A 64,409-nucleotide genomic window follows, 5' to 3' on the forward strand; every position below is an offset into this window, starting at 1 on the left:
TAGTCATCATGCTTCATACATGTGCTCAGCAAGCCATAGTACTAGAGGAAAATACCCTACATGTGGGTGTAAACTGATGTTTGGGCACATGGAAGTACACAGAAGGGAAGGAGCGGCACATTTGAAGAGTAGAATTTGCTGGAATAGTTTTCAGGTGCCATGTCTCATTTACAGAGCCCCGAGAGTACCAATACAATGGAAACCCTCCAATAGAGACCCCATTTTGGAAACTACTTCCCTCACAGAATTTAACATTGTCTTTGGTGAACATTTTGACCCCACAGCCGTTTCCCAGATTGTATTAACATTGGGATGTGTAAATGAAAAAGTTTTCATTTTTTAAAGGGGTTAAGAGAGAAAAAGCACCCCATAGTTTTTTTTTTTTTAATTTTTTTAAATGCTCATGAAAACAGCAATATCCCAAATGTGGTTGTACTCTTTTTTATGGGACACAAGTGGCAGCATCAACCGAGTATGTGGGGTCCTGGAAGCCCACACTCACTGGTTTAGACCTAGGGCTGCTGAAAATACATCAGTCTTGTTGCGGGGGGCCAGTGGGGTTATTAAGGTAGAGGAAACCCCATAGATGCTGTAGGCATAGTATCTAAGGGGTTAAAAACCCCAATTGTAGCTGAGTTGTAACTTGGAGACCCCTGAGTATAATGATAGTAGTGTTTGTGGGGTTCATCAACCCATGGCCTCACTTACCGATCCACGCTCCTGATCACAGCCACATTTGCAAAAGGGGAAGCGCCGGTAGCCATGAGTAGGAGCCGGGGTTGGTAAGTAAATAGGGCCCCTTACCTGCTGGGGTTACTCCAGCAGGTAACAGCCTATAAAAAAAAAAAAACACAACAGGGGCCCGCTGGTCCCTGTGGCAGCGGCTACCACTGAATCTGGAAATAATACTGCTGCATGCTGTGTTATCTTGTCCGGTAAAATGTGCCCCTTACTGGCCCTCACACAGTATAGCGCCTCCTTTACTAGCCCCAACAATCTATAAAACCCCTTTGCTGGGGCTCATAATCTACATTAACCCCCCCCCCCAAAAAAAAACAAAAAAACCTTTGCTGGTCCTCACACTCTAATGCCCCCTTTACTGGTCCCCAAATAGTATACTGTCTCTTTACTGGCTCCCTCACACTATATCAACCGTTTAAATGGTTCCTTCCAGAGTATACTGTCTCTTTAATGGCCCCCAGAAACTATAATGTCTCTTTACTGCCTCTCAAATAGTATACTGTAACTTTAATGGCCCCCAGACACTATATTGCCCACTTTACTGGCTCCCACACAGTTTATTGTCTATTTACTGGCCCCCAGATACTACACAGTCCAGTCACAGTAATGTGACTCCCTGTCAAAATCCAGAATAACCACCTTTGGCAGAGCGGACTGCTGTGAGACGTGCTGGAAGAGAGGGGATGTTGTGATGATATTCACTGGGATGTTGAGCCATGCTGACTCCAGTGCCGTGGCCAGCTGTGCTAGGTTACGCGGTTGAGTATCCATGGCGCGAACAACACGATCGAGGTGGTCCAACAGATTCTCAATTGGGTTCAAGTCCGGGGAATTTGCTGGCCAAGGGAGTACGGTAAACTCATCCTGGTGCTCCTCGAACCACGCCTGTAAACTGCGAGCTACATCGCATTGTCTTGCTGGTAGATGCAATCATCCGGAGGAAAAACAATTCTCATGTAGGGGTGAACATGGTCTGCAAGGATAGATGCATACTTGTGTTGGTCCATCGTGCCCTCCACAATGATGAGTGCACCAGATGACTGATGACACGTGCCTTCTGCCATTGGTTATTTAAGTCCAAATGATTAGACTGGGTCTGAACAACAGCTGAAAACGTTCCATGAACAATTCAACCAGTTCCATCCCACCATCAACCTGACGCTCAATCACTCCTTCTCGGAAATAAACTTCCTAGACACAGTCATCAAGATACAGGACAACAAAATTGAGACATCACTGTATCGGAAGCAGATTGACCGCCCTACCTACCTAAGATGGGATAGCTTTCATCCAGAACACATAAAGAATTCCATTGTCTACAGCCAAGTCATCAGATATCATCGCATATGTTCAGACCCGGTGGACAGTGACAAGCACATTGGGGGCCTCAAAAACACATTCTTGAGGCAGGGTTACCATCCAAAAACAGTTGAAAACCAAATTAACAGGGCCATGAGAATACCAAGATCGGAGTTATTAAAATACAACACCAAACAGGAGAACAATCGGGTTCCCCTGGTTGTCACATACAACCCCCACCTGGAGATGCTGAGAGGAATTACACGCAAATTACATCCACTACTGTAAAAAGACAACCATCTAAAATCCATATTTCCAGACCCCCCTCTCTTGTGCTACAGACAGCTACCAAACCTCAGGAATATGATTATTAGCAGCTCACTGTCACCTCCAACTAACAAAAGAACATTTCCATGTGGACAGAAGAGGTGCAAAACCTGCCCGCACATACTGACTACGGACAAAATAAAGATCCCGAACTCTGATCGACACTACAAGATCCCAGGTAACTTCACCTGCAGCACACCTAATGTAGTGTATTTGATATTGTGTACCAAGTGTCCAGGGGGCCTGTATGTAGGTGAGACAGGACAGTCACTTAGGATGAGGATGAACTCACACAGACATACGATTAGAGAACAGAGATTGGACCTCCCTGTGCCAAAACACTTCTGCAATGAAAATCATAATATGACCCAGGATATGAAGATCCTGGTACTAAGGGGGAATTTTAAGAACAGGAAAGATCGCCTCATATGGGAGTTTAAACTTATGGCGACCCTTAACACTCTCCAAAGAGGGTTAAATCAGGCCCAGGGTTTTATGGCCTTTTACAACCACTAGACAACACATCACTGATCAAAGAAGCCATAAACCCAGAGAACTTTCCTGGGAACTGATATATATGGTTTTTTACTGTGTATTTACATGTTCTGTTTTCCATCTATTTTGCATCTAACACCCCACTCCTCTTTATTAGAGATGAGCGAACACTAAAATGTTCAAGGTTCGAAATTCGATTCGAACAGCCGCTCACTGTTCGAGTGTTCGAACGTGTTTCGAACCCCATTATAGTCTATGGGGAACATATACTCGTTAAGGGGGAAACCCAAATCTGTCTCTGGAGGGTCACCAAGTCCACTATGACACCCCAGGAAATGATGCCAACACCTCTGGAATACAACTGGGACAGCAGGGGAAGCATGTCTGGGGGCATCTAACACACCAAAGACCCTCTATTACCCCAACATCACAGCCTAACAACTACACACTTTCCATATTCAAAAAAAACTCTATCAAAGTGGGAAAATACCTGGAAACCTTCTTTACTCCCCAAATGGATGGACACAAACCCCAATTTAAGCTCAACAAACAGCAACAACCACCCCTTTAAACCATGACAACCACAGATGGAATAGGCAATGGGAAATCCTTTAGTCCTCACCCACAACTGTCATTGTGTGTGTGTGTGTGTGTGTGTGTGTGTGTGTGTGTGTGTGTGTGATGTGGTAAGACCTTCCAAAATTGACTTTTCTAGCCCTTAACATGAGCCCTTCCACACAAAGTTACAGGACCTTAAGCTGAGCTACCAGTAGAGATTGAGGCCCTTGGCATGAGTAGAGCCTTGCACCAGCAGTGTTTTTGGCCCTTAGGGTGAGTTGAGCCTTGTACCAGCGTGTGTCCCTTAACATCAGGTGGGCCCTAAGTTCTGCGCTTTGCACAAAAGTTCAACATTAACTAGGCTGAATGGTACAAACCTTAGTAGGCCCGAGAACCAGGAACAGGTCTTGCAATGGCTGTCGGATAACGCTTAAAGCACATTGTCCACCAGCCAGTCAGCCTCTACCTCCTCTCCTCCTCTTACCCAACAGTCTTGTCCCCCTTCCACCCAACATTCTCAATCTTCCCAGAACAATAACCCCAACTGTCCCTGCTCTCCAGAGCTGTTCTCCCTTCCTTTGACTGTACCGCAACCTGCCCCTCCATTTCGCGATTCCACGGACCTAACAGACGAGTATCTGTGTCCAGATGCTCAAACAATAGAGTCTCCTCCATCTCCGGTCGATTTGGTGGCGGATGACCAGCAACCCACCCTCATCGACGACGATGAGACGCAGTTGCTGTCAGGGCAGCCAGTTGATATGCGCATTGTGCAGGAGGAGGAGGCGAGACAGGAGTTGGAAGAGTAGGTGGTGGACGACGAGGACACCGACCCCACCTGGACAAGGCGGATGTCAAGCTGGGAAAGTAGTGTGGATGTTGAGGCAGGTGCAGCACCAAAAAGGGTAGCTAGAGGCAGAGACATGTCCACAGGCAGAGGTCAGCAGCTTTGCCGAAGCCAGGCCAGACCCGGAATGTCTGAAGATGTTCCCTTTTGTACCCAGCCCAGAAAAACTCCCCCATCGAGGGCACGTTTCTCGAAGGTGTAGAGTTTTTTCAAGGAATGCGCCGAGGACAGATATAGTGTCGTCTACACAATTTGCCTCTCGAAATCGAGTAGGGGCCCTGAGAAGAGCAACCTGTCCACCACTTCAATGCACCGTCATTTGGAATCCAAGCACTGGAATCAGTGGCAGGCAGCAACAGCTGGACAAACGTCGCCCGCCGTTCATGCCACTGCCTCTGCTCACAGTGCTGGCGATGCACTCCAGAGGACGAGCCTGGACATCACTTCATCTGCCTCCGCCACTTTGTTGACTTCTCCCTCATCCTCCCCTGTTTCTGTCTTATCTCCTTCTCCTGCACCATGAAAGGCACCATCAGGCACTTATTTACAACAACCCACCATCTCTCAGACATTGGAGCGCCGGCAGAAATACACCGCTAACCACCCACCCACGCAAGCCTTGAACACCAACATCGCTAAACTGCTGGCCCAGGAGATGTTGGCGTTCCGGCTTATTGAAACTCCGGCCTTCCCGGACCTAATGGCAACTGTGGCACCTTGCTATGCCGTCCCTAGCCGTCACAACCTTTCCCGGTGTGGCGTCCCCGCCTTGCACCAGCACGTGTCACTCAACATCAGGTGGGCCCTTAGTTCTGCGCTTTGCTGCAAGGTCCACTTGACCACCGACACTTGGACAAGCGCCTGTGGTCAGGGATGCTGCTTATCTTTAAGGACAGGCAGGGTGAATGTGGTGGAGTCTGGTCCTGGGGTGCAAACTGAGGTACCCTATCTCCTCTCCCAGGCCAAAACTCATGGCAGGAGTAGACTGAAACCCTACGACGCTGCAACCTCCACCCCAGCTACTAGCGGCAAACGCTAAAACACTGGCGTGGGGAGACGTCAGCAGGCGGTGCTGAAGCTCATCAGCTTGGGGGACAGACAGCACAGTGCCTCCGAGGTCAGGGATGCCATCCTGGCTGAGATGGCATTTTTTTTCCCTGCTACACCTGGGGCCTGGCATTTTTGCGCCTGTGATAATGGCTGGAACCTGGTAGCAGATCTGGAGCTTGCCAGACTCAAACATGGTCCACACATGACCCACGTTTTCAACTTGTTGGTGCCATGTTTCTTTGAAACCTACACCATTGTGCCTTATATACAGGTCAAAGTGGGGCCATTTTTGTAAGTGAGAACTAGCCTCTGCTAGGCCGAAAACATTCAGAGCACACTCCTCTCATCTTCGCACTGTTGGTTGGCGGAGGAAGACGAGGGGGTTGGAGTGGCATCTGATGTCCCTGTCCCACACGAGGCTAGAGGGTGCACTTCAGTGCATCCCATTGCTTCACCACAAATGGTGTGAAGGGGAGTGGAAAATGGAGGAAATGGAGAGTGACCCTTACAGTTGAGGCCAGCAAAGGCATGCCAAGTAACACACTGGCACACATGGCTGACTTCATCTTGGGTTGCTTTTCAAGAGTCTAACGCATATTTCACATCATGGAGAACAAATAATACTGGACTTTTACAAGCCTCGAACCACGGTCTAGGTCTAATGTCTGTTCCTTTCATATATTAGGGGAGAGGGAAAAAAATTACTTCAGTGATGCGTTTAGCGTACATAGACTGACTATTAATGTGTATCCCACTTAGTGTTGTTAGGGTTACACACCGTCACAACCTGGCTAAAGCTTCCATAGCTGTTAATAAAGTCAACATAACTTTGCAGTATCCAAAAAGACAGCTGGTACCGACAGAGAGCAAGACAAATGTCAACCAAAGCTGTGAGCTCTGAACACCCACAGTGACTTTGGCGTCATCATCATTATAAGGGAGCGGGTGGTAATAAATAACTTGGCAGTGACTAAAACCCAACAAGCTTATACAACTATATTTACATTAAGATACACAAATGACACTTTTTAGTAGCATGTCATGAGACAAGCTGATAAGATCTTCCTTTGTGCAGTGCTATTTGAAAGTTAATAGCTGCCTTCATTTTAATTCTGGAGAAGGTGCAGACATTAGATTTAGAACATGTTGTCTTCATTGTCCTCTATATAGGTAATGTGTTTTTCGGGCTGAGCTGTCTGGGAACGAGCTGGTGCAGCACTGACAACCTGGGTGAATATGGCAAGAGCCTGAGATGTAGGGTGAATGTATCCCCAAATTATTTGGGGAATTTCCACTCAGAAACTGGCACTATATGGCAGTAGCAAGACTTGAGTGTATTTGTAACACCAGAATATTCTTTGAATTCCCAGTCAGAAACTGGCACTATATGGCAGTAGCAAGAAATGAGGTTATTTGTAACCCCAATATATTCTTTGAATTCCCAGTCAGACAATGGCACTATATGGCAGTGGCAGGACTTGAAGGTATTTGTAACCCCAATATATTCTTTGAATTCCCAGTCAGAAACTGGCACTATATGGCAGTGGCAGGACTTGAAGGTATTTGTAACCCCAATATATTCTTTGAATTCCCAGTCAGACAATGGCACTATATGGCAGTGGCAGGACTTGAGTGTATTTGTAACCCCAATATATTCTTTGAATTCCCAGTCAGAAACTGGCACTATATGGCAGTGGCAGGACTTGAAGGTATTTGTAACCCCAATATATTCTTTGAATTCCCAGTCAGACAATGGCACTATATGGCAGTGGCAGGACTTGAAGGTATTTGTAACCCCAATATATTCTTTGAATTCCCAGTCAGAAACTGGCACTATATGGCAGTGGCAGGACTTAAGTGTATTTGTAACCCCAATATATTCTTTGAATTCCCAGTCAGAAACTGGCACTATATGGCAGTGGCAGGACTTGAAGGTATTTGTAACCCCAATATATTCTTTGAATTCCCAGTCAGAAACTGGCTCTATATGGCAGTGGCAGAACTTGAAGGTATTTGTAACCCCAATATATTCTTTGAATTCCCAGTCAAAAACTGGCACTATATGGCAGTGGCAGGACGTGAAGGTATTTGTAACCCCAATATATTCTTTGAATTCCCAGTCAGAAACTGGCACTATATGGCAGTGGCAGGACTTGAAGGTATTTGTAACCCCAATATATTCTTTGAATTCCCAGTCAGAAACTGGCACTATATGGCAGTGGCAGGACTTGAAGGTATTTGTAACCCCAATATATTCTTTGAATTCCCAGTCAGAAACTGGCACTATATGGCAGTGGCAGGACTTGAAGGTATTTGTAACCCCAATATATTCTTTGAATTCCCAGTCAGAAACTGGCACTATATGGCAGTGGCAGGACTTGAAGGTATTTGTAACCCCAATATATTCTTTGAATTCCCAGTCAGACAATGGCACTATATGGCAGTAGCAAAAATAGTGGGTGTATATAGCCCCAATTCTATTGCTAGGGGACTGCCAGTGTATTTCTGGGGTGAAGGTGGGGGGGCACACCGTTGGAACGGGGATCGGGTGTATATATAGGGTATACGGGAATACACTGTCAGTGTATTCCATTCAGGATCCGGGGAAAGCTGGGTTGTGGCTATTGAGCCCGTCAGTGCCACGTTACACTGACAAGCTTCACCCTGGAATTTAGCTCTTACAAGAGCTGTTGGTTGTCTTCTCCTTCCTATCCTAGCCTGTCCCTGCCTACCCAGAATCTAAGCCCTAGCTAACTGGACGGAAACCTCCGTCCCCGGTGAATTGCAAGCTCAGAATGACGCGAAGCTGGGCGGCGCTGTTCTTTTAAATCAGAGGTCACATGTTTTTGGCAGCCAATGGGTTTTGCCTACTTTTTTCAACGTCACCTGTGTCGTATTTCCTGTCCCACCTACCCTGCGCTGTTATTGGAGCAAAAAAGGCGCCAGGGAAGGTGGGAGGGGAATCGAGTAATGGCGCACTTTACCACGCGGTGTTCGATTCGATTCGAACATGGCGAACAGCCTAATATCCGATCGAACATGAGTTTGATAGAACACTGTTCGCTCATCTCTACTCTTTATATATATACCTAACTTCAGAAATTGTGTTACACCATCCTGATGAAGAGACCTCTATAGTCTCAAAAGCTCGATATGTCATCAAAAAACTTTTTAAGTTAGCCATTAAAAAAGGTATCAACTACTAAGGACATCTCTCAAAAAATCAATTCCAACAGATAATGGTCACTTGTAACCAAGATCTAGGAAATCTATGGAGCTCTAGGTTTGATTTAGTATACCTGGGAATATGGGGCCCGCTTGTTACTGCCTTATGTCCAGCCCATAATAGTATATAGGAAGGAGTACAGTGGATTACAGTTATATTTGTCATTTAGACTAACAATTCCATTACATGACAAGGTTATCGAGAGATGATCGCCATTCCTGAGGTCATCTTCCACTCTTCACACTGTGCCGTATCTTTTGACTGTAGGATACATGATCTCCAAACCTTTTTTGGCAGATCGGCCCTTGTATCTTCTATTTCAGAAAACAGTTTTTAGACATGGAGGACGGAGAAGACACTGCTGCACAATACATAATAGTCTCTGTTCATTAATCTTGTCCTGCTACATTGTGTTCTTCTGGCTGAGAATACCAAGAATCTGAATAATCAACAATACTGCAGGCGGAAGGATGGAAAATTCCAAGGACCGCTGGCAGGGGGAGCGATGGAGGACGCAAGGAATTATCTCAATAGTAACAGAGCAAATGGCAGATAAATATTAATACAGCAGAGAAATTTATACAGTGCCATGTCATTGAAGTTGCACATACGGTATGGCACAGATTCCCCTTCAGGCTAGTTGTTTGGAGGAAATGCATCTGCTCTAGTGAACCTTACAGAAATGAGATGGCAGTCCATGGGTTACATACCTCCTGAACTTCACTGGGAGGCAAGAAGACCCAATGGCTGGACATCTGTTCCTGAGCAGCTTTGAAAATGGCGCACTGTAATATCTGTGTACAGAGTCAGGGTTGGACTAGATCACCAGGTGATCATCTTGAGGGCCCAGGTTGTGATACATAAAGAGCACCACAACATGTAAGGATAAAGTATCCTTACATTAAAGTATTCTTAGAATAGGTCATGAATCCTGTGGTAGAGAATTCTATAGTCTCACCGCTCTTACTGTATAGAAGCGCCAACCTTTTTTTCTTAGGTGTAAAGAGATCTCTCTGTACTGCCCATTTATATACTTGTACAATGTCATAAGGTCACCCTTAACCCCAAGTTTGATAAACTGTTTTTGCATTGTAATCCACCAATTTTCTTAATTACCTTGGATTTCCTCTATTCCCGTTGAAGTCCAGCTATGATACTCTTATATATGTTATTCTATGCTATTCTTATATACAGGTGCATAAAATTGTGCACAATATTCCATATGTGGCCAAACTAGTGATTTGTATAGAGGCAAAACTGTGCCCTTGTCATACACAGCAGTTTATCTGAGGCATTGCATGGTTTTATTTGCCTTGGCAGCAGCTTCCTGGCACTGATTGCTAAAATTAAGTTTACTTCCAATGAATATCCCCAGGTCTTTTTCAGCAGTAATCTTACATAGTATAATACATAGTTGTAATACTTGTTTCCCATGGTCTGTGTACATAACTTTGCATTTATCCACATTAAAACTCATTTTACATTTCCTTACCCAAGCTTCCAGATTTCGAAATCTCTCTGAAAAATGACTCTCTCCTCTATGTTGACTACTTTACAGCACCCTATGCAAAATATTGAGATCGTCCTTTGTAAATCCTCTACCAGGTCAGTAATAAAATGCTAAAAGGTAGAGGACCCACTACTTACCCCGTAGCACCCCATATGATGACTGTGACCCAGCCAGAGTACGTACCTTTAATAACCAACCTCTGTTCCTATTCATGAGCTCCATATATTTTCCTCCTAGTCCCAGTATTTTCTTGTTATATACCAACCTTTTATATGGTGCACAGGAGCCCAGGTGCCTTAGGGGCCCATAAGCACTGACATCAGTATTGAGATTGCAGCTTCCATCTGGCCCATAAGCCAAAATGACCCACAGATTACCCTAACCACATTAAGGTTCATTAAACTCCTTAGCACCCATAACCATCACTGTCAAGAACTCAGTGTAGGGATGAGGTAGGGGGCCCCGGACAATAGATTGCACTGGGCCCACAAGACTATAGTTACACTACTGATCCTGTTCATTGCCATAATGATGAAAGCAGGAAAGATGTGTTTATGCTTTCAGCCTGAAAAACCATTCTAAAGTTCTTGCCACTAGGTGTCTCCTTTCTAACTAATTTGCTGTTCACACTTCCGTGCATAGATACATACAATTCCATCTTGCTTATCTCAGTGATTGTAGACAGCGTTCCTTTCCATTGTTCACCCCAAAAAGACTGAAGATGTGAATCGCACATCTTACAATGTAAGAAAAGTCTTCTATGTACTGGTATCTACTTCTGGCTTCTTGTTTTGTTACAGATAGAATATTATTCACAGACACTTTACTGACTGTGCTCATAGATTGTTGTTTTGTGTGTATTTTATGTTAGATTGTATGCATTAGTCCTGTATTGGTCACTTAGGCTTTTCTCAGGTATTTGTAATTGTACAGTCACTCCTGGCAGAATGACAGAACATTATCAGCAATGGGTATGGGAGGAAGGACAGACTGCTCCTTATTGTACGTGGCCTCTGGCTTAGTGACAAATGGAAACTGTGTTTCAGCCATAATTTGATTATTAGCAGCAGAAAAACTGATAGGATATCATGATATGCGTCCGATTCCTGTCAAAAGGCAAAAGATCTAGAGAAGAGGAAGAGGGGAGTGAGTATAATCAGCTAAGGTATGGTGGAAGGCTATGACACGGGGGTGCTCGGAGCACAAGGGGAACGCTCCCAGTGCTCCATGATCGTAATTTGCAACACAGAAGAAACAGATTTTATCAGAAACGGCAGGGAGAAGCTTAGAATGGAAGGTAGGAGTAGAATAGTCTTTTTAAAGGCTATTTCAATGTGCCATTAGTTAAAAAGGTGTTTTTCAAATGATAGACTCCCTTTACGTGTTCACAGACTCGATGAAGAACCCCTTTGAGATTCTAATATTATCACTATATTACTTAGAGGTGGATTCAGTTCATATAAAAGCTGCACATTACATCCATTGTAACAAGAATTGGAGCAGAGATTCTGCATAAATAAGTTTTATGTACATGTGTGAGAGTGAAGGGTGTGGTCTGGGAAGACAGGCATGTCCCAGCCAGGCAGCTAAAGGGTGTTTGGTAAAGCACCACACCAGGGAGGTCAGCTGATTAATCAAGGCCTGATATTAGTCTGTGTGTGAGGACTAGGAGGGTGGCACCACACAGACAGAGCTGATCTGTCTAGACCAAATCTACAGAGCAGGTACTGTGCCACCCGTTGTTGTTGCCAAGGTGGGAGACTGGGAGCTGCAACACTCAGGAGGGGCCAGGGCTGGTATCACTGGTGATCATATCTGATGTGGCCGGCTTGCAGGGTGTCCCTGGGTCCCAAATGTGCACAAAATCCCCTTTTTGATGTCCCCGATTACCCGCCCCCCTCTGATATCCGACAATGACAACAGACAACCAGGCTTCGGGGGTAATCGGTGCTCTTTTTACTAGCAGGACAAAGTAATACAGATGTACATATGGAGGAATTCTTCACATACAATACAGCAATCTTTGTAGGCAGTGTCCAATTAAACAGGTTTATGGAGCTTGGAGCAGGAATGCTTGGGATAGTTTAATTAATAGTTGCTGGGTAGTTAACTTGTATATACTTGTAAAGATGGCCTGTATCCAGGGGGTTAATCCTCAACAACTGGGTACACGTATGTAGAATAGCAAATACAATTTTTCTTATCAGCGGGAGACCCTCGGTTTCTGCCAGACTAGCTACGGGCTTCTTAAATATAGATTTGTCCCAAAGACTTACTTGGATAGAGAGGTACGTGTAGACATCCCAGATGTATGGATAAAACAAGTCCATCAACTTTAGTGCTTGTAAGATTGGGGCTTCAGAGGAAAGCACTCTCTGAGAAGGATCTCGAGTACAGAGGGAGAGACATCTCTGTTTGCAGGGTTGTGAGAGCTGGTGGCCATTTTCAGCTCTCCATGTGCTCGCTCTGCTAGTTGTCTCTACACAAAAGGGCAGACAGAAGGTCCCCCACCCCCCTCGAGGGGGCTGTAACTCGACTCCTCCTCCAGGCCAAATCAAGGGAGCTTGATTGGTCCTGAAGGTTACCTGATTATAATGGACACACCTTCACACTGACAACTCAAATTACAATGGCAAAGTATAGGCAGGTGTAGTTCACAAAAACATCTACAAGATGGCGCATTAATAGACCCCCTGTGTGCTGGCTCTGGAAATATATAGAGAAGGAATGAAGGGGGAGGAAACGCTTTACCTTATATGCAAATGTCCATACCATCTCGGTCTGCGCGGATTATTAAAGGGAATGAGACTAGCAGTACCGGGACATTACACATTTCTCTGTTGAAACATTCCTTGACTTTTCAGCTGAAAAGTCAAGTGATGTATCTGCTGCTCTCAGGGGGGAGGGAGGAGGGGCTAAGTGCAGGGGAATGAGCCTGGAGGGGGGTGGGGGGGTAGTTTACACTTTGGGGGGAAGGGGCAGCCAATACAGACCCGGCATCCCCTGTAATAGAGAGGCGGATGTTGAGGAGGGTTAGACGCCAGCACAGATGCCGGGGCCTGTGACATCGCTACGCTCCTGCCCTGCATGAAGCCAGCAGCGGCAGGAGCGATGCTGCTATTCCGCTCCTCCGCCCCTCCTCCCCTCCAGAATAGTAGCATCGCTCCTGCCGCTGCTGGCTTCATGCAGGGCAGGAGCGTAGCGATGTCGCAGGCACCTGTGCCGGTGTCTACACTCCCCGTCATCCGCCTCTCTATTACAGCAGATGACGGGTCTGTATTGGCATTGTGAAGGCTGGGGAACTGACTGGTCTCACCATCTATGAGCGCGCACGCAGGGCCAGCAGCATAGAAGCGACGTCATCTCGCCGCTGGCTTTGCATATGTAACCCCGCCCACCAATGACGCAACAAAGCTGGAAGAAAGAAGATTTTACAGCAGCGAAGACTGGTGAGTATGCGACATGGGAATACCCCTTTAATACCAAAATGGCCACATCCTCTGACTTGGGAGGTATGACATTCTTAAAGGAATTGTCCAGGGAGTTTACATACTTCCCAACTTCTGAAGAACCGGAAAAGGGACAAAACGTGCGGCACACGCAGAGCTCTGTGGCAAGTTTGCTCCACCCACTTGTATATTGACTCCACCCATTCTCATTCATTTTTCATGTGCCCCCACACAGTATAATTCTCCTACAATCACCTGTAAGTTATATTCCCCCCCTCCATCTCTGCCCCAATGTCATGTCCCCCATCTCTGTCCCCAGTTTCATGTCCCCCATCTCTGCCCCCAGATTCATGTCCCTTCCATCTCTGCCCCCAGATTCATCTCCCCCATCTCTGCCCCCCGAATCATGTCCCCCATTTCTTCCCCCAGATTCATGTCCCCCCATCTCTACCCACAGATTCATGTCCCCATCTCTTCCCCTAATTTCATGTCCCCAATCTCTGCCCACAGTTTCATGTCCCCCATTTCTGCCCCCAGTTTCATGTCCCCCATCTCTGCCTCCGAACGCAGATCTGAGTTGAAACCAGGACATACCTCCCGCCGACTGGGACTGCGGGACAGGACACTGAATCTGTGAATGTTCTGCGGAATCTGGGATGGTTGGGAGGTATGGGAGAGGACCGAAAGATCTGGGGTTGAATCAGGGAAAATATTTTGATATGTTTGTGTATATAGTTTTTTTTTCATTGTGACGCCTTGGACAACTTCTGATATTTGACTTGTCCCCTGATATTGACCAGAGTGTGCAGCATTCCACTTCTTGGATCCCCAGGGATCGGCTGTTACCTCTAGTTGATCATTTTCACTACAAGCAGGTCTCCTAATATGTGTTCAGGTTATTGTTGTACACAATGGCGCCATGGTGATACCAAGGGGACACCAAGGACACAGGGAAATCACTAAATATTTACCAGGAATTGCCCAATCGGTGATAACTCCCATTAGCTAATCAATTTTGATTGACACAAGGCATTATTACAGTTTACAGGATAGAAGGCCTCGGGTAATGATTGGTGCTGTAGCTGGCGGTCCCACTTCCATGGACACCGTTACCCATACCTCCCAACCGTCCCGATTTCCGTGGGACATTCACGATTTCGGTGACGTGTCCCGTGGTCCCGGTTGGCAGAAGGTATGTCCCGATTTCAACTCAGATCTGCGTCCAGAGGAACACATACGTGGCTAAAGCAAGGAGCTGTTAGAGCTCAGCTCCTTGCTTTGCCGCTGCACGCCGGCTATTGGCTGTGTAGACGCGATGTGATGACGTCACATCGCGTCTACAACTGTGTGCGAGAGAGAGGCGCGGAGAGAGCGGCGGGGGAGCGAGGAGAAGGGAAGTGTAATGTGTACACTGAGGTGGAACGTGAAAGTGGGGGCAGATGAAGGAGAGGACGGCATGACACTGGGGGCAGAGATGTGGGGACATGAATCTGGGGGCAGAGATGTGGGGACATTAATCTGGGGGCAGAGATAGGGGGAAATGAAACTGGGGCAGAGATGGAGGTGACATGAATCTGGGGGCAGAGATGGAGGTGACATGAATCTGGGGGCAGAGATGGAGGGGACATGAATCTGGGGGAAGAGATGGGGGGACATGAATCTGGGGGCAGAGATGGGGGGACATGAATCTGGGGGCAGAGATGGGGGGACATTAATCTGGGGGCAGAGATAGGGGGAAATGAATCTGGGGCAGAGATGGAGGTGACATGAATCTGGGGGCAGAGATGGAGGTGACATGAATCTGGGGGCAGAGATGGAGGGGACATGAATCTGGGGAAGAGATGGGGGGACATGAATCTGGGGGCAGAGATGGGGGGACATGAATCTGGGGGCAGAGATGGGGGACATGAATCTGGGGGCAGAGATGGGGAGACATGAATCTGGGGGCAGAGATGTGGGGACATGAATCTGGGGACAGAGATGGAGGGGGGACATGAAACTGGGGGCAGATGAAGGGTGTATATGAAACTGGGGGAGAGATAGAGGGGGGACATATAATTTACGGGTGACTGTAGGAGGATTATACTGTGTGCGGGCACGTGAAAAATGAATGAGAATGGGCGGAGTCAACACAAAAGTGGGCGAGGCTAATTTTGCCACGGCGCACTAAGCACGCCGCACATTTTGTCCCTTTTTGGGTTCTTCAAAAGTTGGGAGGTATGCCGTTACCGGTTGGTGCCCTTGATAAATTTTTAAGGGGTGTATTTTCCAAATTGAGGTAATCTGTTGAGGGTTTCCATTGTACTGGCACCTCAGGGGCACTGCAAATGCAAAACCTACTTCTGTAAAATCTGGTCTCCAAATAGTTCAACTTTGTATCCAAGTGGGGCATGGTGCACAACAAATTGTGCACATTCTCCTTTAACCCCTTGTAAATATGAAAAATATATGGCTAAATATGTTTGGGGGGAAAAAATAATTTTTCAATGGTAATATATTTTGCAAAACACCTGTAGGGTCACAATATTCACTGTACCCCTTTATAAATTACTTGGAGAGTTTACAAAATGGGGTCATTTGTTGGGGGACTTTGACTGTTCTGCCACCTCAGGGAATCTGCCAGCAAAATCTGCCCTCGATCGAGGTATTCCATCAGATACTATGGTATTCGAAATATTCGATTACAATCGAATACCACAAGGTTTTCACTGTTGATATTCAATTCCCCTCCCACCTTCCCTGGCGCTATTTTTGCACCAATAGCAATGCAGGGGAGGTGGGAAAGGAAGTAGGAAAACGTAGACATTGAAAAAAAAGTAAAAAGTCATTTGCTGGCTAAATCAGGTGACCTCCGATTTATAAGAATAGTGGCCGTGAGATTCCTTTCAGGTGCGATTTGGATGTAGATAGGGAGAGACGTCTGCTCAGGGTTAGCTTGGAATTAGCTTCTGTTAGGCAGAAATATCAAACCAACAGCTCCTATAAGAGCTACACTGCTTGAAGAGCATGGGCTGCTTATTCCCATTCATTTCTATGGGTAGCGCACGTATGCCGGCTCCCATAGAAAGCAATGGGACCTGTTTTAAGCGCTGCTGATTCGGAACGTTTACATGTTCAAAATCAGCCAGCGTATCCTCCATGTGAAGGGGCCTAGATATTTTCAGTTGAGACATAAAACGACGCTCAGTCATTGGAATATGTAAGATTTATTATGCACTGGAATAAACCAGGGTAAGGCCCATTTTCCTCTTCACTTCCATATCTTGAATTCAGTAGCACAATTTACTTATACTTTAGGATTTATCTTCATTTACTACAACCAAAAAGAGAAGAGTGTTACAATCATTGCTAAATAGAATAGATTGTTATTATATGTGTTTTTTCTGTGTATTTATTATTTTTGTATTTTTTTTATAGTGACATGCAACGCTTTCCTTGTGGTGATTAGACTTAGGGTTCACACATAGTTTTTTGGTCTGGATTTTGACGTGGGAAGCCACGTCAGAATCCGGACCAAAATGGGCCTGCAACTGTCGTGGCTTCCGACAGTCGTGGCTTTCCACTCCGGATTAGGCCCAAATGAATGAGTCTAGTCCGGAGGGATTGTCTTGACTTGGACGCCGCAGCGGAATCTGTGTTAAGATAGGGCAGGTCACTTTTTTTTTTAATTCAATGGGAGGCGGTTTTTTAACCCGGATTTTGACGTGGATTCCAAAAAACTATGTGTGACCTAGCCCTTAGGTTTCTTAGGCTGAATCCTGTGCCCCAAACACTGTAAATGGGTTGCCATTATCTTTAGTTATTCCTATCAAAATATCAGTATTTTTGAGTGAATGTTTTACTAAGTTTTGGGGGATGTCGGTTAGAAAATCATTATCCAAAACTGGAGCACAAAAATTCAGATGCAGTTACAATTTCCTTATCAACCAATTGTTTGGCATCTACTTTTTGTAAACAGGCTATAGCGGCATCATCATCCTCTATAGGACAATTGAGGAATGTTACAAGTTGTATGGAAAACCTCCTCGATAGGGTTGAGCAATCATGTTGAGCAATCTTTTTAGGTTGGATCGAGATCGGTGATTATTTTCCACAATGCTTTGCTACTGGCCAAGCATTGTGGGAAAGCTAACAATGTTAGCCTTCACACTGAGTATACACTCCGCTCATTCTGAGCGGAGTGTATACTCAGTATGAAGGCTCCGCTGCGGTTCCATAGAAATTAATGGAAGCAGCCGGCACACAGCCTTAACCCCCTGCATGCCGGCTGCATCTATTCATTCTAATGGGAGATTAGCTAACATCTCTAGTAGCTACTTACCTGCAGAGATGGCTGGTCCGGTGCCCGGTGTTCTTGTTCTTCTTCGCCTCGCTGCCCCGCCTCCCAGGTTAGTGTTAAAGAGCTAGGTAGAAGGCAGGGCTTGTGGCTTAGGAGAGTGTGGGCGGGTACAGGGCTGGGAGACATGACGTCTCCCCTCCCAGTACCCGCCCACACTCTCCTAACCTGAGAGGCAGGGGGCAGCGAGGCGAAGAAGAACGAGAACACCGGGCACTGGACCAGCCATCTCTGCAGGTAAGTGGACATCAGGGGGGGGGCTAAGTAGCCAGAGGATTAAAAAAAATCCTCTGGCTACTTAGTGATTAAAAAAATCACTACACAGCGTGGATTCTAACAATTAAAGTAGTCAATTGTTAGATTCCATGCTGTAGGATTGTTTTTAAAATCCGATCTCCGAATAGTAAAAAAATACCATTGACTTGCATTGGGACTGAGATCGGATTCGAATGAAAAATTATTGGAAATCGGATTTCAAAATCGATCCTGAAAAGTCAAGATCGGCTCAACCCTACTCCTCGACCTTTCATGGCCTTTCACGAGAATTGAATGCCCAGTTTGCTGTTGCTGTTCAACTTAAAAAAACAGCTATTTTAAAATAAGAATGACTTACTGGACTTATCACGGAAGCAGCTCCTGCATTACGTTAAAAAATTGTAATATTCTTTGGATTTCCACCAAAAGCTGCTATATTTTCTTGAACCCATTGAAGTGCCAGCCTTTGGTCAAACAAACCAGCATTTCCTGGAGTTTTTGTATTTTCTTCAGAAGTGAATAAACCCAGTGCTCCAAGTCTGTTTTTTAATGACACTATGACCACTTTCTCATAAGCTGCCTGCGCACTTCCATCATATGTATCTAAAGACGAGGTACCAGAATTAAGCCCTCCTCCATCGATGAACATCATGACGTGTGCCGGTTTAGACATGGTTTGTGGAACCCATACATTCAGATACAGACAGTCCTCACTCATTTCATTTTCGACATTACCCATATCTGTCTCAGATATCTCACTGGAGAAACCTTTACTCTGGTAGCAAGAGTTTCTATAGGTGGTGGCTTCATAAATGCCTTGCCATGGTGCTTCTCCATATGGAATTCCTAGATAGGCTGTGACAGCACGAGATTTCACAGACTGTTTTATTCCCCTCACTCTTCCTTGCTTAATTTTCACAATTGTGTCATCTTCTGCCATAATATAAACAGCAAGTATAGTTAGAACCACGAAACAGGTTTTGTAAATGTAGAACCTCATATTTTTGTGCTCTAGGTCTAGAATTTTAAAAACATAATATATTAATGTTTATGAAGGACACATCACTTTATTTAACACAGAAGCACTTTACATATAAAGTATTTATTTTCTTGTTTCTAAACATTGCATCTATACACACATACATGTTACACGACTATACACATTACAGACATTACATGACTATACACCTATACATGTTACACGACCATACACATTACAGACATTACATAACTATATACCTATACACGTTACACGACTATACACATTACAGACATTACATGACTATACACATAAGATGAATCCCTAACATCCATGGGCTACAAGGAATTCTCTGTCGCTGCCTGCAAAACCAAGACCACCAAACTCGGCCACCACTCAGGAGGCATACTAATATGGTTCAAGGAGGAGCTTAAAGAACATGTGAAAGCCTTCAAACGCGGTGACAACCACATGTGGATAAAAATAAGCAACTCCATCCTCAACGGCAAACATGACATATACCTCTGTGCAGCATACATCCCCACATCAGAGTCCCCCTACCACATCCCAGACATCTATGAGATCCTACAAAGGGAAATTGCCCAGTTCCAGTCCCAAGGCAGAGTGCTGATCTGTGGTGACCTAAACGCCAGGACTGGCACAGAGAAAGACTTCTTGTCCCCTGATGGAAACCTGCACATCCTGGTAGGTGAGATCCACCACCTGGAGTCTGCAAAGACAAGAAGAAATAGCTATGACATAGTCGTCAACAAGAGCAGGAGACAGCTGCTGAACCTGTGCCGGAGTCTGGGACTGTACATAATGAACGTGCGTACCAGAGGGGACTCTCTAGGACGCTTCACACTAAACTCCCACGTGGGAAACAGCGTGGTGAACTATGCCATCACAGACGCAGACCCAGCAGACATAGATGCTTTCATAGTCACCCCTGAGACACACCTGTTGGACCACAACCAGATCCTGCTGTACATGAAATCCACTGACAAACCACTCACACAGCAGCCCCACCAGATTGGTCTCTACAACCTGCCACCAACCTTTAAATGGGCCAGTCACCTGGCCACCAAATACATCAACGCGGCTAACCGACCCGAAATCAAGGAACTGCTCACAAACTTCTATATGAGTTCCTACCAGCCAGACCAACAAGGGGTCACCCGAGCAGTGAAGGACTTCAATAACATCCTGTACACCACAGCAGAACTAGCAGGCCTGAAACAGACAAAGCCCAAGAGACCGACTAACAAACAGTCTCACAAATGGTTTGACACTGACTGCAAGGCTCTACGTCTTCTCTAAGGGCAGTCTCAACCAGAAACACAGAGATCCCAACAACAGAGAGTCGAGGGAAGCCTACAACAATCTATGCAAGCAATACAAAGGCACCCTCAGAGAGAAGAAACAGAGGTACCTCTCCCACAAAATAGAGCAACTAGAGGACTCCCTCCAGGACAGCTCATTCTGGGAGACCTGGCACCATATGGGCACAAAGCCCAAGAAAAACTCCCTCTACATCCAAAATGGCAACATCTGGCTCAACTACTTCAGAGGTCTCTACAAAAACACCCCTGAAGAAGACCTAACCCCAGAACAGCAACAGATAATCACCAAACTGAGGGACATTGAGAAAGTCATCAAGGACTTCCAGAACCCTCTGGACTCACCAATCACCATAAAAGATATACAGGAAAGAATTGCCCTGCTGAAAGGCAAAAAAGCCAGCGGCCCTGACGGCATCCTACCAGAGATGATCAAATACAACCCTCCAGACAAACATATGGCACTGGCAAAACTATTCACCCTCGTCCTCAATACCGGACACTTCCCCCAAGACTGGAACAAAGGCCTCATAACCCCCATCTACAAGAATGGAGACCAATATGACCCCAACAACTACAGAGGGATCTGTGTCAGCAGCACGCTGAGGAAACTGTTCAACAGCATCATCAATAACAGAATCCTCACCTTCCTCACACAACACGGGGTCCTCAGCAAGAGCCAAGCAAGGTTCATGCCAAAACACCGCACCACGGACCATATTTACACCCTGCACAGCCTCATCAAGACCCACATCCACGACACCAGAAGAGGCAAGATATTCGCCTGCTTCGTGGACTTTAAGAAGGCATTTGATTCAGTATGGCACCCAGGCCTGCTCCTAAAACTCCTAGAGAGTGGAATAGGAGGAAGAACGTATGACGTCATCAAGAGCTCCTACAACAGAAACCAATGCAGTGTGAAGGTGAATGGGAAAAGGACAGCATACTTCCAACAGGCCCGAGGGGTCAGACAAGGCTGTAGCCTGAGCCCAACGCTCTTCAACATCTACATCAATGAACTGGCTACAGCCCTAGAGACCTCACCAACTCCAGGCCTCACCCTGAATGACCGTAAGGTGAAGTTCCTGCTATACGCCGACGACCTCCTACTCCTGTCCCCCACCGAGAAAGACCTCCAAGAAAGCCTGTCAGTGCTAGAAAAATTCAGTACCACATGGGCTCTACCCATCAACCACAAGAAGACCAAAGTCATGGTATTTCAGAAGAAGGGCCATAACAAACCCCCACCCCAAAATTCACACTGAACGGCTCCACACTGGAGAAAACCAACAGCTACACCAACCTGGGCTGGAGCTCAGCCAATCAGGAATCTTCAAAGCAGCAATAGAAACCCTGAAAGGAAAAGCCTGCAGAACCTTCTACACCATCAGAAGACAACTGTATCACCTCAAACCATATTTGATGCAGTCATCGCCCTGATTCTCCTCTATGGAAGTGAGGTCTGGGGCCCAGCCACCTACCCAGGCCAGTCAAAGTGGGATTCCAGCCCAACAGAGACCTTCCACCTGGAGTTCTGCAAGTACCTCCTCCATGTCCACCGCAGCACCTCCAACATGGGATGCCGGGCAGAGCTAGGCAGACTCCCCCTATGGCTCACCATACAGAAGAGGACGCTATAATTCTGGACACACATACAGGGCAGCAGCCCTGGCTCTTACCACCACCAAGCCTGGCTGAGCCACAGAGCCCTGAGCAAACCCGATACCCCCCAACCAAGCATCAGCCATCTGCCAAGCCAAAACCCCCAACATGCCCTGAACAAGGCTCAAATAAAAGGAGTCATTGAGAGAGACAAAGAGCAGTACATCGAGGAATGGAGAAGCGCAATAAATAACTCCATGAAACTCACTGTGTAACAGTCACTGCAAAGGGACTACACCATGGCCACCTACCTGGAGAGAATATGCCACCCCAAACACAGACAGACCCTGAGCTGGTACAGACTGAGCGCCCACAACCTGGAGATGGGGCAACACAGGCAGACGTACAAGCCACGGGAGAACCGACTGTGTCAGCAGTGTGACCACGGGGCCCTAGAAGACGAGAGCCACTTCCTGCTACACTGCACCAAATACTCAGCTGTGAGGGCCGTCTACTACCAAAGACTCTTTGCCCACATCCCAGCTCTGCTGCATCTCTGATGCAAATTGTGGTGGATGTGTATGTGAGATATACACTCCTTTCTGGCCCTTAACAGTGTCATGTGACTGACACTCTGACTCTCCTGCTAACACATCATCTTGTGTGGATGGAAAACCAGCTCTTCTAGTCATTCCTATTCCTAATATTGACATAAGGGAATGAATAGAAAAATGTCTTCTTGTCCACAAAAATTTACATACCTCGCTATCTACATCATAATTATCAAAAGGCCATCTTGACTAAGGGGCTCATATCATATCAAGGAATATAGACTGACTTAACCAAAGTTTACAATAATTCACCTCTACTCTACTTATTTGCCCTCTCTTTATTAACCCCTTAGCGACCCTGCCAATAACAGCAGCGGTCGGTGCCCGAGCCGATCGCTGCTGTTAACCCTTTACACACTGCGGTCAAACGCGACCGCAGCGTGTAAACAGCGCAGGCGGCATGGGCGCCGCCATGTTTCGCCGATCGCCGCCCTCCTGAACGTCACATGAGGGCGGTGATCGGTTGCTATTGAAGGCTTCCAGGCTTGTCTCTGCACTAGATCTATTAGACGATGCCAGAGGCCAGAGGCAGCGTCTAATAGAAGTGCTGCGATTCTGCTATTCACTGCAGTACTGTAGTATTGCAGTGAATAGTATGAGCGATCAGACCCCCTAGGCTTCAAGGTACCTAAGGGGTCTGATCATAAATGTAACAGAAGAAAAAAAAAAGTTTTTAAAAGTATTAAAAAAATAAAAAAAATATAAAAGTTCAAATCACCCCCCTTTCCCTAGATTAGCTATAAAAGTAATTAAAGAACATTAAACATAAACATATTAGGTATCCCCGCGCTCCAAAATGCCCGAACTATTAGAATATTAAAACATTTATCCTGTACTGCGAACGGCGTAGCGGCAAAAAAAATAAAAACAGCCAAAAAGCGTTTTTTTCAACACTTTGCCTCTTATAAAAAATTTAATAAAAAGTGATCAAACCATCAGATCTTTCCCCAAATGGTATCAATAGAAACGTCATCTTGTCCCGCATAAAAAGACACCACAACCAGCTCCATACATGGAAATATGAAAAAGTTACAGGTGTTAGAACATGATGACACAAAATTTTTTTTCTATTTTGCAAAGTTTATCATTTTTTTAAAAGTATCAAAACATTTCAAATACTATATAAATTTGGTATCACCGCGTTCGTACTGACACGTAGAACACAGGTAACATGTCATTTGTACCAAACAGTGAACGCTGTAAAAATTAAACCCATAAGAAAATGGCGCAAATGCATTTTTTCTCCAATTGCACCTCATTCTGAATTTTTTTCCAGCTTCACAGTACATTGCACAGCATATTGAATGGTGCCATTACAAAGTACAATTTGTCCCGCAAATAATAAGCCATCATGTGACTCTGTGAACTGAAAAATGAAAAAGTTATGGCTCTTGAAATGTGAGGAGGGAAAAACGAAAATGCGAAACCAAAAAATGGCCTGGTCCTTAAGGGGTTAACTCTTATTACATATTCAGAGTAACTTTTTGTAAAAATATATTACCCATTTTATTAGGAGCCATATTGAAAAAATTATTCCTAATGAACTTGTTCCAAAATATCATCACAAAACCAAAAATAATCATAGGTCAAAATCGTCTCTAAAGTTACATTTAGGGCCCCTTCACACGGCGTAAGCGCGCCGCTCATTTAGACACGTATAAACATGTCCGAGCGCGGCGCTTCAAAACAGAGCCCATTGATTTCAATGGGAAGCGCTCGTATATGCGGAAAGAAATATATTGGATTTATAAATGTGACTGTCTGGCACCGAAGGGCTTGAATGAAACATTAGAGGACATCACCCATTAACTATGGACCTTTCAGGACTTTGGACCGCTAGAATCTTTGACCCCTGGTTGTTTGTATATGGGCTTGTACGTTGAATATTAATTTCATTTTTTATTTAATTATTTAATTTTTTATTTATTTTTATGGATATGCACCCTTTTTTTATGCTCTTTTATACTTTCTTTGTTTATATATTATATTTATATATTTATTTATTCCTTTATTTATTTATATATTATATATGGTAATTATTAGTGTGTTTATGTCCCTCTAGTTATCTTAGTAATCTCAAACAATTTACAGTCCTATGAAAAAGTTTGGGCACCCCTATTAAATTTAATCATTTTTAGTTCTAAATATTTTGGTGTTTGCTACAGCCATTCCAGTTTGATATATCTAATAACTGATGGACACAGTAATATTTCAGGATTGAAATGAGGTTTATTGTACTAACACAAAATTTGCAATATGCATTAAACCAAAATTTGACCGGTGCAAAAGTATAGGCACCTCAACAGAAAAGTGACATTAATATTTAGTAGATCCTCCTTTTGCAACGATAACAGCCTCTAGTCGCTTCCTGTAGCTTTTAGTCAGTTCCTGGATCCTGGATGAAGGGATTTTGGACCATTCCTCTTTACAAAACAATTCAAGTTCAGTTAAGTTTGATGGTCGCCGAGCATGGACAGCCCGCTCTCAAATGATCTGAAAAGAAAGATTGTTCAACATAGTTGTTCAGGGGAAGGATACAAAAAGTTGTCTCAGAGATTTAACCTGTCAGTTTCCACTGTGAGGAACATAGTAAGGAAATGGAAGACCACAGGGACAGTTCTTTAAGCCCAGAAGTGGCAGGCCAAGAAAAATATCAGAAAGACAGAGAAGAAGAATGGTGAGAACAGTCAAGGACAATCCACCGACCACCTACAAAGAGCTGCAGCATCATCTTGCTGCAGATGGTGTCACTGTGCATCGGTAACAATACAGCGCACTTTGCACAAGGAGAAGCTGTATGGGAGAGTGATGAGAAAGAAGCCGTTTCTGCAAGCACGCCACAAACAGAGTTGCCTGAGGTATGCAAAAGCACATTTGGACAAGCCAGCTTCATTTTGGAAGAAGGTCCTGTGGACTGATTGAGTTGTTTGGTCATACAAAAAGACGTTATGCATGGCGTCCAAAAAAAACACCATTCCAAGAAAAACACTTGCTACCCACTGTAAAATTTGGTGGAGGTTCCATCATGCTTTGGGGCTGTGTGGCCAATGCCGGCACCGGGAATCTTGTTAAAGTTGAGGGTCGCATGGATTCCACTCAGTATCAGCAGATTCTTGAGAATAATGTTCAAGAATCAGTGACGATGTTGAAGTTACGCCAGGGATGGATATTTCAGCAAGACAATGATCCAAAACACCGCTCCAAATCGACTCAGGCATTCATGCAGAGGAACAATTACAATGTTCTGGAATGGCCATCCCAGTCCCTAGACCTGAATATCATTGAACATCTGTGGGATGATTTGAAGCGGGCTGTCCATGCTCGGCGACCATCAAACTTAACTGAACTTGAATTGTTTTGTAAAGAGGAATGGTCCAAAATCCCTTCATCCAGGATCCAGGAACTGATTAACAGCTACAGGAGGCGACTAAAGGCTGTTATCTTTGCAAAAGGAAGATCTACTAAATATTAATGTCACTTTTCTGTTGAGGTGCCCATACTTTTGCACTGGTCAAATTTTGGTTTAATGCATATTGCACATTTTGTGTTAGTACAATAAACCTCATTTCAATCCTGAAATATTACTGTGTCCATCAGTTATTAGATATATCAAACTGAAATGGCTGTTATAAACACCAAAATATTTAGAACTAAAAATGATTAAGATTAATAGGGGTGCCCAAACTTTTTCATAGGACTGTACCTTTATCTATTTACATATTTATATATTTATTTATTCATTTGTGAATAACAACTTACCTTACTAAAATATTTAACCTCTCTCTCTCTTCTGGAATCTTCCCATCCTCCTTCAAGCATGCTGTTATAACTCCGCTATTGAAAAAACCCTCCCTTGACCCATCCTGTGCTGCTAACTATCAACCCGTCTTTAACCTCCCCTTCATCTCTAAACTCTTGGAACGCCTGGTTTATTCTCGGTTAATCCGCTATCTCTCTGCTAACTCTCTGCTTGACCCCTTACAATCTGGTTTCCGCGCTCTGCACTCTACTGAAACGGCTCTCACAAAAGTCTCCAATGATCTCCTAATGGCTAAATCCAATGGCGACTTCTCTCTTCTTATTCTTCTGGACCTCTCTGCAGCTTTTGACACTGTTGACCATCAACTCTTCCTCACTATGCTCCGCTCAGTCGGCCTCAATGACACTGCGCTCTCCTGGTTCTCCTCTTATCTCTCAGACCGCACTTTCAGTATATCATTTGCGGGCTCTGTTTCCTCCCCTCTTTCCCTTGCTGTTGGGGTTCCTCAGGGCTCGGTCCTAGGCCCCTGCTCCTTTCTCTCTACACAGCCCCCATTGGACAAACCATTGCCAGATTTGGTTTCAGGTACCATCTTTATGCTGATGACACCCAATTATACACATCTTCCCAGGACATCACCCCTGCACTCATACAGAACACCAGCACCTGTCTCTCTGCTGTCTCAAATATCATGTCCTCACTCTATCTGAAACTAAATCTCTCCAAGACTGAACTACTACTGTTTCCACCATCTAACAGATCTGTCCCTGATATATCCATTGCAGTCTCAGGCCTTACTATAACTCCTAGGCAGCAGGCCCGCTGCCTCGGGGTCATGTTTGACGCAGACCTTTCCTTCACCCCTCATGTTGAATCACTCGCACGTTCATGTCACCTCCACCTCAAAAACATCTCCAGAATACGCCCTTTCTTACCAGAGATACATTAAAGACACTTATTGTCTCTCTGATTCATTCTCGCCTTGACTACTGTAACTCCTTACTTATCGGTCTTCCCCGAATGAATGCAGCGTCCAGGCTCATCTATCAGGCTAGACACTACAGCGATGCCTCCGGTCTGTGCCAGTCACTACATTGGCTGCCTATTCATTATAGAATACAATATAAAGTTATCACTCTAATTCACAAGGTTCTCCATAATGCCGCACCTCTCTACATTTCCTCCCTCATCTCTATCTACCGCCCAACCCGTGTTCTCCATTCACTCAATGACCTAACACTTACATCCTCTATTATCAGAACCTCCCATGCTCGTATACAAGACTTCTCTTGAGCTGCACCACTTCTCTGGAATGCTCTACCCCGGACAATCAGATTAACTCCCAATTTCTACAGTTTCAAACGCAAACTAAAGACGCATCTTTTCAGACAGGCCTATCACAATGTCTAACGTAAACCCTTAACCCTCCTCTGTCCCCGCTCCCACATTTCCCCACATGATATGATGTCATCTCATGCTAACTCCATAGGTCCAAGCTCCATCAACATGTTAAAGGACACGACTGTCGACAGCTCATAAAGTTTTATGTTTATGTAATGACAGTCACCTCTACTACAAAAGTGTCTGACCTCTGCATAAGCAATGCCGCCCCTGCTACCTCTTGTGTCACCCCCTCTACCTCATAGATTGTAAGCTCTTGCGAGCAGGGCCCTCAGTCCCATTGTGTGAAGTGACTACTTCTTTGTAATGTATCTTTATGTCTGTATTTGAACCCTACAAATTGTACAGCGCTGCGGAATATGTTGGCGCTATATAAATAAAATTTATTATTATTATTATTATTATATTATTTGTGTATACTCTTTTCGTTGTTATATATACGCTTAGGTCCACACCATTATCAGGGTCTCTATTCATTCCCTGACTCTTGTATTTATTTCTCTCTGCTCGGGCTCGGATGTTTATTCGCCCGCTTCCCAGGTTCCGACAGCGGTATAACTGCTTAGTGCGCATGACTGCGGCTCTGACGTGCTGCGCATGCACACTGCTTGCTTCCTGACGCGCTGGCCGGCCGGCCGGCACGTGTGAGCCGGAAGCTGCGGCCGGCGCGCTCGTAATCTCCACCCCACTGCACCACTAATGGGTTATTTATTCAGCTGCCCTACACAGTGGTGTCATGCTCTGGCCCACTGTGGAAGGGTAAGTACCCATTTAAGTGTCTCTTTGCTTATCTGCTGCAATTAACTATTTCCTATTCACTGCTGTTGCCAATACTTGATTAATATTCCTGCCAAGTTGGATTTTAAGAGAGACTCTTACTATTGCTATGGCTCTCTGTCCATTATTGTACCATATTGGCAATTCATGTATAGACTTGTGGTACAAAGAAACCAACTTTTGGTATTTGACTTTTAATGCCTACCCTACTGCTTCACTAATGGGCAATTGATTCTACTCCCCCAACACGATGTTGTCATGTTTTGGCCCACTGTGGTGGGTTAAGTACTCATTTGTGTGTTTGCTACAACTGGTTTCTACTTAACTTCTACTTACTACTGTTACTAATATTTGGATTGCATCTCTACAAAGATGCAGTCTAATAGAGTTACTTATTATTGTTATGGCCTATTTTCTACCAACGCTTATACCCATCATTGCGTACTATATTGGCTACTCACATATTTGTGGGACATAGAAACTAATTTTATCTATCTATTCTTCTTGCATGTTGTATCTATTATCTTTGTAAAAAGTTCTTATATTTAATATACACTATATACTAGTCTTGATCCTATCCATTTGTTCATTCTACACAATCTTGTGGTGTTCCTACCACACCAGACTTGAAAAGTAACATGTGCTATATGTTATTTTGTATTTTTGTTTTGTTTAAAGAATTTTATACACTTGAGAAAGGGCTATATGCCAGAAACGCGTCGTGTGTGCCAATAAAGGAGTTTCATTACATATCTATTGGCGAGCGCTGTTTGTCCTTGACTTAACCCCTGAGGAAGTCGGTCTATTACATACCAGTATACATACGTCCCTGTGGCGTCTACAGCTGCTGCCTTCGCTGTCCTACACGCAATTCTTAATGCACTAAAGGTTGTTTTGTCACGCACACAACCTTCCCAGGTGAGAGGACAATTGTTTCTTCTTACCTACCAAGTGTCTTTGAATAATACACAAGGATCCACTCGGTGTGGTCTCTTCTCTTTTCTTGTTCTACATTAATTTAACTCAGGTTTTATTTATATCTGCTTAACTTAATTTAACTTCATCTTTTATAATTAATTGAAAATAAAAAAGTTAATTTTTCACAGTCGTCATATACTCTAGGAAAAAAAATAGAACATGGCGTATATGTTGTCGATCAAGTACAAATGTAGAAGTAATGGTCATGTGCAGGGGCGTAACTACCGAGGTAGCAGGGGGAGCAGCTTTCACAGGGCCCAGGATGTTAGGGGCCCAGCGACAGCCGCTACTGCTGCATTTTTTTTTTTCTTAATAGGTTTTTACCGGCTGGAGTTACTCCAGCCGGTAATGGGCCCTATTCATGTACCCGTCCTGGCAGGGGCTGGGATTGGTAAGTGACGCCGTGGGCCCCACAAACACTATCATTATACTCGGGGGTCTATTCAGATCCCCGAGTATAATGATCAGAGGCCCAGGAGCGGTAAGAGAACATAAAAAACACTGTTACTTACCTCTCAGCGCTCCAGACAGGCTTCTGGCCTACTTCTGTGACATCCCTGACGTAAGTGGCAGTGTTTTTTATGTTGGTATCCCCTCTCAGTCTCCGATTATTATACTCTGGGCCTGAAAAAAAGACCGAGTATAATAATTGTTCATGGGTGTTCACAATGGTGCATAATAGTGTGTGCAGGGACCACTATGGGGCATAATACTGTGTGTAGGGGCCACTATGGGGCATAATACTGTGTGCAGGGGCCACTAAGGGGCATAATACTGTGTGCAGGGGCCACTATGGGGCATAATACTGTGTGCAGGGGCCACTATGTGACATAATACTGTGTGCAGGGGCCACTATGGGGATAATACTGTGTGCAGAGGCCACCGTGGGGCATAATACTGTGTACAGGGGCCACTATGGGGCATAATAGTATGTGCAGTGGCCACTATGGGGTATAATAGTATGTGCAGGGGCTACTATGAGGCATAATACTGTGTGCAGGGTCCACTATAGGACATAATAGAGCACACAGGAATCGGGGGGGAGGCGGGTTGGTCTTTGGCGTCGGTCGGTGGTTGGGTGGGAGTTGGGAGAAGGGCCCATGTCAAAAGCTACAGGGCTTCACCATTCCTAGTTATGCCACTGGTCATGTGAATAGCTCCCATTCACTGACATTGAATGTAATACTGTTGTGTTAAAAAAAAAAATGGACATCACATGGTCATTCAAGCAGGACTTTTCTCTGCGTTTTTTGGGTGGAAACCCAGTGGACCTCATAATAGTCCATGGGGTACTTGGGGTTTCTATAGGTAACCGCCTTGTAAGCGAATTGGGATTCCGTTATTTGGGTCAGATTTTTAGTCAATTTCAGGAAAGAGGGACACACTCACCATATGGCAGGTATACAGTATACTATCTATCTATCTATCTATCTATCTATCTATCTATCTATCTATCCATCTCCTATCTATCTATCTATCTATCTATCTATCTATCTATCTATCTATCTATTTTTTTTTTTCAGATACTGCCAGCACATGAAAGATAATAAAAAGGAAAAAGAAAATGACGCCAGACCTCAGAGACCAGACAAATAAAGAATCCAGGCAACTCTCCAAAGTAATTCACCCACAGCAATGTTTCAGCTTTAAACTCTAGAACATTTTTCACGTAGTGTCATGGTGTGCAAGCACCAAACATATATAATATGCAGCAGCTACTGGAAAATTTCAAAAATTAAAATGGTTTTTGGGTGCAGTAGTTGCTGGGTGCTGGGGAAGGGGAGGGGGTGTTTTGGTTGTCTGTCTGCCCCTTCCCTGAGCTTGAGGACTGGTGGTTTTTCCGCCACTTGGAATTCAGTCTGGCTGAATATAGGGAATCTGCAGTGCTCCTATTAACCCCTTCCTGACGGAAGAGGAAGTCAGCAGATACCCCATATGCAATAGACCGAGCACTGTCAGACACAGGGATACCGAATGTGTATGTGTGTCACTGTCATTTTCTACTTTTATATGTATTCTAGGGAAAGGAGGGATTTACAACTTTTATTTATTTTACTTTTTTATTATATTTTTAAAATCTTCTTTTCTTTTTTTTCCCCACTATTCTATGGGAGATTTTATACACTACTATTGCGGCTGGTCATAGACCCCCCCCCCCCTTCCCAAAAAAAAAAAAAAGCAGAGGGGGCTTTTTCAGCACAAAAACTGTGCTTAAAAGTTCGACTTATACTCGAGGATATACATATATATGTGACAAAATTATCACTATATAAAATTTCACTAATAAATATGAGAATCCATAACATATCACACCACATAACATCACACCATAGTGAATATCACATTAGAAGCTCTGAATAAATACAATTTATATAAATCATTTTCTTATATAGTGTGCAAAATATATAAACTAGAGTTAAATATATCACTAAAAATTCATATAGTGAAGGTACAACATTAATAAAAAGCAATTATTTACCTTAGGAGATCTAGATTATAACAGAGAACCATATGCTGATCCTAACCCTCACCTCAGTGACTCTGCTGCTCTACTGCTTTTGCCTAAAGGCTATGTCTAATATAGTAGTGCCAAGTATTTACTGAGCATGCTCGAAATAGATCACATTCATCATCATTAGAGATGAGCGAGTAGTATTCCATCGAATACCTAGCTGCCATAGGATTGCGTGTAAACGGCCGATCACTAACAGGTTAAGCGCAGTGAATATTCGATGCGCTTAACCCGTTGGTGATCGGCTGCTTACACGCATTCCTATGGCAGCGAGGTATTCCATGGAATACTACTTGCTCATCTCTAGTCATCATGCTTCATACATGTGCTCAGCAAGCCATAGTACTAGAGGAAAATACCCTACATGTGGGTGTAAACTGATGTTTGGGCACATGGCAGTACACAGAAGGGAAGGAGCGACACATTTGAAGAGTAGATTTTGCTGGAATAGTTTTCAGGTGCCATGTCTCATTTACAGAGCCCCGAGAGTACCAATACAATGGAAACCCTCCAATAGTGACCCCATTTTGGAAACTACCTCCCTCACAGAATTTAACATTGTCTTTGGTGAGCATTTTGACCCCACAGCCGTTTCCCAGATTGTATTAACATTGGGATGTGTAAATGAAAAAGTTTTCATATTTTAAAGGGGTTAAGAGAGAAAAAGCACCCCATAGTTTTTTTTTTAAATGCTCATGAAAACAGCAATATCCCAAATGTGGTTGTTATCTTTTTTATGGGACACAATTGGCAGCATCAACCGAGTATGTGGGGTCCTGGAAGCCCACAGTCACTGGTTTATACCTAGGCCGAAAATACATCAGTCTTGTTGTGGGGGGCCAGTGGGGTTATTAAGGTAGAGGAAACCCCATAGATGCTGTAGGCATAGTATCTAAGGGGTTAAAACCCCCAATTGTAGCTGAGTTGTAACTTGGAGACCCCCGAGTATAATGATAGTAGTGTTTGTGGGGTTCATCAACCCATGGCCTCACTTACCGATCCACGCTCCTGATCACAGCCACATTTGCAAAAGGGGAAGCGCTGGTACCCATGAGTAGGAGCCGGGGTTGGTAAGTAAATAGGGCCCCTTACCTGCTGGGGTTACTCCAGCAGGTAACAGCCTATAAAAAAAAAAAAAAAACACAACAGGGGCCCGCTGGTCGATGTGTCAGCGGCTACCACTGAATCTAGAAATAATACTGCTGCATGCTGTGTTATCTTGTCCGGTAAAATGTGCCCCTTACTGGCCCTCACACAGTATAGCACCTCCTTTACTAGCCCCAACAATCTATAAAACCCCTTTGCTTGGGGCAACATGGTGGCTCAGTGGTTAGAACTGCAGCCTTGCAATGCTGAAGTCCTGCGTTCAAATCCCACCAGGAACAACATCTGCCAAGAGTTTGTATGTTGTCCCCGTGTTTGAGTGGATTTCCTCCCTTTCTACAAAAAAACATAATGATAGGAAAAAAAAATGTCTTTAATGGCCCCCAGAAACTATAATGTCTCTTTACTGCCTCTCAAATAGTATACTGTAACTTTAATGGCCCCCAGACACTATATTGCCCACTTTACTGGCTCCCACACAGTTTACTGTCTATTTACTGGCCCCCAGATACTACACAGTCCAGTCACAGTAATGTGACTCCCTGTCAAAATCCAGAATAACCACCTTTGGCAGAGCGGACTGCTGCGAGACGTGCTGGAAGAGAGGGGATGTTGTGATGATGATCACTGGGATGTTGAGCCATGCTGACTCCAGTGCCGTGGCCAGCTGTGCTAGGTTACACGGTTGAGTATCCATGGCGCGAACAACCCGATCAAAGTGGTCCAACAGATTCTCAATTGGGTTCAAGTCCAGGGAATTTGCTGGCCAAGGGAGTACGGTAAACTCATCCTGGTGCTCCTCGAACCACGCACGTACACTGCGAGCTTTATGACACATCGCATTGTCTTGCTGGTAGATGCCATCATCCTGAGGAAAAACAATTCTCATGTAGGGGTGAACATGGTCTGCAAGGATAGATGCATACTTGTGTTGGTCCATCGTGCCCTCCACAATGATGAGTGCACCAGATGACTGATGACACATGCCTTCTGCCATTGGTTATTTAACGTTGACGTCAAAAGTAGGCAGTGGTCACATTAATATGACTGAACTGTGTATAATTCCTCTTTTACTGGTCCCCACACAGTACACTTGCCCTCACTCACTGTTGAAACCCCTTAACTGGCCCCTACACAATAATGTATTAGTCAATTCCAACAGAAAGACATTTTTGAGAGAAGTCCTCAGTAGTTGATACCTTTTTTAATGGCTAACTTAAAAAGTTTTTTGATGACATATGGAGCTTTCGAGACTATAGAGGTCTCTTCATCAGGATGGTATAACACAATTTCTGAAGTTAGGCGTATATACACAGAGAAATGGAGTGTTAGATGCAAAATAGATGGAGAACAGAACATGTAAATAAACAGTAAAAAAACATATATATCAGTTCACAGGAAAGTTCTCTGGGTTTATGGCTTCTTTGATCAGTGATGTGTTGTCTAGTGGTTGTAAAAGGCCATAAAACCCTGGTCCTGATTTAACCCCCTTTGGAGAGTGTTAAGGGTCGTCATAAGTTTAAACTCCCATATGAGGCGATCTTTTCTGCTCTTGAAGTTTCCTCTTAGTACCAGGATCTTCATATCCTGGGTCATATTATGATTTTCATTGCAGAAGTGTTTTGGCACAGGGAGGTCCAGTCTCTGTTCTCTAATCTAGTCTGTGTGAGTTCATCCTCATCCTAAGTGACTGTCCTGTCTCACCTACATACAGGCCCCCAGGACACTTAGTACACAATATCAAATACACTACATTAGGTGTGCTGCAGGTGAAGTTACCTGGGATCTTGTAGTGTCGATCAGAGTTCGGGATCTTTATTTTGTCCGTAGTCAGTATGTGCGGGCAGCTTTTGCACCTCTTATTTCCACATGGAAATGTTCCTTTGTTAGTTGGAGGTGACAGTGAGCTGCTAATAATCATATTCCTGAGGTTTGGTGGCTGTGTGAGCGTGAAGGGTGTGGTCTGGGAAGACAGGCATGTCCCAGCCAGGCAGCTAAAGGGTGTTTGGTAAAGCACCACACCAGGGAGGTCAGCTTACTAATCAAGGCCTGATATTAGTCTGTGTGTGTGTAAAGTCAGGGAAATGTTTCCTTATGTTTAAGTTAGTTCTCAGCCGAGAAGGGTTTTGTTTTGTTTATTTGTGCCTTTGCAAAGGCGGTGTACGCACTACAAGTGAATAAAGCCTGAACGCCTGTGCAACCTAGTGTCTGTGTCCCTGTTTCCTGCACTGCTACAAGCATCTACCTGAGCGATTCCCCACATACAGGATAAGACTACGTAGGGTTTGTTTGTAGTCTGTTACCATAGTGATACATAGGTCTGTAAACAAATAACAGTAAGATACGTTCAGTGGAGAATAATTGCAAAGAAGACAAAACATTCATTGGAATATGTAAGATTTATTATGTCCTGGAATTATTCAGGGTAAGTCTCACTTCCACATCTGAGTTTAGTAGCATGGGGTACTTTAGGATTTACCTTCATGTATCTACAACCAGAAAGAGAGGAGTGTTACAGTCATTACACTGAATATCATTTCATTATATGAGATTTAGTGTGTATTACAGGAGTTTTAAATTGCTGATAAATCCTTAGGTGTCCAACAACCAGGATCCCTGTAGATCAGTTAGTTGCTTATTGTGGTAGCTGAGTCATGTCATGTGATATCTCATGCATTGGTCAAATGGTCTAATTGCCGTTCAGCTCTATTCAAGTGAATGGGCTGAGCTGTGATATCAAGCATACACTATACAAAGTTATGGAGTTATGGTTGATTTCTCTGAAGAAGCTGCAGTGTCTATTACACAGCTGATCAGCCTGGAACTTTGAGGTTGGACATGTGCTGATCTTTAATTGATGACCTCTCCACTCTAGTGTTACAAATGAACTTTGCCAGTCCCAACTTTGGCTTGCCCATTGACCTCTTCTCTACTTTTCTGTTTATTGCCAAGCAGTGGTGTCTCTTGACCTGCCTGGGACAGCTATCATTGAACGGAGAGGACTCTTAGAGATTTTCTTGCAGTAGAGTGTAAATCTCAGGGGTTTAAGGATGGAAACCAAGGGACCACTTAGATAGTACCATCAGGATTAGACGCTTGAGTGGCACAGTGGCACAGTCAGTCCATACCTGTTGTTGCTGGATATTTCCAACACAGTAGATGTGATATGTAATACTGAGTTATCTATCTATCTATCTATCTATCTATCTATCTATCTATCTCCTATCTATCTATCTATCTATCTATCTATCTATCTATCTATCTATCTCCTATCTATCTATCTATCTCATATCTATCTATCTATCTATCTCATATCTATCTATCTATCTATCTATCTATCTATCTCATATCTATCTATCTATCTATCTATCTATCTATCTATCTATTATCTATCTATCTATCTATCTATCTATCCATTATCTATCTATCTCCTATCTATCTATCTATCTATCTATCTATCTATCCCTCTATCTATCTATCTATCTATCTATCTCATATCTATCTATCTATCTATCTATCTCATATCTATCTATCTATCTATCTATCTATCTATCTCCTATCTATCTATCTATCTATCTATCTATCTATCTATCTCATATCTATCTATCTATCTATCTATCTATCTATCTATCTATCTATCTCCTATCTATCTATCTATCTATCTATCTATCTATCTATCTATCTATCTCCTATCTATCTATCTATCTATCTATCTATCTATCTATCTATCTCAATAGTCAAGTTAACAGGAATTCCTAATTAACGGAGTATCACACCTATTTCTCCTGAGGACTTGATGACTTACAGTCACAGCCACAACCAATGTCATTTTATATGGCAAAGGATGAGATTACCCATAAATCATGTTGTTTTTTTTTTAATTCATAATGAAATATCATAGGAAACCATAGAATAAAATAATATTTGCCCACCTACCATTTTTACCAGTTTGGGGTAGAAGGAATTCCAGAACTGACATTTTTGACTGTTCCATTTTTGCTTAACATCAATGCGATCTGCTTTCAGAATGGCGTAACTTTGTTCTTCAGCTGAATACTGCGGCCAAATAATTTCATCATCATTTGGATTTCTACATGATATAAAACACATTACGAAATAGGACATTATGCCATTATGCTTACAAATAGTTCATAAAGCTCCGGATTGTTCCTGAGTCATAGATTATGATTTAATGGGAGTCTATTAAAATTGGACATAAAGATTAGAGATGAGCGAACAGTGTTCTATCGAACACATGTTCGATCGGATATCAGGGTGTTCGCCATGTTCGAATCGAATCGAACACCGCGTGGTAAAGTGCGCCAAAATTCGATTCCCCTCCCACCTTCCCTGGCGCCTTTTTTGCACCAATAACAGCGCAGGGGAGGTGGGACAGGAACTACGACACCGAGGGCATTGAAAAAAATTGGAAAAAGTCATTGGCTGCCGAAATCAGGTGACCTCCATTTTAGACGAATAGTGGATTTCAAATCCGGGTCATATGAGAATGTGAACTTTGTGACTATGAGACAGGGATAGCTGTACAGGCAGAGATAGCTAGGGATAACCTTTATTTAGGGGGGAATGTTATTAAAAATAACTTTTTGGGGCTCTATCGGGTGTGTAATTATGATTTTTGTGAGATAAACTTTTTCCCATAGGGATGCATTGGCCAGCGCTGATTGGCCGAATTCCGTACTCTGGCCAATCAGCGCTGGCCAATGCATTCTATTAGCTTGATGAAGCAGAGTGTGCACAAGGGTTCAAGCGCACCCTCGGCTCTGATGTAGCAGAGCCGAGGCTGCACAAGGGTTCAAGCGCACCCTCGGCTCTGATGTAGGAGAGCCGAGGGTGCACTTGAACCCTTGTGCACCCTCAGCTCTGCTACATCAGAGCCGAGGGTGCGCTTGAACCCTTGTGCACACTCTGCTTCATCAAGCTAATAGAATGCATTGGCCAGCGCTGATTGGCCAATGTATTCTATTAGCCTGATGAAGTAGAGCTGAATGTGTGTGCTAAGCACACACATTCAGCACTGCTTCATCACGCCAATACAATGCATTAGCCAGTGCTGATTGGCCAGAGTACGGAATTCGGCCAATCAGCGCTGGCTCTGCTGGAGGAGGCGGAGTCTAAGGTCGGACCTGAATGGAGACTGGTGTGGAGCGATCTTAGACTCCGCCTCCTCCAGCAGAGCCAGCGCTGATTGGCCGAATTCCGTACTCTGGCCAATCAGCACTGGCTAATGCATTGTATTGGCGTGATGAAGCAGTGCTGAATGTGTGTGCTTAGCACACACATTCAGCTCTACTTCATCGGGCTCCAGACACGAATTTGGGTTTCCCCCTTAACGAGTTTATGTTCCCCATAGACTATAATGGGGTTCGAAACCCATTCGAACACTCGAACAGTGAGCGGCTGTTCGAATCGAATTTCGAACCTCGAACATTTTAGTGTTCGCTCATCTCTAATAAAGATATCTTGTAAGGCTTGTGATAAGGTTTTCGAAACCGCCTTTCTTATTTCATTCTGCTCCTCCGTTGCAGAGATATTCAGAGTTGTAAATGTAAATTAGCTGAGAAGGGTATTAGGGGTGTGTAATCTACAGTTTGGGTTTTGGTCAGGGCTGAAGATTATTGCCCCTAATCCCCCCCAAGATCCACCCAACATGGGATGAAGGACAGCTCTTTGTCTTCTCTTGTCTCTCCGAAAGTGTTCGTCAAGTGCAGTACCCGATGATGTCACACTATACCCTGAAGCGTATTGCCATACACTGAGAGAAGAAATAGGGCTACCCTTCATCTCGTGGTGGGCAGCCCATGGACGGATTTAGGTAATCTGCAGTGCTGACCAAAGCCCAAACTAATGCCTTTTCAGTTTAATTACATATGTATAAAACTCTGAATAGCTCCTCAATGGAGCAGTGGTATGAAATAAGAAGGCAGTTATGAGAAAAACTACAAAGCCCTACAAGGTACTGTGTCTATCTTCATATCCAATTCTGAGTTGACAGACTCCCTATAAAGGTTTAATCTAATTTATGTGGAAAAAATTCTGAAAATATACAGTGCCCTTGGGCACAAGTGGGCCAATGCCTTGAGGGTTTTGCCCCATCTGGGGGACCCCTTCAACAAATAGCTACTGCCTCCAAAGGAAATTTTAGGTAACCACAAATCTAGTGTAGTAGAACATGATACATGATCAACTAACTCCAAAGCAGGGAGGGAATCACCTTCAATGATGTTTATAAGCCATCATGGGGTGAACACTTTGACGGAGAACCCTAGCATTAAAAAGAATTAAACAAAATGAACTAAAATAAAACTGCTGCAAATGTGATAAAAAAAGAACACTAGTTACTAGAGATGAGCGAACAGTAAAATGTTCGAGGTTTGATATTCGTTTCGAGTAGCCCCTCAATATTCGACTACTCAAATCGAATAGCGAACCCTATTATAATCTATGGGGGGAAAATGCTCGTTTCAGGGGTAGGCAACGTTCGATCAAATTATACTTACCAAGTCCATGAGTGAGGGTCGGGCTGGATCCTCCGAGAAGTCTTCTGCCTGCACTACAAGCGGACATGCGCAGTCGGCTCTGCCCAGGCCCGATGCCTGGCAGAGTGAATGAAGAGCCGGAAGACGCCGCGGGGAAGCTGCACGGAAAAGACTTCTGAAGGTAGGAGAAGAACCAGCATTGATTGGCTGACTGTATAGCATTCGGCCAATCAATGCTGGTTCTGCATCGAACTTTTACATTCGAATAGCGAGTGGTACTCGATCGAGTATGAGTATTTCAAATACCGTAGTATTCGATCGAATATCTACTCGATCGAATAATACTCGCTCATCTCTACTAGTTACCTCTTCTTTCCCCTAAAAGTTAGTTGTGGTGCTTTGATGGTTCTTCCAGTCTTTTTTGACAGCATGTGACCATTGCAACCAAGTAGAAGTTGCAGCAACCATATGCCTTTATTACTTACAACATCATTACAATCACTGATCAGAGAATCGTTGAAGCACTAGTTCAAGGGAATTGGTGAGTAGTCTTTATATCTCACCACATTCCAATCATGTACTTAGATTGTTCAAGATTTGCCTTATAAACCTGTTAACATTTGCTAGACATGTACCTGGCATGGCCTTATCTCCAAAACCAACCCTTGTTATAAATACAAGATAATCCTGTGTTGTCAGCCTTACTTAGATATTGTTCATTGAAACATTGAGTGTCCCTGGCAACCAATATAATCAACAAGAGAGCACAACAATGAGACAGAGATAGATGAACCTGCAGTGTTTTGCACAAATCTCCCATAATTCCCATAAAACCAAAATATAGTCATCAGCTTACCCTTTTCTCGCAAAGTTGCCCCAGATATTCATAAGTCTTCTGCTAAACACTTGTTCTTGGTTTGAGAATTGTTGAGATAAAATAAGTGGTTTTCCAAATAATATTGGCAATTCTGCACCATGGGCGACCCCCATCCACTCTGGAAGTCCTTCATCTGATGGACGATGAGCATATTCATAGACATAGAGGTTAGTTTTAGTATTTGAAGCAAAGTCTGCAAAATACTTTGAAGGACAAGTAAAAATAGTGTCTCTCAGTATCTGCTCCATGGCTTTACGATTCTTCTCAGTGTTTTTTTCATCATCCCAGTCTACATACAGTAACATCATAGATTCTACAGAGAGATCATCTCCGGGTGGGAAGTAATATCTCAAACTTTCTTTAAGTTCCTCGGTGGTGATTAGACTTTGGTGTTTTACACTAAATCCTGGTGCACCGAACACTGGAAATGGGTTACCATCATCTTCAGTTATTCCTATCAGTATATCGGTATTTTTGAGTGACTCTTTTACTAGGTTGTGGGGGATGTCGGTTAAAAAATCATTATCCAAAACTGGAGACAAATGAACTATAGGAGATCCAGATGCACTTAGAATTTGCTTATCAATTAACTCTTTGGCATCTACTTTTTGTAAACAGGCTATAGAGGCATCTTCATCTTCTGTAGGACAGTTGAGGAGTTTGGCTAATTGTACGGACAACACCCTTGACCTTTCTTGAGAATTGAATGCCAAGGTTGCTGTTGGTGCTCCACTTTGAAGAATGGCTCTATTAAAATAAGAATGGCTTCCTGGGCTCATCACATGATACCCTACGGAGACAGCTCCGGCACTATGTCCAAAAATTGTAATACTGTCCGGATTTCCACCAAAAGCTGCAATATTTTCTTGAACCCATTGAAGAGCCAGCCTTTGGTCAAACAAACCAGCATTTCCTGGGGCTTTTGCATTTCCTGGGAGAGCTAAGAAACCAAATACTCCAAGTCTGTAGTTCATTGACACTACGATGACTTTCTCAGAAGCTGCCAGCACACTTCCATCATACATGTCTGAAGACGAGGTGCCAAAACTAAACGCTCCTCCATGGATGAACACCATGACGTGTGCCGGTTTAGATATGGTTTGTGGAACCCATACATTCAGATTCAGACAGTCCTCACTCATTTCATTTTTGACATTCCACTTATCTGACTCACTGAACTTTGCATAGCCGTTATCTTTACTCTGGTAACAAGAGTTTCCATAGGTGGTGGCTTTGTAAACTCCATGCCATGGTGCCCGGGGTTCTGGTTTTTGGAACCGTCTTTCTCCTGTTGGTGCTTCTCCATATGGAATTCCTAGATAGGCTGTGACAGTACGAGACATCACAGACTGTTTTATTCCACTCACTTTCCCCTGCCTTGTTTGTACAACTGTGTCATCTTCTGCCGTAACATATACAGCAAACATAGATAGTATCACCAAATAGTTTTTGCTGCTGCAGGACCTCATATTTGTGCTCCACATCTGCAGTTTTGAAAACACAATATATTAATATTTTATACATTTTAAAGTGATACATGCCTTTTTTTTACATATAAATTATGTCTTCCAAAATAATCTAACATTATTTGGCAGGTTCAATTTTTTTTTAAATAAAGTTGCTCAGAGAGGTAGTGCTTCATATTGAAGAGGTGACGCTGGTTCATGAAGACTTTATGTTAAAAATACTAGGGTTGAGCCGATCTTCAGATTTCAGAATCATTTTTAAAATCCGATTTTTGCTCATTTTCCAGCCAATTCCGATTATGAAATTTGCTCGATTGCCGATCGGAATCCGATCTCACTCGATCCCAATCGCCCACCCCTAATGTTAGCTTTTCCCACAATGATTGGTCAGTAGCAAAGCATTGTGGGAAATATCCTCCGACCTCGATCCCGCTGTAAAAGATCGTGCTTGGAATTACGGTCGTGATCGTGAAATTTACTCGATCGCCGATCGGAATCCGATCTTTTCCCATCCCGATTGCTCAACCCTAATAAAAAGTATGAAAATTAGCTCTACATTAAATCTGCATATTGCAACTTCATCTGTAATAAGACGCAATACCCATCCATCAAACCAGTGCCCTGAAGATAGATGCCACTGAGACTCCAGAGCTGGTAGCATTTGCTATCTATAACCATACCTATGAGGCAGCCTTTTCATTTTAACGTACTCCATGTAATTCTCTTTTACTCCTGTGGTGGCACTGTAGGACAGTGAAGTTTTCCCTATATATTAAAATTGATCACTGTGAGTCCCAGCATCAGGATAAAAAAAAATTACTGGACAAAGTGGATAATGTTGTACCTAAAAACATACCAATGTATATAACATAGTTTGTAAAGATATATAGACATTAGTTTTTATGCAATGTGCTACTCACCCTTCTCTTCCCAATCTGTTATATCTTACATTTGACGGTCCCAGTGACCTTATAAATAGTTCTAGACTCCTCCTTTTTCTAAAACTAAACAACACTTAGCAAACAAAAGCTGGGCGTAGAGCTCAAGTAAACTGAGACTTTGACTTTTTGAGCCTAAAAATTGTCAAATAAAATAGGTCAAATATTAACAAAAGTCAACAAAGGCATCCTGTAAGTTACTGTGTCGTCCTCATTAGGCTGAGTGCCAGCACTAAGGCAATGACACCAGACACACTATGTTACTGTGAGTTTGGTTTTACTATAAAATGTTAAACAAGGACATCAATTTTTGGCTGTGATATCTTTTATTACTATACGTAAAATATATTTTCAAGGTATTTAGGGTTTAAGAAAGATGATACAGTGTTACGGTACAGTATGACGAGTTGTGATGTCTCCAAACTTTACAACCGGACTTTGCCTACATGTAGCACAAAATTAATGTTTTAACGGTGCCCAATATGATGACTCCACCATACATGATGGATTGCTAGAGTTACCCAATACTGCCTTCATTTAGAATAGACACAATATTTGTTGTGACAAATAAAATACAGTGAAAATTAACATTTATTAGAATATTTAGGTTTTATTATATAAATAAAGATACACTGCAGTTATTCAGGCGCCTTCCATTTTGTCTCCTCTTCGATACCTTGTATTTAATAGCACAGTTTACTTTGGGATTTTCCTTTACGTATCTGAAAGATAGAAGTGTTACAGTTATTACAGCATTGAATGTCTTTCATTCTGCGGGTTTTTAATTTATACATTTGCCATAATGAATATTCTTCAAAAGCAAACTATTTGGGGATCTCATCACAAAACCCAAATCGAAGATCAATTCTTCAATATAAAGAGAACCGTGTATATTAGTAGTGGCCGGGGACATAACTATATGTGGTATTACTATATCAGTAGGACCCAGGCCCTGCCCAAAGACTGCTTTGTTACTGAAGATTACACCTGTATTATGGCATATCGTACATGAAGGTCTCTGTTAAAGATTTTGTATGAGAGCCAAGGAGCTTTAAGTTACATTTCTGGTGTGGCATAGGAACAATACTGAGCTCTATCAACTCAATGACACAAGTCATGTCAAAGTGTTTGTCTAGTCAAAAAAAAAGCATTGAAGGAGATTCATCTGAGGACTTAATGGCTCACAGATGATGTCACCTTCTATATGATATTGATAAGGTCAAAGCCGTGTTTATGACTAATTGACCAATAATCCCGGGTAATTGTCGTCATCCTTATTAGACTGAGTGCCAGCAGTAAGGAAATGACACCAGACACACTATGTTGGTATTAGTTCCTCTCTCAACCAAGGAGGAAATACTGACGCACTTTTATTAAAACAACGTGGGGTTAAATAGTAGCAGAGAAAAGAAGAGAGATAACAACAACGTAAGTTTTCATATTCATTCCTGATTGTTATGATACATCTCAATTAGAGATGAGCGAGTAGTACTCGATCGAGTAGGTATTCGATCGAATACTACGGTATTCGAAATACTCGTATTCGATCAAGTACCACTCGCTATTTGAATGGAAAAGTTTGATTCAGAACCAGCATTGATTGGCCGAATGCTATACAGTTGGCCAATCAACGTTGGTTCTTCTCCTACCTTTAGAAGTCTTCTCCGTGCAGCTTCCCCGCGGCATCTTCCTGCTCTTCATTCACTCTGCCAGGCATCGGGTCTGGGCAGAGCCGACTGCGCATGTCCGCTAGTAGTGCAGACATGCGCAGTCGGCTCTGCCCAGGTCCGATGCCTGGCAGAGTGAATTCAGAGCCGGAAGACGCTGCGGGGACGCTGCACGGAGAGGACTTCTCGGAGGATCCGGCCCGACCCTCACTCGTGGTAAGTGTAATTTGATCGAACGTTGCCTACACCTGAAACGAGCATTTTCCCCTCATAGACTATAATGGGGTTCGGTATTCGATTCGAGTAGTCGAATATTGAGGGGCTACTCGAAACGAATATCGAACCTCGAACATTTTACTGTTTGCTCTCTGTAATCTCAATCAAACAGAAAAAGTTTAAGCTGTTCCATATATAGCTGGCTACTCCCTGTCCTGCGTGGTAACCTTGGGGAGCTGTCTTCTAGCAGCAAGCCAAGCATTTGTTTTTCTTGCACCCATCCTGAATGCAGGCGCCATCTTATCATATAACATTATACCAGTTTCAACGCATAAGCAACTATATCTAGCATTCAGCTTTTAAGGATAACAATGTTTTTCATACATTACATAATTATAACCTTCACAATATGGCACAACATGAAATTAGCATAACATATAATAAAATAATAGATGTCAACCCACCATTTTTTTTATTAGTTTGGGGTAGAAGGAATTCCAGAATTGACATTTTTGACTGCTCCATTTTTGCTTAGTATCAATGCGATCCACTTTCACAATGGCATAGCATTGTTCTTTAGCAGAATACTGCGGCCAATGAAATTCATTATCACTTGGATTTCTACAACGTATGGAAAACATAAAACAGACAGATTTTATGGTTAGAAATGGTCAACCAATATAAACTAGTCCTTCTTACATCATGACGTAAAAGTTTTATCTACTTTCATGCGTTGGGCAAAGTGGAAAGTGACCACAAAGATTAGCTGACCTGTGAATTACATAGACAACTCAATAATTTAGGTGGACATAGTGTAGTTCTTCATTCCCCCTCTAGTGGCACTGCAGGGAATAATTACTGGCAGCTTTCCTCACAGATTGCAACCCATAACTGGGGGTTCAAGCATCAGGATACATCAGATTGTTGCCAAGGTAGCCTTTTAAAATTAAGGGATTGTCCTTAATGGATTACTCCTTTAGTCGCCTATTTTTTTTCTAGGTTAGGCCAACTGTTGTTTACCAAGTAATAGTATCTGCAATATTCTTGCACTATACCACGTAGAGTCAATGACTTACCCTGTTCTTGCAAAGTTGCCCCAGATATTCATAAGTCTTCTGCTAAAAATTTGTTCTTGGGTTGAGAATTGTTGAGGAGAAATAAGTGGTTTTCCAAATAATATTGACAATTCCGCACCATGTGCAAACCCCATCCACTCCGGAAGTCCTTCATCTGATGGACGGTGATCATATTCATAGACATAGAGGTTATTTTTAGCCTTCGAAGCAAAGTTTGCAAAATACTTTGAAGGACACAAAAAATAGTTGTCTCTCAGTATCTGCTCCATGGCTTCCCGATTCTTCTCAGTGTTTTTTTTGTCTTCCCAATCTACATACAGTAACATCATAGATTCTACAGAGAGATTATCTGCTGACGGGAAGTAATACTTCAGACCTTGTTTTAGTTCCTCGGTGGTGATTAGACTTTGGTTTTTAATAGAGATGAGCGAACAGTGTTCTATCGAACTCATGTTCGATCGGATATTAGGCTGTTCGGCATGTTCGAATCGAATCGAACACCGCGTGGTAAAGTGCGCCATTACTCGATTCCCCTCCCACCTTCCCTGGCGCCTTTTTTGCTCCAATAACAGCGCAGGGTAGGTGGGACAGGAACTACGACACCGGTGACGTTGAAAAAAGTAGGCAAAACCCATTGGCTGCCGAAAACATGTGACCTCTAATTTAAAAGAACAGCGACGCCCAGCTTCGCGTCATTCTGAGCTTGCAATTCACCGAGGACGGAGGTTTCCGTCCAGCTAGCTAGGGCTTAGATTCTGGGTAGGCAGGGACAGGCTAGGATAGGAAGGAGAAGACAACCAACAGCTCTTGTAAGAGCTAAATTCCAGGGAGAAGCTTGTCAGTGTAACGTGGCACTGACGGGCTCAATCGCCGCAACCCAGCTTTCCCAGGATCCTGAATGGAATACACTGTCAGTGTATTCCCGTATACCCGATATATACCCCGATACCCGTTCCAACGGTGTGCCCCCCCACCTTCACCCCAGAAATACCCTGCAAGTCCCCTAGCAATAGAATTGGGGCTATATACACCCACAATTTTTACTACTGGTATACAGTGCCATTGTCTGACTGGGAATTCAAAGAATATATTGGGAATACAAATACCCTCATTTCTTGCTACTGCCATATAGTGCCAGTGTCTGACTGGGAATTCAAAGAATATATTGGGGTTACGTGCACCCACAATTTTTACTACTGGTATACAGTGCCATTGTCTGACTGGGAATTCAAAGAATATATTGGGGTTATAAATACCCTCATTTCTTGCTACTGCCATATAGTGCCAGTTTCTGACTGGTAATTCAAAGAATATATTGGGGTTACGTGCACCCACAATTTTTACTACTGGTATACAGTGCCATTGTCTGACTGGGAATTCAAAGAGTATATTGGGAATACAAATACCCTCATTTCTTGCTACTGCCATATAGTGCCAGTTTCTGACTGGGAATTCAAAGAATATATTGGGGTTACGTGCACCCACAATTTTTACTACTGGTATACAGTGCCATTGTCTGACTGGGAATTCAAAGAGTATATTGGGAATACAAATACCCTCATTTCTTGCTACTGCCATATAGTGCCAGTTTCTGACTGGGAATTCAAAGAATATATTGGGGTTACGTGCACCCACAATTTTTACTACTGGTATACAGTGCCATTGTCTGACTGGGAATTCAAAGAGTATATTGGGAATACAAATACCCTCATTTCTTGCTACTGCCATATAGTGCCAGTTTCTGACTGGTAATTCAAAGAATATATTGGGGTTACGTGCACCCACAATTTTTACTACTGGTATACAGTGCCATTGTCTGACTGGGAATTCAAAGAGTATATTGGGAATACAAATACCCTCATTTCTTGCTACTGCCATATAGTGCCAGTTTCTGACTGGGAATTCAAAGAATATATTGGGGTTACGTGCACCCACAATTTTTACTACTGGTATACAGTGCCATTGTCTGACTGGGAATTCAAAGAGTATATTGGGAATACAAATACCCTCATTTCTTGCTACTGCCATATAGTGCCAGTTTCTGACTGGGAATTCAAAGAATATATTGGGGTTACGTGCACCCACAATTTTTACTACTGGTATACAGTGCCATTGTCTGACTGGGAATTCAAAGAGTATATTGGGAATACAAATACCCTCATTTCTTGCTACTGCCATATAGTGCCAGTTTCTGACTGGGAATTCAAAGAATATATTGGGGTTACGTGCACCCACAATTTTTACTACTGGTATACAGTGCCATTGTCTGACTGGGAATTCAAAGAGTATATTGGGAATACAAATACCCTCATTTCTTGCTACTGCCATATAGTGCCAGTTTCTGACTGGTAATTCAAAGAATATATTGGGGTTACGTGCACCCACAATTTTTACTACTGGTATACAGTGCCATTGTCTGACTGGGAATTCAAAGAGTATATTGGGAATACAAATACCCTCATTTCTTGCTACTGCCATATAGTGCCAGTTTCTGACTGGGAATTCAAAGAATATATTGGGGTTACGTGCACCCACAATTTTTACTACTGGTATACAGTGCCATTGTCTGACTGGGAATTCAAAGAGTATATTGGGAATACAAATACCCTCATTTCTTGCTACTGCCATATAGTGCCAGTTTCTGACTGGGAATTCAAAGAATATATTGGGGTTACGTGCACCCACAATTTTTACTACTGGTATACAGTGCCATTGTCTGACTGGGAATTCAAAGAGTATATTGGGAATACAAATACCCTCATTTCTTGCTACTGCCATATAGTGCCAGTTTCTGACTGGGAATTCAAAGAATATATTGGGGTTACGTGCACCCACAATTTTTACTACTGGTATACAGTGCCATTGTCTGACTGGGAATTCAAAGAGTATATTGGGAATACAAATACCCTCATTTCTTGCTACTGCCATATAGTGCCAGTTTCTGACTGGGAATTCAAAGAATATATTGGGGTTACGTGCACCCACAATTTTTACTACTGGTATACAGTGCCATTGTCTGACTGGGAATTCAAAGAGTATATTGGGAATACAAATACCCTCATTTCTTGCTACTGCCATATAGTGCCAGTTTCTGACTGGGAATTCAAAGAATATATTGGGGTTACGTGCACCCACAATTTTTACTACTGGTATACAGTGCCATTGTCTGACTGGGAATTCAAAGAGTATATTGGGAATACAAATACCCTCATTTCTTGCTACTGCCATATAGTGCCAGTTTCTGACTGGGAATTCAAAGAATATATTGGGGTTACGTGCACCCACAATTTTTACTACTGGTATACAGTGCCATTGTCTGACTGGGAATTCAAAGAGTATATTGGGAATACAAATACCCTCATTTCTTGCTACTGCCATATAGTGCCAGTTTCTGACTGGGAATTCAAAGAATATATTGGGGTTACGTGCACCCACAATTTTTACTACTGGTATACAGTGCCAATTTCTAACTAGGAATTCAAAATGCGCAAGGCTCCCGGAAAGGGACGTGGACGAGGCCGTGGGCGAGGTCGGGGGAATGGTTCTGGGGAGCAAGGTAGCAGTGAAGCCACAGGGCGTCCCGTGCCTACTCCTGTGGGGCAGCAAGCATTGCGCCACTCCACAGTGCCAGGGTTGCTTGCCACATTAACTAAACTGCAGGGTACAAACCTTAGTAGGCCCGAGAACCAGGAACAGGTCTTGCAATGGCTGTCAGAGAACGCTTACAGCACATTGTCCAGCAGCCAGTCAGACTCTGCCTCCTCTCCTCCTATTACCCAACAGTCTTGTCTTCCTTCCTCCCAAAATTCCGAAGCTTTACAGAACAATAACCCAAACTGTCCCTGCTCCCCAGAGCTGTTCTCCGCTCCTTTCATTGTCCCTCAACCTGCCTCTCCACGTCACGATTCCACGAACCTAACAGAGGAGCATCTGTGTCCAGATGCTCAAACACTAGAGTCTCCTCCATCTCCGTTCGATTTGGTGGTGGATGACCAGCAACCCACCCTCATCGACGATGATGTGACGCAGTTGCCGTCAGGGCATCCAGTTGACCGGCGCATTGTGCGGGAGGAGGAGATGAGACAGGAGTTGGAAGAGGAAGTGGTGGATGATGAGGACACTGACCCGACCTGGACAGGGGGGATGTCAAGCGGGGAAAGTAGTGTGGATGTTGAGGCAGGTGCAGCACCAAAAAGGGTAGCTAGAGGCAGAGGCAGAGGTCAGCAGCTTAGGCGAAGCCAGGCCACACCCGGAATCTCCCAAGATGTTCCAGTTCGTACCCAGCCCCGAAAAACTCCCACCTCGAGGGCACGTTTCTCGAAGGTGTGGAGTTTTTTCAAGGAATGCGCCGAGGACAGATATAGTGTTGTCTGCACAATTTGCCTCTCGAAATTGATTAGGGGCTCTGAGAAGAGCAACCTGTCCACCACTTCAATGCGCCGTCATTTGGAATCCAAGCACTGGAATCAGTGGCAGGCAGCAACGGCAGGACAAAGGCCGCCTGCCGTTCACGCCACTGCCACTGCCTCTGCCTCTGCCACTGCCACTGCTGACTGTGCTGGCGATGCACTCCAGAGGACGAGCCAGGACACCACTTCATCTGCCTCCGCCACTTTGTTGACTTCTACCTCATCCTCCCCTGGTCCTGTCTTATCTCCTTCTCCTGCACCATCAAAGGCACCATCAGGCGTTTCTTTACAACAACCCACCATCTCTCAGACATTGGAGCGGCGGCAGAAATACACTGCTAACCACCCACACGCGCAAGCCTTGAACGCCAACATCGCTAAACTGCTGGCCCAGGAGATGTTGGCGTTCCGGCTTGTTGAAACTCCCGCCTTCCTGGACCTGATGGCAACTGCGGCACCTCGCTATGCCGTCCCTAGCCGTCACTACTTCTCCCGGTGTGCCGTCCCCGCCTTGCACCAGCACGTGTCACTCAACATCAGGCGGGCCCTTAGTTCCGCGCTTTGCACAAAGGTCCACTTGACCACCGACGCGTGGACAAGTGCATGCGGACAGGGACGCTACATTTCACTGACGGCACACTGGGTGAATGTAGTTGAGGCTGGGACTGCTTCCCAAACTGGCCCGGTGTACCTCGTCTCCCCGCCTAACATTCCTGGCAGGGACACGAGAAGAACACCCCCCTCCTCCTCCTCCTCTACCGCCTCCTCCTCCGCCACCGCCTCCTCCTCCGCCACCGCCTCCTCCTCCGCTGTTAGATTGACCCCAGCTACGAGTTGGAAACGTTGCAGCACTGGCGTTGGTAGACGTCAGCAGGCTGTGCTGAAGCTGATCAGCTTGGGGGACAGACAGCACACTGCCTCCGAGGTGAGGGATGCCCTCCTCGATGAGACGGCAATATGGTTTGAGCCGCTGCACCTGGGCCCAGGCATGGTCGTTTGTGATAACGGCCGGAACCTGGTAGCAGCTCTGGAGCTTGCCGGACTCCAACATGTTCCATGCCTGGCCCACGTCTTCAACCTAGTGGTGCAACGTTTCCTAAAGAGCTACCCCAATGTTCCAGAGCTACTGGTGAAAGTGCGGCGCATGTGCGCCCACTTTCGCAAGTCGACAGTAGCCGCTGCTAGCTTAAAATCTCTCCAGCAACGCCTGCATGTGCCACAACACCGGCTTTTGTGCGACGTCCCCACACGCTGGAACTCAACGTTTCAGATGTTGAATAGAGTGGTTGAGCAGCAGAGACCTTTGATGGAATACCAGCTACAAAACCCTAGGGTGCCACAAAGTCAGCTGCCTCAGTTTCACATCCATGAGTGGCCATGGATGAGAGACCTTTGTGACATCCTACGGGTCTTTGAGGAGTCCACAAGGAGGGTGAGCTCTGAGGATGCGATGGTGAGCCTTACAATCCCGCTCTTGTGTGTTCTGAGAGAATCCCTGATTGACATCAGGGATAACTCAGATCACACAGAGGAGTTAGGGATAGCATCCGATCCGTCACAGCTGGAGAGTAGGTCCACACATCTGTCCGCTTCACTGCGTTTAATGGAGGAGGAGGAGGAGGAGGAGGAGGAAGAAGAGTTGTCCGATGATGTGATGGTGATACAGGAGGCTTCCGGGCAACTTCGAATCGTCCCATTGTTGCAGCGCGGATGGGTAGACATGGAGGATGAGGAGGAAATGGAGATTGAACTTTCCGGTGGGGCCAGAGGAGTCATGCCAACTAACACTGTGGCAGACATGGCTGAGTTCATGTTGGGGTGCTTTACAACCGACAAGCGTATTGTCAAAATCATGGAGGACAACCAGTACTGGATCTTTGCTATCCTTGACCCCCGGTATAAAAACAACATCTCGTCTTTTATTCCGGTAGAGGGGAGGGCCAATCGCATCAATGCTTGCCACAGGCAATTGGTGCAGAATATGATGGAGATGTTTCCAGCATGTGACGTTGGCGGCAGGGAGGGCAGTTCCTCCAGTAGGCAACCAAGTTCTCACCGGTCCACACAAACGAGGGGCACACTGTCTAAGGTCTGGGACACCTTGATGGCACCCCCTCGCCAAAGTGCCGCCACGGAGGGTCCTAGTGTCACCAGGCGTGAGAAGTATAGGCGCATGTTGCGGGAATACCTTTCCGACCACAGCCCTGTCCTCTCCGACCCCTCTGCGCCCTACACGTATTGGGTGTCGAAGTTGGACCTGTGGCTTGAACTTGCCCTATATGCCTTGGAGGTGCTGTCCTGTCCTGCCGCCAGCGTCCTATCTGAGAGGGTGTTCAGTGCAGCCGGTGGCATCATCACTGACAAGCGCACCCGTCTGTCAGCTGAGAGTGCCGACCGGCTCACTTTGATAAAAATGAACCACCACTGGATAGAGCCTTCATTTTTGTGCCCACCTGTGTAAAGCACCCCAACATGAAACTCCATGTCTGTACTCAACCTCTCCAATTCCTCCGCATCCTCATACTCATCCACCATAAGCGTTGCACAATTCTGCTAATACTAGGCTCCCTCCAACATGATTTCCCCCAACTCTGCTGGTTAGAGGCTCCCTCCACCCTGATTTCCACCAACTCTGCTGGTTAGAGGCTCCCTCCACCCTGCTTTCCCACAACTCTGCTGGTTAGAGGCTCCTTCCACCATGAATTTGCCCAAACTGGGCTGTTTAGAGGCTCCCTCCACCATGAATTGGTCCAAACTGGGTTTTTTAGAGGCTCCCTCCACCATGAATTGGTCCAAACTGGGCTGGTTAGAGGCTCCCTCCACCATGAATTGGTCCAAACTGGGCTGGTTAGAGGCTCCCTCCACCATGAATTTGCCCAAACTGGGCTGGTTAGAGGCTCCCTCCACAATTAATTGGTCCAAACTGGGCTAATTAGAGGCTCCCTCCACCATGAATTGGTCCAAACTGGGTTTTTTAGAGGCTCCCTCCACCATGAATTTGCCCAAACTGGGCTGTTTAGAGGCTCCCTCCACCATGAATTGGTCCAAACTGGGCTGGTTAGAGGCTCCCTCCACCATGAATTTCCCAAAACTTGGCTGTTTAGAGGCTCCCTCCACCATTAATTGGTCCAAACTGGGCTGGTTAGAGGCTCCCTCCACCATGAATTTGCCCAAACTGGGGTGGTTAGAGGCTCCCTCCACCATTAATTGGTCCAAACTGGGCTGGTTAGAGGCTCCCTCCACAATTAATTGGTCCAAACTGGGCTAATTAGAGGCTCCCTCCACCATGAATTGGTCCAAACTGGGTTTTTTAGAGGCTCCCTCCACCATGAATTTGCCCAAACTGGGCTGTTTAGAGGCTCCCTCCACCATGAATTGGTCCAAACTGGGCTGGTTAGAGGCTCCCTCCACCATGAATTGGTCCAAACTGGGCTGGTTAGAGGCTCCCTCCACCATGAATTTCCCAAAACTTGGCTGTTTAGAGGCTCCCTCCACCATTAATTGGTCCAAACTGGGCTGGTTAGAGGCTCCCTCCACCATGAATTTGCCCAAACTGGGCTGTTTAGAGGCTCCCTCCACCATGAATTTGCCCAAACTGGGCTGGTTAGAGGCTCCCTCCACCATGAATTGGTCCAAACTGGGCTGGTTAGAGGCTCCCTCCACCATGAATTTGCCCAAACTGGGCTGTTTAGAGGCTCCCTCCACCATGAATTTGCCCAAACTGGGCTGGTTAGAGGCTCCCTCCACCATGAATTGGTCCAAACGGGTTTTTAGAGGCTCCCTTCACCATGAATTGGTCCAAACTTGGCTGTTTAGAGGCTCCCTCCACCATGAATTTGCCCAAACTGGGCTGTTTAGAGGCTCCCTCCACCATGAATTGGTCCAAACTGGGCTGGTTAGAGGCTCCCTCCACCATGAATTTCCCAAAACTTGGCTGTTTAGAGGCTCCCTCCACCATTAATTGGTCCAAACTGGGCTGGTTAGAGGCTCCCTCCACCATGAATTTGCCCAAACTGGGCTGTTTAGAGGCTCCCTCCACCATGAATTTGCCCAAACTGGGCTGGTTAGAGGCTCCCTCCACCATGAATTGGTCCAAACTGGGCTGGTTAGAAGCTCCTTCCACAATTAATTGGTCCAAACTGGGCTAATTAGAGGCTCCCTCCACCATGAATTGGTCCAAACTGGGTTTTTTAGAGGCTCCCTCCACCATGAATTTGCCCAAACTGGGCTGTTTAGAGGCTCCCTCCACCATGAATTGGTCCAAACTGGGCTGGTTAGAGGCTCCCTCCACCATGAATTTCCCAAAACTTGGCTGTTTAGAGGCTCCCTCCACCATTAATTGGTCCAAACTGGGCTGGTTAGAGGCTCCCTCCACCATGAATTTGCCCAAACTGGGGTGGTTAGAGGCTCCCTCCACCATTAATTGGTCCAAACTGGGCTGGTTAGAGGCTCCCTCCACAATTAATTGGTCCAAACTGGGCTAATTAGAGGCTCCCTCCACCATGAATTGGTCCAAACTGGGTTTTTTAGAGGCTCCCTCCACCATGAATTTGCCCAAACTGGGCTGTTTAGAGGCTCCCTCCACCATGAATTGGTCCAAACTGGGCTGGTTAGAGGCTCCCTCCACCATGAATTGGTCCAAACTGGGCTGGTTAGAGGCTCCCTCCACCATGAATTTCCCAAAACTTGGCTGTTTAGAGGCTCCCTCCACCATTAATTGGTCCAAACTGGGCTGGTTAGAGGCTCCCTCCACCATGAATTTGCCCAAACTGGGCTGTTTAGAGGCTCCCTCCACCATGAATTTGCCCAAACTGGGCTGGTTAGAGGCTCCCTCCACCATGAATTGGTCCAAACTGGGCTGGTTAGAGGCTCCCTCCACCATGAATTTGCCCAAACTGGGCTGTTTAGAGGCTCCCTCCACCATGAATTTGCCCAAACTGGGCTGGTTAGAGGCTCCCTCCACCATGAATTGGTCCAAACGGGTTTTTAGAGGCTCCCTTCACCATGAATTGGTCCAAACTTGGCTGTTTAGAGGCTCCCTCCACCATGAATTTGCCCAAACTGGGCTGTTTAGAGGCTCCCTCCACCATGAATTGGTCCAAACTGGGCTGGTTAGAGGCTCCCTCCACCATGAATTTCCCAAAACTTGGCTGTTTAGAGGCTCCCTCCACCATTAATTGGTCCAAACTGGGCTGGTTAGAGGCTCCCTCCACCATGAATTTGCCCAAACTGGGCTGTTTAGAGGCTCCCTCCACCATGAATTTGCCCAAACTGGGCTGGTTAGAGGCTCCCTCCACCATGAATTGGTCCAAACTGGGCTGGTTAGAGGCTCCCTCCACCATGAATTTGCCCAAACTGGGCTGTTTAGAGGCTCCCTCCACCATGAATTTGCCCAAACTGGGCTGGTTAGAGGCTCCCTCCACCATTAATTGGTCCAAACTGGGCTGGTTAGAGGCTCCCTCCACCATGAATTTGCCCAAACTGGGCTGTTTAGAGGCTCCCTCCACCATGAATTTGCCCAAACTGGGCTGGTTAGAGGCTCCCTCCACCATGAATTGGTCCAAACTGGGCTGGTTAGAGGCTCCCTCCACCATGAATTTGCCCAAACTGGGCTGTTTAGAGGCTCCCTCCACCATGAATTTGCCCAAACTGGGCTGGTTAGAGGCTCCCTCCACCATGAATTGGTCCAAACGGGTTTTTAGAGGCTCCCTTCACCATGAATTGGTCCAAACTTGGCTGGTTAGAGGCTCCCTCCACCATGAATTTGCCCAAACTGGGCTGTTTAGAGGCTCCCTCCACCATGAATTGGTCCAAACTGGGCTGGTTAGAGGCTCCCTCCACCATGAATTTCCCAAAACTTGGCTGTTTAGAGGCTCCCTCCACCATTAATTGGTCCAAACTGGGCTGGTTAGAGGCTCCCTCCACCATGAATTTGCCCAAACTGGGGTGGTTAGAGGCTCCCTCCACCATTAATTGGTCCAAACTGGGCTGGTTAGAGGCTCCCTCCACAATTAATTGGTCCAAACTGGGCTAATTAGAGGCTCCCTCCACCATGAATTGGTCCAAACTGGGTTTTTTAGAGGCTCCCTCCACCATGAATTTGCCCAAACTGGGCTGTTTAGAGGCTCCCTCCACCATGAATTGGTCCAAACTGGGCTGGTTAGAGGCTCCCTCCACCATGAATTGGTCCAAACTGGGCTGGTTAGAGGCTCCCTCCACCATGAATTTCCCAAAACTTGGCTGTTTAGAGGCTCCCTCCACCATTAATTGGTCCAAACTGGGCTGGTTAGAGGCTCCCTCCACCATGAATTTGCCCAAACTGGGCTGTTTAGAGGCTCCCTCCACCATGAATTTGCCCAAACTGGGCTGGTTAGAGGCTCCCTCCACCATGAATTGGTCCAAACTGGGCTGGTTAGAGGCTCCCTCCACCATGAATTTGCCCAAACTGGGCTGTTTAGAGGCTCCCTCCACCATGAATTTGCCCAAACTGGGCTGGTTAGAGGCTCCCTCCACCATGAATTGGTCCAAACTGGGCTGGTTAGAGGCTCCCTCCACCATGAATTTGCCCAAACTGGGCTGTTTAGAGGCTCCCTCCACCATGAATTTGCCCAAACTGGGCTGGTTAGAGGCTCCCTCCACCATGAATTGGTCCAAACGGGTTTTTAGAGGCTCCCTTCACCATGAATTGGTCCAAACTTGGCTGTTTAGAGGCTCCCTCCACCATGAATTGGTCCAAACTGGGGTGGTTAGAGGCTCCCTCCACCATGAATTTGCCCAAACTGGGCTGTTTAGAGGCTCCCTCCACCATGAATTGGTCCAAACTGGGTTTTTTAGAGGCTCCCTCCACCATGAATTGGTCCAAACTGGGCTGGTTAGAGGCTCCCTCCACCATGAATTGGTCCAAACTGGGGTGGTTAGAGGCTCCCTCCACCATTAATTGGTCCAAACTGGGCTGGTTAGAGGCTCCCTCCACCATTAATTGGTCCAAACTGGGCTGGTTAGAGGCTCCCTCCACCATGAATTTGCCCAAACTGGGCTGGTTAGAGGCTCCCTCCACCATGAATTGGTCCAAACTGGGGTTTTTAGAGGCTCCCTCCACCATGAATTGGTCCAAACTGGGGTTTTTAGAGTCTCCCTCCACCATGAATTGGTCCAAACTGGGGTTTTTAGAGGCTCCCTCCACCATGAATTTGCCCAAACTCTGCTGGTTAGAGGCTCAATCCACCCTGATTTTCAAAACAAATGTTGGTGCCAACCTCAACTTACTACAAGGGCCAAATTCACTGCTGGTGACAAGCTCTCCTCACTGCAAGTGCCAAATACACATGTTTCAAGGTGTTTTCCTACTGTCAGAGAGGTGGTATTGAGTGTGTAAAGTGTGTAGTTGTTAGGCTGTGATGTTGGGGTAATAGAGGGTCTTTGGTGTGTTAGATGCCCCCAGACATGCTTCCCCTGCTGTCCCAGTGTGATTCCAGAGGTGTTGGCATCATTTCCTGGGGTGTCATAGTGGACTTGGTGACCCTCCAGACACGGATTTGGGTTTCCCCCTTAACGAGTATCTGTTCCCCATAGACTATAATGGGGTTCGAAACCCGTTCGAACACACGAACATTGAGCGGCTGTTCGAATCGAATTTCGAACCTCGAACATTTTAGTGTTCGCTCATCTCTAGTTTTTAACACTTAATCCTGGTGCACCAAACACGGTAAATGGGTTACCATCATCTTTAGTTATTCCTATCATTATATCAGTATCCATGATTGACTGTTTTACTAGGTTTTGCGGGAGGTCGGTTATAAAATCATTATCCAAAACTGGAACAAAAAAGGTCAAAGCATATCTAGATACAGTTTGAATTTGCTTATCAACTATGTCTTTGGCATCTGCTCTTTGTAAACAGGCTATAGTGGCATCATCCTCTTCTGTAGGACAGTTGAGGAGTTTGGCTAATTGTATGGACAACATCCTTGACGTTTCATGAGAATTGAAAGCCCAGTTTGCTGTCGGTGCTCCACTTTGTAGAATGGCTCTATTAAAATAAGAATGGCTTCCTGGGCTCATCACATGATACCCCACAGAAGCACCTCCTGCACTATGTCCAAAAATTGTGATACTGTCCGGATTTCCACCAAAAGCTGCAATATTTTCATGAACCCATTGAAGAGCCAGCCTTTGGTCAAACAAACCAGCATTTCCTGGAGCTTTTGTATTTCCTGGGAAACCTAAGAAACCAAATACTCCAAGTCTGTAGTTCATTGACACTATGATCACATCCTCAGAAGCTGCCAAGACACTTCCTACATACATGTCTGAAGACGAGGTGCCAAAAATGAACGCTCCTCCATGGATGAACACCATGACATGTGCCGGTTTAGACATGGTTTGTGGAACCCATACATTCAGATTCAGACAGTCCTCACTCATTTCATTTTTGACATTCCACTTATCTGACTCACTGAACTTTGCATAGTTATCATCTTCACTCTGGTAACAAGAGTTTCCATAGGTGATGGCTTTGTAAACTCCATGCCATGGTGCCCGGGGTTCTGATTTTTGGAATCTTTTTTCTCCTGTTGGTGCTTCTCCATATGGAATTCCTAGATAGGCTGTGACAGAACGAGATATCACAGACTGTTTTATTCCACTCACTTTCCCCTGCCTTGTTTTTACAATTGTGTCATCTTCTGCCATAACATATACAGCAAGTATAGTTAGTATCACGAAACAGGTTTTGTTGATGTAGATCCTCATATTTTTGTGCTTCATATCTACAATTTTGGAAACATATTATAGTAATATTATTACATTTCATGAAGGACATATGACTTTATTTAGCACACAATTTACATAAACTTTTTTTTTTTTTTTCAAAAATAATCATTTTACATCTCTTGACTTATTCAATTTCTGGAACTGTAGGAGCTCGGGTAGGAATTTTTTTTCATTGAAGAGATGCAGAGACTTATTTTATGTGATTTAGATCTTCCTCAAAAGAAAGTTTCCCTATAGAAGCTTCATTTGTGATGAGAAGCAGAACCCACCTGAGTTGAATCTAAGGAAGCTCCTCCAGCCAACCTCTACCCAACGTATGGGTCCTATATTTTTTTTTAAGACTCTATGGATTGACTGATATGAGGAGGTGGTGAAGTAAGAATATACTGAGTAATATGTACAATATACTACTCACCCTTCTCTTGCCTGTCTGTGTTAGGTCTGTTATCTGACATCAATAATTTTAGAATAACTTTCACACTCCTCCTTTACTGGCGGTAAACCAATGTAACAAATCCTTCCATGTAAATTGAGACTTTGACCTTTTCAGTATAAGAAAAACAAGAACATAGCACACACAGGGGAGAGGGAACACTTCAAATAACATCCAGTGGATATCCCCCTTATATAATATGTTACCGCACACAGTTTGTATTTGATTTATGAGTCATTTGTTGTAATTCATTTTCTACTGGCTTATGTATGTTCATGATAATATTTGTATACCGTATGTATTTCGTATTTCTTTTACATGTCACGTTGTGCATATAATGATGTTTTTTATACGTATCATGGCAATATTTGCATACAGCACCTATTTCGTATTTTTGTGTCATTTTGTGTACATAATAGGGTTGAGCCAATCTTGAGATTTCAGGATCGATTTTGAAATCCGATTTCCGATCATTTTCCAATCGAACCCGATCTCGATCCCAATTCCAATCCTAATGCAAGTCAATGGGATTTTTCTTTTCTATGATTGTTTTGAAAAGCTATAAAAAGCTACCAAAACAAATACACGTTCTTAGAATGCATAGAAAGAGCAAGGGAACACTTAAATGGCCATGAAACATTGTTTTTTAATCACTTTGTGAGGACAACGAGGCACTCGCCATATAATAAGCCATGGCTGAAGTTCATGAGTAGATAGATAGATAGATAGATAGATGGATTCTGCTACATCTGCATTACTGTACATTGACTTGTCCACAGTATCTACTCTTCTGCTTCGTCCCTGCTTTTCCGTATACTCAGCTCTGCTACATTTCAGGGCTCGTTCACATCTGCGCTCGGTCTCCATTCATACAGGTTTCCATTTCCTGCACACAACAGAGCAGGAGACGGAAACCTGCAGGACTCTTTCAAACCCATTCATTTGAATGGGTTTGAAAGATGTCCGACCGTGAGCACCAGTGAGCATTTTATGCTCTCCACCGCAAAACCGTTTTTTTTTTTAAACCGGACACAGAGTCGGACATGCAGTACTTTGTGTCTGGTTTTAAAAAAAAAACGGTTTCGCGGCGGAGAGCGTAAAACACTCACTGGTGCTCACGTCCGGACCTGGTCTGACAGCTTTCTGTCTTTCCGTCTCCTGCTTCTCCACTGTGCTCCCCATGCACTCCAGCCCTGGGTTGCTGTAGACATGACGTAATGACATCATTCACATCGTGCCTACAGCTCCTAGAACATTCTGGGAGAAGAGACTTCCGACACAGCAGCAGAGGCGCGACAAGAGGTGAGTATCAGTGTTTTTTATGTTAAACTGTGAGGGCAAATGAAGGAGGTACATTAAATTGGAGGATAATGTAGGAGGGTATGTATGAAACTGGAGGCAAGTAAAGGGGGACATGAAACTTTGGTCAGACATAGGGGGACATGAAAATGGGAACAGATGTAGGGGGCATGACACTGGTGGCAGTGATGGAGGGGGAACATTAAACTGATGGCATATGAAGGGGTTGGGGACTTTGAATAGGGGGAGATTAAGAGGGACATTAAGTTGGGGACAGCTGGAGGGGGACATTTAAAAAATGGGGGTCACTGGATGGAGACACTAAGTGGGGCGCAATTGGAAAGGGACATTAAACTGGGAACAACATGTTCGCCTCCAGCTACCCCTACGGTTTAATGTCCCCTTCCATCTACCCAGTTTAACCTCCTCATCTAGTTGCCTCCAGTTTAAAGTCCCCCTCCAACTGCCCCCACATGACAATGTCAAACACCTGGAGCTCGCATCTACTGAGACACACAGCCAGCTCAAGTATATACTAAGGCAGATACCCAACCCCTGACTCCACAGCTCAGTGGCAAAGAGAACAAGCAGAGGACACCGGCTCAAATTCCCAGAAAATACACAACAATATTACAAACAATTTAGGTCCGGACACCCTCTTTCTGTTCTATGAAAGTTGGGAGGTATGCAATACTAAGTCAATGTTGCTAATATAGACAGGTTACGAGATGATATTGGTTGGGATTGATGAATTAGTAGAACAACAGTCAAACCCCTCCAGCTCTGCCTGAGGTCCCCAACACTAGAAAACTATATTATTTTAATTATAAAATGACATGTTTGAGGAAAAGAACCCTTAAATGGCCTATGTATTATGTAAGGGAGCCAGTAGAGCCAAGAAATATATGGTAGTGTGACCAGGCAGTCCAAATTTGTCAAGTGTACATACTATAGACAGGCAGAAGGAAAAATTATAGATGGTATGTACCTTCCACTGATGTGGTTGGTGTCTACATGGTGACTGGCTGATGTATGAGTCTGGGATTTAGGAAAAACTGTGCCCTTGTTCAGCTGTTCACCTCTTCAGGCATTCCATAGTTTTATTTGCCTTGGCAGCAGCTTCCTGGCACTGGTTGCTAAAATTATGTTTACTTTCAACCCGTATCCCCAGGTCTTTTTCAGCAGTAGTCTTACCTAATATAAAACATAGTTGGAATACTTGTTTCCCACGGTCTGTGTACATAACCTTGCATTTATCCACAAGAAAGCTAAGGCCCTACTCTGATTGGCACTAAATCTCAAAGCAGTAGATCCTGCCAAAGTTTGGGAGGAAGGCAAGACAACCTTAAGGCAATGGCTGTGAGCAGTGTGCAAGTAGGAGTAAGTAAAGAACCGATAATGAGATTCACAAAATATCACTGCAAAGGGAAACAAGTCAAAATATATATGACTGGTGCAGCAAGATATTGTGACATAAAAACTGGCTTCAGAAGATACCTTATTACTTTCAATGGACGCCAATGTAATGCTGCGTTTCTCCAGCGGTGGTGCTGCAGAGAATTGAACACTTGTTACAGTGGATCACTGGGGAACATGGTAATTGGCCATCCTTGTTCAGTTTATTACCCAGGAACAATTCTAAGAAAATCCAGAAATGTATATAATATTATAAGAATATAGATGCTGTAACTGACTAACTGTTAACCTTGCTTGGCTACATTCACAGGTCCTCTAAGATGTTCCATGGTAGAGCTAATGTGAAAACTGGGTGCACAAGCTGAGTATTATAGTGAAATTAGAAAGGTTTGGCATCTATTATACTTCTCCTGATAAACTCAGTTTATGATTTAGTTATTTTCCATATAACTAACTCATTTACCAACTAAATACATGTTCAGGCTTAGAGCTCAATCACATAGAGACTTGGGACTACTCGAGAATAAAATCATTATTGGTTAGATCATATATTAACGTATATTGGATAGAATCAATGATGGAGACTTTACCAGTACAGTATGTTTGGGCTGTTTAATGCAGGAAAACCTAGAACCGACATTGTACAGACCGTAAAATAGGGAGCAAAATGAAAAAGGAAGCACATCGCAGCAGGATCTAAGCAGCAAAGCTATATATGATTTTCTGTTCACTCTGTTACCAAGGAAGTCTGTCCATAGATACATTCCATTATGCCTCGTTCATCTCAGTGATTGTAGAGGGTGGTCCTTTCCTTTCTTCACCCAGAGAATGGAGAAGGGAGGAGTTGATTCTCCTCACAGCCTGCAAATTGTTAATGTGTGGAAAAAGACTGAGGAGTCTGCAAACCGCACAGCTTATGCTAGGTTTCACACTAGGGATCGGGGACTCCATACCACCTTCCACTTAAAATATGCAGAGAGGAAAATCCTGCAAGCCATCAGAAAGCAGGGCAGAAACCTGATGACCCCATTATAGGCTATTGGTCCAATTTTTAAGTGTATAGGGTTTCCAAGTTTCAGGTCCACAAGTGAACCTGAAGAACAGAAACCTGAACCAGCCCTTACAATGTCAGAAAGTCTTCCATGTACTTGTATCTACTTCTGTTGTGGTGACCGATAGTATATTATTCACAGACACCAAACTACTTTACTGACTTTGCACATTGAGTTTTTGGTGTGTGTGTTTTTTAGGTTAGATTGGATGTATTTGCCCTGTTTTGTACACTTAAGGGGCCTTCACACAGAGTAAAGAGGCGCTGATTCTAGCACAATAACTTGTGGCAGAATTAGTGCTGATAAAGACTCCCATTGACTTCAACGGGTTCCATTTTCTGTGCGGAACACATTGAAATAAATGGGAGACTTTTTAATAGCACTGATTTTGCCGCGAGTTATTGTGTCAGAATCAGCGCCACTTTACTCCGTGTAAATGCCCCCTTAGGCTTTTTCCTCAGGTATTTGTAATTGTGTAGTTACACCTGCCAGAATGGAAGAGCCTTGGGGTAGCACAGTGTCTCATTGGTTAGCACTAGAGATGAGCTAACACTAAAATGTTCGAGGTTCGAAATTCGATTCGAACAGCCGCTCACTGTTCGAGTGTTCGAATGGGTTTCGAACCCCATTATAGTCTATGGGGAACATAAACTCGTTAAGGGGGAAACCCAAATTCGTGTCTGGAGGGTCACCAAGTCCACTATGACACCCCAGGAAATGATGCCAACACCCTGGAATGACACTGGGACAGCAGGGGAAGCATGTCTGGGGGCATAAAAGTCACTTTATTTCATGGAAATCCCTGTCAGTTTGCGATTTTCGCAAGCTAACTTTTCCCCATAGAAATGCATTGGCCAGTGCTGATTGGCCAGAGTACGGAACTCGACCAATCAGCGCTGGCTCTGCTGGAGGAGGCGGAGTCTAAGATCGCTCCACACCAGTCTCCATTCAGGTCCGACCTTAGACTCCGCCTCCTCCGGCAGAGCCAGCGCTGATTGGCCGAAGGCTGGCCAATGCATTCCTATGCGAATGCAGAGACTTAGCAGTGCTGAGTCAGTTTTGCTCAACTACACATCTGATGCACACTCGGCACTGCTACATCAGATGTAGCAATCTGATGTAGCAGAGCCGAGG

General features: G+C 44.5%; 3 protein-coding genes across 3 annotated transcripts; all 3 read right to left on the reverse strand.

Moving 5' to 3' along the window:
• Positions 1-16,729: 16,729 nt before the first annotated feature.
• Positions 16,730-32,068, reverse strand: LOC142212975 (cholinesterase-like). The gene is given in 3 exon segments (XM_075281111.1): positions 16,730-16,815; positions 18,452-19,110; positions 32,021-32,068. Coding segments are annotated over 2 exon segments (645 nt in total). The 5' UTR covers positions 19,094-19,110; positions 32,021-32,068; the 3' UTR covers positions 16,730-16,812.
• A 3,557-nt stretch (positions 32,069-35,625) lies between these two features.
• Positions 35,626-42,015, reverse strand: LOC142213366 (cholinesterase-like). Its single transcript, XM_075281683.1, has 3 exons — positions 40,511-42,015; positions 37,094-37,247; positions 35,626-35,646 (listed from the first exon to the last, which is right to left on the reverse strand). Exons 1-3 carry the CDS (start codon positions 42,013-42,015, stop codon positions 35,626-35,628), a joined length of 1,680 nt encoding a protein of 559 aa, XP_075137784.1.
• A 1,565-nt stretch (positions 42,016-43,580) lies between these two features.
• LOC142212976 (cholinesterase-like) lies at positions 43,581-59,054 on the reverse strand. Its single transcript, XM_075281112.1, has 4 exons — positions 57,989-59,054; positions 45,895-46,318; positions 45,283-45,439; positions 43,581-43,657 (listed from the first exon to the last, which is right to left on the reverse strand). Exons 1-4 carry the CDS (start codon positions 59,052-59,054, stop codon positions 43,619-43,621), a joined length of 1,686 nt encoding a protein of 561 aa, XP_075137213.1. The 3' UTR covers positions 43,581-43,618.
• Between the last annotated feature and the right edge of the window lie 5,355 nt (positions 59,055-64,409).

This window comes from Leptodactylus fuscus, chromosome 7 (assembly GCF_031893055.1).
Source record: "Leptodactylus fuscus isolate aLepFus1 chromosome 7, aLepFus1.hap2, whole genome shotgun sequence".
NCBI lineage: Eukaryota > Metazoa > Chordata > Amphibia > Anura > Leptodactylidae > Leptodactylus > Leptodactylus fuscus.

What these genes read in the sequence shown, in the direction of transcription:
- LOC142213366 (XM_075281683.1), bottom strand. Translation starts at nt 42,015, where the DNA reads ATGTGGAGCACAAATATGAGGTCCTGCAGCAGCAAAAACTATTTGGTG. An exon ending in GGCAACTTTGCGAGAAAAGG is followed by an intron (nt 37,248 to 40,510) that starts GTAAGCTGATGA and finishes TATATCATGTAG; the next exon opens with AAATCCAAATGATGATGAAA. An exon ending in ACCCCAAACTGGTAAAAATG is followed by an intron (nt 35,647 to 37,093) that starts GTAGGTGGGCAA and finishes TTCTGGTTGTAG; the next exon opens with ATACATGAAGGTAAATCCTA.
- LOC142212976 (XM_075281112.1), bottom strand. Translation starts at nt 59,054, where the DNA reads ATGAGGATCTACATCAACAAAACCTGTTTCGTGATACTAACTATACTT. An exon ending in GGCAACTTTGCAAGAACAGG is followed by an intron (nt 45,440 to 45,894) that starts GTAAGTCATTGA and finishes CATACGTTGTAG; the next exon opens with AAATCCAAGTGATAATGAAT. An exon ending in CCAAACTAATAAAAAAAATG is followed by an intron (nt 43,658 to 45,282) that starts GTGGGTTGACAT and finishes TCTATCTTTCAG; the next exon opens with ATACGTAAAGGAAAATCCCA.